Genomic DNA, 61,323 nt, shown 5'->3' with positions numbered 1-61,323 from the left:
GACAGTCTCACTCTGTTGCTCAGACTGGGGTGCAGTAACATGATCTCGGCTCACTGCAACCTCCATCTCCCAGGTTCAAGCGATTCTCCTGCCCCAGCCTCCTGAGTAGCTGGAATTAGAGGCGTGCTGCCACGTGCAGCTAATTTTTGTATTTTTAGTAGAGACGGGGTTTCACCATGTTGGTCAGGGTGGTCTCAATCTCTTGACCTCGTGATCCACTGGCCTTGGCCTCCCAAAGTGCTGGGATTACAGGTGTAAGCCACCCTGCCCAGCCTGGAGGAGCAGCTTTCATATGCCCTTAGGGGATTTCGGTGTGAGGATGGGTTTCCCAAAGCAGACCCTGAAATGAGGATTCCCTGCAAATGACTTATTTAAGGAAGTGCTCTGAGGAGAGCTGGTAAGCAGAGTTGGGAGTGCAGAAGAGGAAAGGGGAGGAAACCTGGCAAGGGGGCAATTGCAGGTAAAGTCCTGGAGAGGGCAGCTTCGGCCTGGAGTGGCCCACCAGGAGCTCTGGAGTCTAAGGCGAGCTGGTGAAGGCAAGGGAGCCAGGTGTTCACAGTCCCACCTGCCAGTAATTGGGGAGGGCACACCCTGGGGAGACTGAAGTCCTAGGCTTTCCACAGTAGATGCTGGGCAAAGGCCTCCTACAAAGAAGAGCTGCAGGCTATGGCTGTTGGAAGAGAAAGCACAGGAGGAGGCAGGAGAGATCTGAGATGTAGGACACTGACACTGCACTATGGAGAGACATCCAGACCTCCACATGCGGAAGGGCAGGTTGCCCAGGCCATTCCCACCAACCCCCGCCCTGCACCCATCCGACCTTCCTTTCCCCTCCTTCCACCCCTCCTCCAGTCTTACCCCACTTCAAGTTTAAAAAATACTGTGGATGTGGAGTTATCCACTGATAGAGAGAGGGACAGTGGCTCGAGGAAAGTGGAAATCCAATTGGAAGTCTATTAAAGATCAACAGAAGTCAGGTGTGGTGGCTCACGCCAGTAATCCCAGCTGCTTGGGAGGCTGGGCTGGGAGGATCATTTGAGCCCAATTCAAACCAGCCTTTGACAAGCGAGACCTCATCAGAGAGAGAGAGAGAGAGAGAGAAACAATGTCCTGGGCACTGAGGGCCCATGAAGACAGCCATTACTTATTATGTGTTATATAACGTATATTGGGTGGTAACTATGTGGCAGGTGCTGCAAATGGAATCTCTCTCTTAATCCTCACCCCCAGGTCACTGGAATCCAGAGCCCACACTCCTAACCACCTTTTTGACATGTCTCCCTTTATGATTAGGTGTATCAATACAGTTCATTCAGGGGAGCAGAGCCACTATGGGTATTATGGTAATAAGGGCTTTATTACAGGAATGAGACTTTACCCAAAGCCTGAAGGAGCTGAGGAAGTGAAAGTCAGCAAGGCACTGTGGGATAATCCGAGAGGAGAGTCACAAATGGGTGGAGGACTAGGTGCAACCTATCTGCTGGGCACCTCTGTCTGTCACAGCATCTGACTAGAAGATTTCCACAGAGGAGTGGCTGACACTTCCACTCTGCCTTCCAAATCTCACCCCAGGTCCTCTTTTGGCCAGCTCTAACCCAGAGACTTGTTGGCAGGGCATTCTGGAAGTGTGCTTATCAGTTTAACCAAATTGATTTAGCACAATCCAGCACATTAGAAAATTTTCAATGTAGGTGAGATATAGATGACTAAAAGTCCAAGCTGCAGAAGAGTTTGGGCCACATTTTTATATGTGTATCCCCCTTTTTTAATGGCTGCATGACATTTTATATAATATTGGTCAGCATTTTGTGTATATAGTAGCATTTACAAATACTGTAAAAATAGTAAATCATTCAGAGCTGCAATTCAAGGACTAAGCAGAGTGTTTGGCATGCAGCAGATGCTGAGCAAACATTGAATGAATGAATGGATGCTGAATGACTAGAGTTCCTGCAGGGCAACATCAGCTCTTACTCATCAACTCTAGCAGATGTTTGAAAACCGCCCAGGGGCAGGAAGTGGCCTCATTCTCCCAGGTAAGGGGGAGGTAATTCTACTCACCAATGTGCCACTACTTTTAGTCTTCTGGCTAGCACCGCAGTGGGATGAAAAACTCCCTGTTTACTGCTTCCCAGAGGAACTGATCACCACCTCTTTGAGGTGTCTTCTTCATGATGATCTCCTTAATTGTACTTCCTCATGCATAAATGTGGGGCCCCAACCCTCTTCCTTGGCCACAACTGATTGAACCAAGATTAGATAACTGAACACAGCTGGGCCAGTAAGATTCTCCCTTCTAGGAATTTGGAATTGGGACCAAAAAATATGACATTTAACAAAACAAACATAAATAAGTAAAGGGGGATAGAAAGATTATTACTAATGATATAAAGATAACTGACAGGCAATTTAGGCAAAAGATACTGAAATGACCAATAAACATATGAAAAGATATTTGGCTTCATTAATCAGCAGAAAAATGCAAATTAAAACCACAATAAGTTATAATTATACACAGCAAATGGATAAAATGAAAAAAGCTGACAATATCAACTGTTGGTAAGAATGAGGGACAACCAAGATGGGGAGGGGAAGAAAAAAAAGTAAAAAAAAAAAAGATATATATATAACTCAATCAAGACAGTTGCAGGTGGGTAAAAAAAAAAAAAAAAAAGTATGAGGGACAACCAGAGAACGCTCTCTCACTGAATATGGCAGTGTCAACTAGAACAATCAAATACTGTGGAATTATCTATTATTTGGGAATATCTATCAAAGCTGAGTATATACATGTAACTTATCACACAGCAATTCCACTCTTAGGTATACACCCAAGAGAAATGCATACTTTTATTTACCAAAACACATATACAAGAATATTTATCGTAACACTATTCATCATGGCTCAAATCTAGAAACTTCCAAGTACATGGTGATATAGTGGCATTGTGGAATACTACATAGCAACAAGAATGAGTGAGCAACTAATTTGTTCAACCTGGATGAATCTCACACATATGTTAAATAAAATAAGTATTTACTATATAATTCCATTTATATAAAGAAAAGGCAAAGCTAATCTTGACTGTTGAAGTCAGGCTAATGTTGTCTTTGGGGGATAGTAACCGGCAAGGAACATGGGGGATTCTGAAGATGCGGATAATGCTGTTTCTTTATCCGAATCCAGGTAACATGGGACTGTTCCCTTTGTGAAAATTTCATTGAACTGTACATACCATACCTCCTCATTTCCTCACTACATACTATGCTTCACCATAAAATTTTTTAAAAAAATTTCTAGGCTGGGCGTGGTGGCACACGCCTGTAATCCAAGCACTTTCGAGGCCAAGGTGGGTGGATCACCTGAGGTCGGGAGTTCAAGACCAACCTAATCAGCATGGTGAAACCCTGTCTTTTAAAAAAAAATAATAACAATAATAATAATTTCTAAGAGCTTTGTTACTGGTGGAGGGTATCCAGGTTCTTGACATTTTGAACAAATAATTGGACAAAACACACAAACAAAGCAAGGAAAGAATGAAGCGGATGTATTGTAAACCAAAGAACACTCCACAGGGTAGGAAGGGCCTAAGCAACCAGCGATTATAGAATTTTTTGGGGTTTAAATACCCTCTAGAGGTTTCCCATTGGTTAGTTGGTGTGCACACTATGTAAACGAAGTAGTGGTCAACCAATCAGAGGCTGAAGTGAAGTTACAAAGTTATGTCCTATGCAAATAAAGACTTGGCCTGCCACCAGCCTGATTGGTTGCCAGAGGGGACTTTCAACTTTTCATCTGGCACCCAAAGTGGGGGTTGCAAAGGGATTAGCCTCTGGTCCTTTTTTTACTTGAGCTGGAAAGTTGGGGTTTTCCTTTTGATTTAGTTCTAGGAAGTCAGCCTGAATTAGCCTTAGGTTCCGTCTCCAGACCCTATTCTCTTGCCTGTAACTTTTAGAAAATTAATGCCTGCTTGCAGACAACTTCCTCACTTAACTTTCACTACGCCCCTGAGGCAGCAAGACCTTGAAAATGCTGAGAGCCTCTCAAGCTTTTTTGAATGGACATTTTCCAAGTCTGAGTTTACCTAGGTTAAGAAATGTAAGCAATATATATATATATTTTTAAATAGAAGTGGCTGCTGGAGTGGGGATTTAAATGGGTAGGACTTTAGCCGCTCCAGTAGCTATTAACGCCCCACCCTGGTTATCCTAAAACGATTCCATCCATTTAAAAAAATAAGGTGCTTAGTATATAAGCATGACCTCAGCCATCCTATATACACATCAACAGAAGAAAAAGGTCCTGTGCTTTTTATGGGAACAGCTTCAAGACAGGTATCCGAGCCCCTGGCCCTTCCCCAGTCCCCTTGCAATCAGATCCTTGTCTTCTAAAACCTGCCAAACCTAAGAGTGCTGCCTGAAGGCAGGTTTGGCCTTGGTTTTGACTCTAGTGATTTACTTCTGAGGTTTTATGAGGACGGGGTGTGGCAAGACAAGGCCAGTCCCGCCTCACCTGTGGCAGCAGCGCAGGTCCCTGCCCTCCTGCTGAGCACGCTTCACGGATAGCAGGACTCAGGTTTTATACACTGGCAAGTCTCTACCGCCATTGCTTACGTCCACAGAACCCAACCAACAAGGTTTAAACGAGTTCCAGTCACATACCTGAGCCACCACCACCTTATCCTGAAGGAATTTTGGCTATTATGCAAATCGATTGACCAAACATTTATTTACTTATTCAAGACACAAACTAAGAGATGGGGTGTAGCTGATTATATAATTTGTTAGTCAATATGCCAGCAGTGTGCAGGGAATTACAGGGAACAGGAAAAAGTTAAATTGGATGTAAATCATTAGATAGAGTCATTTTCCTACTTTAAAACTTCCATTTTCTTCCCATATTAAAATAAAAACCAGACAACAAGCACGGGGGGGGAACGGAAATCCCCTCTTAAAATTAAAATTTCTACTAGTAATTTGATTTGTCTTCAGTTATAAAATTTATTTTAAAGTTATAAACAATGAGGTGGATTGTAGAGTTACGTCTCTTTTAAAATGTTACCAATAAACAAAAACCGAGGAGCCACTCGCACTGCAACTCCTGTTACTAGTAAATTCTGCACTCTTGTAAAACTCTTCCCACAGCGATTCTTTACAAACATCGCGAGAGCAGAGTAGTCGCTGGGCGCACCCCGTCGCATGTTCAACCCCACCCACTTCCTGCCTGACGACCTCCTTACGTCAGAGGTGCGTTGGAACAAGTGAGCCGCGGTACTTAGGACGGAAGTTCTCTCGGCGGAAGTGATCGCTGTGTGAATCGTGGGTGGGATGGCCGCGGGCCGCCTCTTTCTAAGTCGGCTTCGAGCACCCTTCAGTTCCATGGCCCAGAGCCCACTCGAGGGCGTTCCCACCTCCAGGGGCCTGTACGCAGGGCGCGGGCCCCGAAGGCTCTCCATCGAAGGCAACATTGGTAAGGGCCGGAAAGCGGCTGCCAAGCCTCGGCCTCCGCCACGCAGGTGACAGAGGTTGGGAAAGTAGCTGAGTCCGGAAAGCCCCGCGTCTAATGCGGCCGGCCTCTCCTTCTGGGCTGCCAGGAGGGCCTTTCCCCCCCAAAAAGTGCACTGCGGATCTTTGCCTCCTTGATTTGTAGGATCTCGGGCCTCTGTACCCGCCCACAGGGACACATTTGTTGGGGCATAAAAGCCACGCAGTTAGTAGATAAGACAAGAATGTTATTAGCTGTTTGTAACAGATCGAAATTGAAGTGACAAGGGAGTGCAGTTTATTCTCCTAGATAGGGTTGCCAAATTTAGCAAAAAAATTTTTTTAATCCAGTTAAAATAGGATTTAAGATAAACAGCGAATAATTTTGAGTGTGTGTCCTTTGCAATATTTGGGACATATACCAAAACGACAATGAAATCACTCATTTAAAATTCAGATTTAACTGAGTGTCTTGTATTTTTATCTGGCGACCCTATTCTAATAGAGTTCCTAAACTTCAGTCGTTCAAATAACCACATTCACAATTTTTGCCCTGTGCCTGTGCTGGTTGCATAATAATTTAAGTTCTTCTTAGAAGAACCGCACTTTTTAAACTTAAAAAAGCATGTATTAAAAATAATTTTGTTATAAGAGTGAGAGCCAGTATCTTCAATAAAAAGTAGTCAAAAAGCAAAATTAAGGGAAAGCATTTCAATTTAATGTTAATAAATTCTGACTTGATACTTTTTACCAAGGCACTGAGCCCTAAAAGGAACTTAGCAAGTGTTGAGTACTGAAGACATTCTAGCAGCAAACTGAGAATTTCTTTTTTTTTTTTAATTCATTCAACAAATCACCCTTTGAGCCACTTCCTTATGCCAGCACTGTTCTTTGCCTGGAGAATACAGATGTGAATAGAACAAATAAAAATCTCTGTTCTCTTGGACTTCAAATAGGGAGAGACAGACAATAAACAACATAAATTAAGCAAGGTGAACAATATGTTAGTAAAGAGTACGATGGGGAAAAATCAGGGATGATGAATTGAGGGAGGTTGTTATTATTTTATTTTATTTTATTGTATTATTATTTCTTTGGAGATGGAGTCTCACTCTGTCACCCAGCCTGGAGTACGATGGCTCCATCTCAACTCACTGCCAACTCCACCTACCAATTCAAGCGATTCTCCTGGCTCAGCCTCCTGAATAGCTGGGATTAGAGATGTGTGCCACCATGCCCAGCTGATTTTTGTATGAGTAGAGACAGGGTTTCACCATGTTGGCCAAGCTGCTCTCCACCTCCTGACCCCAGTTGATTTACCTGCCTAGGCCTCCCAAATTGCTGGAATTACAAGTGTGAGCCACCGCACCCAGCTGAAGTTGTCATATTGAATAAAATAAGCAAGGCCTCCCTGAGAGGGTGACATCTGAGCAAAAAACTGGAACAGGTGAGGGAGTGAAGCATGTGAATACCTGGAAGAAGAGTCTTCTAAGCAGAGTAAAGAGCAATTGGAAAGGCCCTGAGGTGGAAAGTGTGTTCAGGGAATAGGAGGGAAGTCTTCGTGGCTGAAGTTGAGTGAGCAAGGATGGGAGTGGAGAGAAATGAGAGCAGAAGCCCAAGAGGTGGCAGATTTTATAGGCCTTATCATGGATGTTTAATCTTACCAAGATGGGTAGCCACTGGGATGTTTGCAAAGTCAAGTGACAGTTTTACTTTGATTATAAAAAGATCACTCACTGTCGCTGATAATGTTGAAAGTAAAGGGTGTTGGTATTGCAATAACTATGGTATGTTCTACCATTATGAAAGTGGTGAGACATGATTGAATTCTAGTTATATGTTAACTAAAAGTTAAATTTTAAGTAAAATTTAGCAGAGGAAGTGGTGAGAAATGATTGGGTTCTAGTTATATTTTAAGGTAGGGCCAATTGGATTTGGTGACAGATTGAATGCAGAGTGTAAGATAAAGAAGGGGGCCAATGATGACTCAAGTTATTTTGACTTGAGCACTTGAAAGATAGACTACTGTTTTTCTTTCTTTATTTCCTCCTTTCCTTCCCCCTCCCCTGCCCTCCCCTCCCTTCCCCCCCTCCCCTGCCCTTCCCTCCCCTCTCCTCCTTTGGTGGGGTCTTGCCCTGTTGCCCAGCCTAGAATACAGTGATGAAATTGCATCTCACTGCAGCCTGCCTCCCAGGCTCAAGCCATCCTCCCACCTTTAGCCTCTCAAGTAGCTGGAACTATAGGTGTTTGCCACTATGTTTGGCTAATGTTTTATATTTTTTTTGTAGAGACGAGGTCTCACTAATATTTCCCAGGCTTGTCTTAAACTCCTGGGCTCAAGCAATCCTCCTGCCTTGGCCTCCCAAAGTGCTGAGATTTCAGGTGTCAGCCTTGGTTTTAAGCATGTTAGGTTTTTATATGCCTCTTAATATCCAAGTAGAAGTGTTGGATATGTAAGTTCAGAATTAGGGTCTCCCTGGGCTGAAGCTGTAAATATAGGTGATATTTAATGCTAGGAGACGTTGTGTGTTGATGAAAAGGACTGAGCCCTGGGCGTGCAAATATTATGAGACTGGGGAGATGGGAAAGAATAAGCAGAGACTGAGAAGGAATGGCCATTGAGATAGGAGAAAAACAAAAGAGAATGATATCCTGGAAGCCAAGTGAAGAAGGTGTTCAGGGGGAGGGAATGATCAGCTGTGTTATGCTGTTTAAGTAAATGAAGGTCTTTGGTGAACTTGAACAGTATTAGTAGTGTTAGGAGTGAAATCCTAATTGGCATAGGTTCAAGGAGAATGGGAGGTGAGAAGAGTGGGTTAAGGTAACTGCAAGTTCTTAGAAAGGGAAGTCATGGGGTGGTAGCTGAAATTAGAAGAGGGTATGAGAGTTTAACATTTTTTCTTTTTCTGAGAAGAATTAGAGCATATTTGTAAGTTGATAGAAGTGGTCTAGCAGAAAGGATAATTGGTAAATCAGGAGAGAAGATAGAATTGCTGGAGTGATTTTTTTTTTTTTTTTTTTTTTTTTTAGACAGAGTCTTGCACTGTCACCCAGACTGTAGTGCAGTGGCACTGTCTCGGCTCACTGCAGTCACTGCTTCCTGGGTTCAAGCGATTCTCTTACCTCAGCCTCCCAAGTAGCTGTGAATACAGGCGTGCACCACCACACCCAGCTAATTTTTGTATATTTTTAATAGAGATGGGGTTTCACCATGTTGGCCCAGATGGTCTCAATCTCAACCTTGTAATCCACCTGCCTCGGCCTCTCAAAGTGCTGGGATTACAGGCATGAGCCACCGTGCCCAGCCACTGGAGTGATTTTTAAGTAATCAAGGAAGAATGGGATCTATTGCCCAATTGGAAAGAATTTAGCCTTAGCTAGGAGCACAGTTCATCCCTAGTAACAGCAGTGATGGCAAAATACGTGAGCACCAACTTGAGCGGGTGTGGTGGGAACTTGGGAAGGTCTTTTGGTTATGTCTGTTTTCACAGTGAAATAAGAAGAAAGGTCATCAGCTAAGAGTGAATGTGGAGACAGAAGACATGAAATACTCTAGTGAATAAGAAAGAGAAATGTTGAATTGCTGGGCACCATTTAGGACCCACTTGGAGTTAGTGGTCATGAGTTTAAAGCGAGACCAGTCACCATGGCTGTGTGTTTTTCTCCAGCCAAATCTGAAACATTGAAAGGAATGAGAAGGGAGAGTCCTGCTACTTGCCTGATGATGTTATTATTTAAAGATGTTCTGTACTGTACTTTGAGAAACACACCCCTAAAGGAAGCTCTGTCCTCTAAGTCCAGAGAGAGAACAGGGTATAGGGTATATCACAAAAGAAGTTCTTAGGACAGGTCATCAAATAAAGTTTGAGCTCCCTCTATTTTCCTGACCGTTGCTTCTTACCCTTGTCACATTTCTCTGTTTTTTCCTTGCTTTGTCCTGCAACAGGCTTACTGAGTACAGACTATGAGTCCACTCTCATGCTGAGCACAGCGGTGAGTGGAATACAGCTCCTGTCCTTCAAGGAGCTCACAACCAAGTGGGAGAAATAGACTCAACATAATTTTCATACTGTATGGTGAGATCCGTGATTGGGCATGGAAAGCAAGAATCTGGGATAGGAATTCCCAAGAGGAAGAAGAGGAAAAGGTGTTGCAGGCATAGAAAGCAACATGCGCCAAGGTGGTGAAGCCTGAAGAAACACATGCAGTTTTTTTTTTTTTTGAGACAGTCTCACTGTCACCCAGGCTGGAGTGCAGTGGTACAATCCCATCTCACTGAAACCTCTGCTTCCAGATTCAAGTGATTCTCCTGCCTCAGCCTCCCAAGTAGCTGAGACTCCAGGCATGTGCCACCACGCCTGGCTAACACATGCAGTTTTAATGAAAGAGAAGTAGTTGGATGTCCCTGGAGTTGAAGGGACCTGTGAGAGGGTTGCAGAACAAGAGGTTGGAAGGGCGGGATTTGCCATGTGTTGAAGAGCCTTTTGGACCATGCTAGGAGTTTATCCTGGTGGCAGTGGGAGGCTGTTGAACACTTGAAGCCAGTGTGTGCCATGACCAGATGAATTTTAAAAAGGAAACTGTGTAGGATGAGAAAGAAAGCTTCAGAAAACAGGCACTTTCTTTGTATATTTTGTTTGCTGCAGTACCCATAGTGCCTTGCATCCAGTTTGTTAGATGAATGAATAGATGAATTGGAACACAGTTGAGTCTGTGTATTAGTTTTGTGGCTATTGGAGTAATTGGAGGGAGGGAAGATGCAGGCCTGAATAGAAGAACTGGAGAGAGAGAAGTGATGGTTTGAGAGAGATTTTGGAAGTGGGATTGACAGGACTTGGTGGCCACTTGGAGGCGAGGGATAAGGAAGAGTAGAGGAGGGTAGCACTGAGGTTCATGAGGAAGAGGGAGTCTGGGGAGGTTAGAGTGATATACTTTGTTTGAGGTGCCTGTGAGACATAAAGAGAGGTGTTCTGAGGCAGATTGGAATATGTGCCTGAAGTCAAGAGAGTCTGGGGATGGGCACTGAGATTTCAGATGTGGAAATTTTTGACTGGTCATGGTAGTTGTTGAAGCCTTGGAAGTAAATGCAATTGCCCAAGAAAAGGGTGATGCAAAGTAGAATGGGGAAACCTAATCTGACTCTCTTTACTGTCATCTCCCACTACTCTTCATCACCCCACACACCCTGATGACTCTTCCCAGACAGATTTAGTCACTGCCTCCTCTGTGGGCTGACATAACATTTTGTACCCACAACTGCTGTAGCACTTGAGTTCTGCCTAGCTTGTTTGCACATTCACCACCTTCCTTGGGCTCTGACCACTCAGTGTGCTGTTCATCTTTCTGTGGCTGACACCAGTATACTGACCCAGTGTACCCAGTCAATGCTGACCAGATTCTTGAATTCTGTGCCAAGATATCCATGTGGAAGTTAGGCTTGGTACCCACGCAGGGAATATATTAAACTGCTTTTTAAATCAAGAGTGATGATCTTCTGTAATCACAGGTAACATCCCCAAGCAAATCAAAATGAGCGCACCGATTCAGGAAACCCAAACAGGGAAGGTGAACCCCTGTCCTAACCAAAGTTAGGTAGGTTTAAAGAGGCTTTTCTTGTATTCCTTCTGTTCTGAGTCCTGTTATTCTGATCCCGAAGGTGCAGACAGTAGCATGTAAGGAAAATGGAACAGTGAAGTAGCAACTTACAACTTCCTAAGTCATCTAGCGTGACTTATGAAGCCATATAAGATGTCTGATTAAAGTCAAAAGCTTAGGTCAGGCATGGTGGCTCAAGCATATAATCCCAGCACTTTGGGAGGCCAAGGTGGGTGGATCATCTGAAGTCAGGAATTCAAGACCAGCCTGACCAACATGGTGAAACCCCGTCTCTAAAAAATATATTTATTTATTTATTTAAATTATACATATATATGTTATATAAAAAACTATATATAAATATACATATATAAATAAAAAACTATATATATATATAAAGAAAAAAGCTTGGTACCTAGAACCCCTGGAAAATCTAAAAAATAAAACATCTAACCTGTCTTTTAAGACTGTTCATCACTCCAGTATATTATCTTCTTATGATTATCTTATATTTACAAGCCTAAATTGAAGAAAAGATTGCTGTATGAAATCTTACTGTCAGTGAGTCATCTCAGAGCATTTTTACTTTATTTTCAAAGACTCAACCAGAGAAGAGGAAACTGTTTTACACTTTTCACTCAAGAGACTTGTACATAACGCAGTAGAGGGCTTCCCTAAGAACATGTTTTGTCCAGCATTCAAAATTAGGAACTTCACATCACTAATATGTGTCTTTTACTTATTTTGGGTATAAATGATTGGGGAAAGAATCCTTGGGAAAAAACAGCTTATTTATTTCAAATACCGTATTCTCGGTGTCTGTGACTCATCTCCTTCCATCCATCTATCACTATTCTCATACACGGGATGCAAAAGTTCAGTCTCTGTCTTCAAAATTGAGCTCCCGGTCTAGCTGGAGGGAATGATGAGTGAACAAATAATTACAGTGTAATCCTTTGGTAAACCAGAGCAGGTGGTAATTAACTCTGCCTAGAGATGAAGTGGAGCTGGAGAGAGTTCAAGGAGGCTTCACAGAGAAGGTGGCAGTGGAAAGCTGAATCACCTGGTAGGCAAGGCAGGGAGGAAGGCATGGCAGATCAGTGAGGGTCTTTTGTGCTGAACAGATGAGTTCCAATCATAGGAAGGAGTGAGGAAGTTTCTTGGCTTTTTTTTTTAATAAACAGATTTTCATGAAAAAAAAAAAGGCATCAAAGTAAAATGTATTAAGGTTTTTTTTTTTTAAGCCTGCTGACTGATTTTTATTAACTTTGCCCAGAATGCTTTTTTTTTTTTGAGACGGAGTTTCGCTCTTGTTACCCAGGCTGGGGTGCAATGGCACAATCTCGGCTCACCACAACCTCCGCCTCCTGGGTTGAGGCTATTCTCCTGCGTCAGCCTCCCGAGTAGCTGGGATTACAGGCACGCGTCACCATGCCCAGCTAATTTTTTGTATTTTTAGTAGAGACGGGGTTTCACCATGTTGACCAGGATGGTCTCGATATCTTGACCTTGTGATCCACCGGCCTTGGCCTCCCAAAGTGCTGGGATTACAGGCTTGAGCCACCGCGCCCGGCCCAGAATGCTTTTAAGCTTGGAGCCAGTGTGATCCTGGGTATTCAGTCTTGGGGTTGGAACATAATTTGAGGGCAAGCTGTCCACCTAAATCATCATTTCAGTGATAGTATCTGCCACTTAGTAGCTATTCCATAAATATTTGTTGATTGAATGAATGAGTGAATGAGCGCAGCATCAAATACAGTTCCTGAAATAAAGACTTCAAATTTTCTTTGGAAGGATTTTTTTAAAAAGACATTAGATAGTTTTATATGTTCTGCCTTTGTTGGATTTTGGTAAAAAATTTCAGAATTGGATTTTTTTCCCTCATGTTTTTCATCTTGTTCAGTAGATGAAAATACCGAGAGGTGATAAATATAGACTCCTATGAAATACAACTGTATTAAATGTAAAATAATAGGATCTATTATTTTGGTTATTATATCACATGCTATCTTATTACTAGAGTTTAGCGATACATAGCTATGGTAGGCATTGTAAGTTTATAGAAAATTTTGTGGGGAGAAAAAAGCATGGCCTAGGAAAAGATGAGTGGTAACAACAGAACTCTGGCCCAGCTTGTGGAATGAGAATTGTGGAGCTAATGAAAATCAACATGTTGAAGCAGTATACTCTTAAGAAAGTACTGGCTGGGTGCAGTGGCTCATGCCTGTAATTCCAGCTCTATGGGAGGCTGAGGTGTGCAGATCACCTGAGGTCAGGAGTTCAAGACCAGTCTGGCCAACATGGTGAAACCCTACTTCTACTAAAAATACAAACATTAGCCAGGCGTAGTGGCACATGTCTGTAGTCCCAGCTTCTCAGGAGGCTGAGAGGCTGGAGAATTACTTGAACCTGGGAGCCAGGATTGCACCACTATACTCCAGCCTGGGTGACAGAGAGAGACCCCCATCTCAACAAAAGGAAAGATAACAGCTAAGCTAAGATATAACTAAATTGTAGTAAGTCTGAGATAATGACATCAAGAGTTTGGCTAAAGAAGTATGACTTTCTGTAGACCAGGGTTTTCTGGTCACTAGGAGGAGGCGTCTGAAGCAGTGGAGAGCCAAATACCACCATTCTTAACGAATCCCCTGTGAACACCTGGAAACATTTGTCTTAGAAAAAAAAAAACCTATTATGATCAGGTATCACAGCACTGAGAAAGTTATACTGTGTCTGGCTTTAATAAAAATATATAACTTTGAATTATTATTATTACTTTTTGAGATGGAGTCTCTGTCACCAGGCTGGAGTGGTACCTGGCATAGCTCAATTGCAGTGGAATTAGTTTAAGACATACTGCCCCATAGTGAATTATCCAGGCTCTCCAAGCCCCAGAAACATGAATGGCACAGCTCTCAGGACCTTTCACCACCATTTACTGTCATTGTGTGTGGAAGCTGCCTTCTGATTACTAACCTGGCTTTCCAGAAGCCTTGGAATGGGGCATGGGTTACAGAGTACCCTGGGTATTAGATGTTACTGTTCCAGTCATTGAAACTGTATATTTCCTATTACATCTAATTTGTTGGCATTCCAGAGTTTATGTGTTTAAATTGCATGAGTCAATTTCTTGGAGTCCTGACTGCTGTTAGATGAACTAACAGTGTCTGACCTCAGAGGTGAAGTTGGCATTTCTCAAACCTCAGAGCCCTTCCTTTCCATCTGCAGCAATTTTTTTAAGGTAATTGTTTTTAACTTTTAAAATGTATAAGTAATTCTAACAATTATTCAATCCCAGCCATCTAACAAATCAGCTACATTTATCTTTTCATATTAAAATAACGTTTTAGCCTATAGACAGGGACCATATTTTAGACTTATTAAACAACCTACAATCTAAATACTAACAATCTGGATTAAATATTTTAAGCGAAGGCTTACTCAGGGCAGACAGGTATCTGATAATATACACATTCAACCACTTGGCACCTGACCAGTGTGGTAGGAATGCAGAGCTAGAGAAGTCCTGAAGAAGTGGGACCTTAGGCTTGGTGGGGAAAAGAATTTAGACACAGGCCTAGGAGAGCAGGGGAGGGCATTTATTCATTGGAGTGTGGGAAGAGCAAGGCTTGAACAAATGTGAAGAAGCACACACAAGTTAGGTGGAGGTGGGGACTGAGCAATGAGCGTGACTGTACAAATTCACAGATTCATGCTGTTTGTTCTTATCCTGCCTATTCAGAGAGGAGTTGGGGTGGCATGTAGTAAATGTCATCTATCAGATGTGTGGGTTCTTGTGCTGAGACATCAGCACCCCAATCAGTAACCATGAGTGGAAGGATGCCCCCCTTCTTTCTCTTGAGAAAGATTACTTCTGATAGAGGAGAATGAGCTCCAGATACAGTCTAAAGATCCATTTTTTATTTTTCACAAATGTAGGTTTTAGAGGGAACTGAAATTAATAATATATTGTGTATTTTATTCATTTGGCCAGGTTATTAGATTGTACTTTGTTTTCTACCCTGGAGGAGCCCCATCCTCTAGCTGGAGAAACAATAACAATTATAGTGAGGGAGTCTCACCCAGAATACCAAGCCAAGCACAGAGGAGGACTAGCTAATCCAGCTTAGAGGTGTCAGGATCTGGAAAGGCTTCACACAGGAGATACATCTTAGAGCCTTGAGGATTGAGTAAGAGTTGGTCAGGTGAGGAGAGGAGGTGCTTCAGGAAATGGGAGAGCATATACAAAGTCATATTTGCAAGAGAGAACATGGCGTGATTGGAGTTTGATTCTGCAGGAGTGTAGGCTGCCTGAAGGAAAGCCCAGGTCAGAGAGGAATACGCAGGGGTCAGATCTTGTGTCTTGCAGACCATGTTAAAGAGTTTGGAGTTTGTTATGAAGCTTGTTCAGATCTTAGCTCAGATGTCACTGGCTTCCCAATGCCCTTAGAATAGAATTCAGAGCTCTTACCGTGGCCACAAGGCCCTATGTGACCTGGCCCTGGACTGCCCATATGGCCACGCCCATCTTGAGCCACTCCTCCATCGCTTGCCCATGCTGTAGCCATTAGGGAGCTGTCAAAAAATTGTAAGCAGCGCTATTCGTGTTCAGTCTGACCACAGTATGGAGCATGGACTGAAGAGGGCAAGGCCAGCATCAGAAAGGCAAGAGATGATAAGAGGCTGTTCTTGAGCATGGAGGTGGGAATGGAGAGAAAAGGACAAATATGAAAAACTTAGAAGCAAATGCAGAAGAATTTGGTGGCCACTTGAGGTTTGCCAGAGGAGGGACTTCTGTCGGTGAGTGGATGGTGTGTTCATACCCTGTGGTCTGGGATACAGGAGGAAGCTCAGTTTGGTGGGAAAGATAATTAGTTCATTTAGGAAATATGTTGACTTTGAGGTGTTTGTGGGATGTCCCAATGGAGATGTCTGGAGGGTTTTTGAATAGTGTCTGTGGAGCTCAGGGAGGTATGGGCCAAACCTTGGTATAAATGGGAAAAGATAACTTGAATGTTGTGGTACTAGGTTGATTTCATCTCCAAAATGCTTCTCGAAACAACCACTACTTTTTACCCCTCTGCCATCACCCCAGGGCAAGCTGCTGTATCTTTTAACTAGTCTGCTGCTTCTGCTTCAGCCCTTTCTTACACAGCTGGTGGAGTGATCTTTTAAAAATGAGGAGTCGGCCAGGCACAGTGGCTCAGGCCTGTAATCCCAGCACTTTGGGAGGCCAAGGCTGGTGGATCATGAGGTCAAGAGATCAAGACCATCCATGGTGAAACCCTGTTCTCTAATAAAAATACAAAAATTAGCTGAGTGTGGTGGTGTATATCTGTAGTCCCAGCTACTTGGGAGGCTGAGGCAAGACAATCGCTTGAACCCAGGAGGTGGAAGTTACAGTGAGCCAAGATCGCACCACTGCACTCCAACCTGGTGAAAGAGTGAGACTCCATCTCAAAAAAAAAAAAAAAAAAAAAAGGAGTCTTGTAATTTCCCTACTTAAAACCAATCCTCACTGACTTCCCATTGCCCTTAGAATAGAATTTCCTCTTATCATGACTATGAAGCCCTGTGTGTGTGACCTGGCCCTGGCCTCCTTTGTCTGTGACCAAACCCATTTTGAGCCATTCCTCTATCACTTGCTCATGCTATAGCCATACTGGCTTCTAGGGCCTCAAACTTCTGTATTGTTGTGTGGCAAGTTCTTTCTCTTCCCGTTGCATGAATTGTCATCTTTCAGGTCTCACCTTAGATGTCATTTTTTCAAAGGAGCCTTTTCTGACCTCCTGGGCCATCCTGCATTTTTTTGTAGCACCTAACACAACTTTTTAGTATTTAATTGTTTGTTTGTCTACTATCTGTTACCCAGACAAGCTCTGTGAGGGCAAAATCCATTCTGTGTTTTGTTTATCATTGTACCCACAGTGACTGACAGTCCTGAGCACATAGTCAGCACTCCATGAATATTTGTTAGATTTGTTGAATGAAGGATTGTAATCATTTTTATTTTTTATCTTGAAAAACTTAGAAATCTTATACTGTCACAGTACAAATAGGATGACTCAAGTGATAGAACTTATGGAGCTGATTTCATCTACTTTTATATTTTCAACTCTTATTAAATGTTCTGCCTCTGGAAGGTTGAGACATGGAAATTGCAAATTAAATCTTGAAGGAATTTTTCTTCCTTGTTGGCTGTATTCATTATGATGGCTCTGGTTTGCATGGATTGACCTATTATCAGTCTGACAATGGTTTGGCTGCTGAGTTTGAAATTCAGAAAACTGATACTTATTCCCTTGAGTTGGGTGTTTGTGCCAGAGTTTAGCAGCTAGCCTTCTCCTTCAGCCCTGTTTTGGGAAGCATCCCAATACATGCTGTTTGCATTGCAGCTGTGGGAAAGTCCACCTTTGTGAAGTTACTCATGAAAACTTACCCAGAGTGGCACGTAGCTACAGAACCTGTAGCGAGATGGCAGAATATCCAGGCTGCTGGCACCCAAAAAGTAAGTTTTTAGCTGTGGTGGGTAGTTGGCAGGCATGGGTGAATAATTGTCATAATTTAATTTACTCTGAGTGGGTAAAGTAGCCCAGTTTGAATATCCTTTTTAAAATAGCTTCATTCCAGAAAGCAGACCACATACACCAGAGAGGATATGACTTGTTTGAATATGTGTAGTTTTGATTTTTGTGGTTTTTATATGTCTATCTAAGTGACTGCCTCTGTTGTTTGTGGTTTCCCAAAGCATGTCCAACCATCATGTATGGCTTTGAAGATGAATTTTGTCATTCCTACACTTAAGTATTTATGTTATTACTAAAGCTAACCACTAGGATTAATAACTAATTATAGTGATTTTAACTTTTTAATAAAGTCTTAGAAATTGGAAGGGATATTAGAGAGGTTCCTGCCACACTTTGAGTCAATGGGAGAGGTAAGTGCTAACATTTATGAGCACATACTACGTGCCAGGCACTGTACTATGCCAAGCATGGTACATTTCACTTATACCTCATGGCTTAGGCCCTGGTGTTGAGACTACAGCTTTAGCAGAGGCCATATTGTTGGCATCCAGCCACATGAGTGAGTAAGGAAGGACCTATTTTGACACAACCCTCAGGAGTGGAAGCACCATGCCTCCTCAGGCACCATGAACTCCTGCCACCACCTGAACATTCACCGAGTGGCGCATTCTGGTTCTTAACTCTAATTACTAGACAATTCTGCCTTTTAATGAGCCACGTTTCACCCCTGTGACTCTGACTCATTGGTTCAAGTTCTGCCTCCTAAGTCTTTTAACTTTTCCCTGTAACAACCCTATATATAGTTGAAGTCAATGATTTTCCTGTTCTTTCTCCCCCTCAAGTCTCTCTACCTTTTTTTTTTTTTTTTTGAGACGGAGTCTCATTCTGTCACCCAAGCTGAGGTGTAGTGGTGTGATCTCAGCCCACTGCAACCTTCACCTCCTAGGTTCAAGCAGTTCTCATGCCTCAGCCTCCCAAGTAGTTGGGACTATGGGTGCACGCCATCACTCTGGGCTAATTTTTGTATGGGGTTTCGCCATGTTGGCCAAGCTGGTCTCGAACTCCTGGGCTCAAGCAGTTCACCTACCTTGGCCTCCAAAGTGCTGGGATTATAGGCATGAGCCACCAAGCCTGGTCAGGTCTTCTCTCTTTCAAGCCAAACATCTCCAGTTTTCCTCCAGGCTATTCTTTACTGTGAAGTAACTTTACCTAAGTGATGACCCCTAATTTGTTCACTTTCCACTTTGAATTTACTAAGAGTGCTACTTGGAGGTAAACAGAACATTCTGGATATAGTCTGAGTGGGACAGAGTATCATGGAACTTGTTCCCGGGTGCCATTTTTCTTTTTCATTCCAACCCAGAATTGTGTTACCTTTTGTGGCTGGCATATCATGCCTATTGAGGACTTTTGCTTCTTAAGTTGTCTATTTATATATCTGTATGTGTGCCTGTGTGTGTATTTGTAAAATTAACTTTCCTATGTAGGAATAAATTATATATCTTTTTCTGAGTATGCCACAGGTCACCTGTTGAGATTTCAAAATACAGTCATGGGCCACATAATGTTTCTGTCAGTGACAGACCATGTATACAATGGTGGTTCCATAAGATTATGACAACATTTTTACTGCACCTTTTCTGTGTTTAGATATACAAATACCATTGTGTTACAGTTGCCTTTAGGATGTGATACAGTAGGATGCGATAACAGCTTTGTAGCCTAGGAGCAATAGGGTATACCATATAGCCTAGGTGTGTAGCAGGCTATCCCATCTAGGTTTGTGTGAGTACATTCTATGATGGTCAATAGGGACAAAATTGCCTAATGACGCATTTCTCAGAACATATTCCTGTTGTTAAGGATACATGACTGTATGTCCACAATTGTTTGATATTCCTCCCTTCAAGAAGTAGAGCATGATGCTTGCCTTGAATGTGGCTGGACTTTGTGATTTGTTTCTAGTAAATAGAAAGTAGCAAAAACCAGAAATACCTTTCTAGGGTAGGTCATAAGACCAACCGTAGCTTTCATCTTGCTCTGGGGGAAACCTCAGGAAGCAGCCTTTTCAAGGGGCCCACACCAGAGGAACCAGCGACAGTCCTGTCTTCAGATCACCATAGCCTCAGCCAACATCTTGACTGAAACATCATGAGAAACCCTGAGGCCCAGCCACCCAGCTAAGCTGCTTCCCAGATTCCTGCCCCTTAGAAACTGAGATAATGAATGTTTAAGCAACTGAACTTTGTTGTTAGGCAGCAATACATAATTAATCATCCTACAATCCCATTATTCACAGGTAAAATGGACTTTTTTCTACAAAGAAAATGTATAGATTTACATACACTTACATAAATGTATAAAATATATATACATTTGCTTTTTGAAACAAAAATTGTGATTGTCACCTGCATGTGACTTAATAGACAAGATCTTCCTTTCCCAGTGATGTCCTTTTAATGGTTGTAGTGTACTACACAATGTGAATATTATCATTTAGTTATCCAGTCCTCTATTTTGAATATTTTGTTTTCTAATTTTTCCTATTATAAACAATGTTGCAATGATGAATATCATTGTAGCTATGCTGTTTGTTTTTTAACATAAAGCCATGTTTTGTGTGTCTTTGAATTCTTTAGTGAATTGCCTGTTCAAACCCCAGGAGTTTGAGACCAATCTGGGTAGCAAAGTGAGATCCAATCTCTACAAAAAAAAAAAAAAGTTTTAAAAAGTAGATGGGGACAGTGGTATGCACAGTAAAGGTTGAAATAAATGTTAGGTCCTTTTTCTATACCCTTATGATACCCTGCCCATGTAGCGCCTCATCCACACAGGCCTTCAGTTACTGGTGATTAAATGAATAAATATAGATCCAAAATGTTTTTGTACAAAACTCACTTTTGCATTGTTGAGTCAACAGGCAGACCCAGAAAAGAATCTGGGGCCGGTCAGTCGTGGTGACTCACTCCTGTAATTCCAGTACTTTGGGAGGGTGAGACGGGTGGATCACCGGAGGTCAGGAATTCGAGACCAGCCTGGCCAACATGGTGAAACCCCATCTCTACTAAAAGTACATTAACTGGTGGGGATGACAGGTACCTGTAATCCCAGCTACTCAGGAGCCTCTTGGGATGGGGAGAGGGGGTGGAGGTTGTAGTGAGCTGAGATTGAGCCACTGCACTCCAGCCTGGGCAGTAGAGTGAGACTCTGTTTTAAAAAAAAAAAAATAGAATCCTGGGCTGCTGAACATCCTACACTTGTGCCTACTTGTACATGCCGAGTAAGTGAAACACTTCAAATTATGTTTCACAAAGTCTCTAGAATGAAGGAGGGTTTTGTTTCTGTTTGTTTTAACAAACAAATTCTAGTCCTTATATGAAAGATACAATTCTATTTGGTGGTTGATTGGTTGGATTTTCAAATAAGCAGTTGCTTTTTTGTTTGCCTTGAAATTTTGTTAACAAACAGCTACAGATGGAAGCTTAAAAGAGATAGTGTTATAGTGGAAAGATTTGATTCCAAGTTAAATTTTAGTTGGTTGTCGACTGTTATTTCCTCCCCAGACAGATTTTACAAATCCCTCAATCAGTGATGGTGTTAATTCTGTATATGGTTCTTCCTCTGCTTTTGTTATATTGAAAGTGGCATGTAATCTCCCTTTAGAGAGTCTTGTCTAATAGGAAAATGTCTGACCCGGTGCTTGACTCACACCTGGAATCCCAGCACTTTAGGAGGCTGAGGCGGTTGGATCACAAGGTTTAGGTCAGGAGATCGAGACCAACCTGGCCAACATGGTGAAACCCCGTCTCTACTAAAAATACAAAAATTAGTCTGGCATGGTGGTGTATGCCTGTAGTCCCAGCTACTCAGGAGACTGAGGCAGGAGATTTTCTGGGAGGCAGAGGTTGCAGTGAACCGAGATCACACCACCACAGTCCAGCCTTGGCAACAGAGCAAGACTCCATCCCCCCAAAAAAAATCTCATCCCCGATTATTTTATTTTTTAATTAATTAATTAATTTATTTTTGTGACGGAGATTCATTCTTGTTGCCAGGCTGGAGTGCGATGGTGCAATCTTGGCTCACTGCAACCTCTACCTCCTGGGTTCGAGCGATTCTCCTGCTTCAGCCTCGCGAGTAGCGGGGCTTATATTATACTCAGCCTCCCGAGTAGCTGGGATTACAGGCATGCACCACCACGCCTGGCTAATTTTGTATTTTTAGTAGAGACAGGGTTTCTCCATGTTAGTCAGGCTGGGCTGAACTCCCAACCTCAGGTGATCCCATCCACCTTGGCCTCCCAAAGTGCTGGGATCACAGGCATGAGCCACCGCACCCAGCCTGATTATGAAATTTTGACTAAGCTGGGGATCTGATTTTACCTTTTTGGTGGAAGGAAACTTTTGTAATTCCTTCCCTCATTTATTATTAAACCTGTTTGGGGGAGGTAGGGGTGTGTGTGGAGGGGTGTACGTTATGGAGTAAATATGCTTTCTAGGAAGTTTTTTTTTTTTTTTTTAATCATCCTCTAGGCCTGCACTGCCCAGAGTCTTGGAAACTTGCTGGATATGATGTACCGAGAGCCAGCACGATGGTCCTACACATTCCAGACATTTTCCTTTATGAGCCGCCTAAAAGTACAGCTGGAGCCCTTCCCTGAGGAACTCTTACAGGCCAGGAAGCCAGTACAGATCTTTGAGAGATCTGTGTACAGTGACAGGTAAGACGCCAAGCCCTCCACTGGTCACAAGCCCCATGCTCAATGCTGCCTGTTTACTCTTCTTGCACAGATCCTACACTGCTCTGGTCATTGAGAATTATGCTTTAAAAAATTGTCGTCTTTTTTAAAGACAACACTATACAGATTTGTCCAGAGTTCTACTTCTACCAAATTGTCATCTATGTTAAGAAAGGAAATTGTGGTTTTCATAAACTGAATGCTTCAAATTTCTTACATTGCTACTGATTACCTTATGTTTCCTTATTTTCTGGCATGGAGCAAGCTGGTAGCCACCTAATATAATCATCACATGCTAAAAGGCACAGAATAGACACTTAAGTAGCAGTGTATATTCTAGGAAATCAAATGAATCAGTGGTTGGTTATCCTCTTAAAGAAAAAAACAGACAGAATTAAAATTTCTGTTCCTAAAAGTGATACAAGAGATATTTTCAGCCTTTTTTTTATTCTTCAAGAAAGGATGCTTAGGCAGAAATAGCACATCTGTGAAACTGGCTTCTGTCTCAGATTTAGCCCTTTTTGACCCCTTCTTCTGTGAGAGGGCTTCTTGCTGGCCAGAGTCTAGTGGGCATCAGTGCCTGTGTCAGATCAGGGATGGCATCATCCTGACCACCTGAGGGAGTGAGATGTGAAGTCACTTTTAATGCAGGCTAGCAGCTACCCTGGGAAGTGAGCCCATCTGCTCCAGAAGAGCTAGGACATGCAGGCTCCAGAATGCTTGGCTCTGCCACAGAGACCAGGCTGTGACTTGAGGTTAAGCTGCCTAGAGACAAAGTCAGGATAGCTTGATCTGGACACTGCTGGGGTTTTTCTTGTCTGAAGCCTATGAATGACCGCTATCAGTGTGAAATGGTGCTTTCAAGCAGAATGATCTTTCTTAAGCCTCTTTGAATTATCAAAATGGAAAATGGTACATTTTTGTTATCTATTCACTGCTGAAGACACTCGATTACTCTTACTACCAAATTAGACAAACTAGTTCTATTTCTTAGTGCTTCCAGAAAGCCTCCTAGAAGAAAAAATAAGGGGACATTTGTAAATGACAAGTGATTTTTCTGACTTTACCCCCAAATCATGTAAGATATGTAAAACAAACCCTATAGACTATGCATTCCTTCTTTATATAACCCGAGAGAACCTACTTTTTATAAAAGCTAAACATGTGAATTACAAATAGCTGGGCTGTAGGTTTTAGTTCTTTTTCAGCTGTTGGATATGCCACCTACCTGTTTTCCTCTCTTCTCTCCCAAGCCATGCCTCTCGGACTCAGAAGTTGAATGGGTTACTTGGAAAATCATATGAGTTACTTGGAAACAGAGTCAGTTTTTTTTCCTTAAGATGGGGTTTCACCATGTTGGCCAAGGTGGTCTCGAAATCCTGACCTTAGGTGATCCGCCCGCCTTGGCCTCCCAAAGTGCTGGGATTACAGGTGTGAGCCACCACACCCGGCCCAGAGTCAGTTTTTATTTCTAGTCCCTTCATAAAGTAGGCATGTGAGACCCTCAGAGGAAAATAGTGAAGTAGAAACACTTTGTTAATTAGAAATGCATTAATAAGCTACACGGATCTTAACCTTTACTTGTAAAGGAAGAGGTAAGAATTGATTACACTATGGGCATACAACATTCTTCCCGGTGCTATCTTCAATGAGGGCATTTTTGAGACAGAAAGGAAAACTAATTACAAATTCTAATCCTGAGGGTAATTTAGACTTTGTTCACTCAGCACAGATTTATTGAATGCCTCCTCTGTTGAGGCACCAGTTCCTGCCTAACAGGGACTGAACACATGCTCACATGTGTGATACTTGTTCCAAAGGAGGAACACAGGTTATCTGAGAGAGTTGATTATAGGGAGGAAGAAATCTTAGTCATTTCTGTTTGAGTTAAGGGAAACACTAGCATATGGTTTTAGAGCAGAGGCCCTGACTCCTAGATCCTTAACGCCCTGTTCTGCCCTGCAGTCCCTGCATTCAGTCTGCAGTACTTCCCTCCCACTCAGCACCACACCCTTCTACCCCTTCACCCCATCACCACTGTGAGCTTCGAAGAAAAAAGGAAGTGCTCTTTCTCAAGAGAGCCAAGAACCGCTTTCATAGGGCTTATTAGCAAATCTTTAATTTTTCTTTATAAGATCTTTTTGTTTTGTTTTAAGACAGTCTTGCTCTGTTGCCCAGGCTGGAGTGCAGCGGTGTGATCTTGGCCCACTTTAAACCCTGCCTCCTGGTTCAAGCAATTCTTGTGACTTAGTCTCCCAGGTAGCTGGGATTACAGGCACATGTCACCATACCTGGCTAATTTTTGTATTTTTAGGTTTCACTGAGTTGGCCCAGCTGCTCTCAAACTCCTGGCCTCAGGTGATCTACCCAGCTCGGCCTCCCAAAGTGCTGGGATTACAGGTGTGAGCCACAGTGCATGGCTACTTTATAGGATCTTAATTTCATTTTCTAGTTATCTGTGAAGAAGCCAAAAACATTTTGAGTTTAAAATGTTATCCTTTTCTTTGTTTTCATCAACTAGACTATGGCTAAACCATTCCAGACTGGGAAAGTTTAGTTTTGGAGTTTCTAAGCTTCTTCATAGCCTAACAAAAAGCAGTTATAATAATAACTAAGATATTTTGAATACTATGTGCCAGTCACTCTTCTAAGCACTTTATGAGGATTAGATACAAGTCCTCATAATAATGGGCTGAAAGGATTTAGGTGACTTGCCCAAGGTAACATAGCTAGTGAATGTTTCTGGAATGTTATTCTGGAAGGTATTCTCTTAATGGTGATGCTCACAGCCTTGCAGTTTGCATTTTCCTGAACCATCATACACAAGGGTTCTGAATTTAATTTTCTCCGAAGTGGCCAGTTGCTGAGCATAGCCTTGAAAACTGGAGTCCCTTATTTAGGATGCAAATTATGTTTTGTATTAAAACATAAAAGCCTGAGGCTTGAAAGCAGAATTGACCCAGGTTTGCGTTTGTGTTTAGCTCTGATTTCCTGTTTACCAGATGCTCTTTTGGTCCTAGAAATAAGCAGGGGGCAAAGTTAGTTTGATTTTTAGCTTTTGCTTTCTTTTATCTGAACTAGAAACTCAACAGCAGAGGAAGCAAGCAAGAGCTCCTATGCACTTTCCAGAAGAGTCTGCTTTCTTGGTAATACTAAAATTAGTAGGTAGTGCATTTTCTGCTCCATAGAGGACATCATATAAATACTATTTATTCTGCATGTTTCAGCTAGACAAAAGGATGGCTAAGTAGCCTGGAGACTCAGAAGCCTTCAGCCCTTGTATGAAATTTGGTGCGTGGCTTTACACTGGATTCACTTGTTTGTTTGGGGCCTTGCTTTAGTAATAATAAAGAAATCCCAAAAGTTCAAGTTTACATATATTATTTGCTGTATGTTCTGACTGGTTTCTAGTAGAGAAAATTGTTAGGGGCCAATGATATTATCTTCTGTTCCTCTTCTTCCAGTGAATCAATCCATCTGGAAAGGTGTGGTTTCAGCCTCCAAAGTCTAGATCCTATTTCCCATCTTAGTATTGAGCAGGGAGGGAGATATGGGTTAAGAATTTAGATTTCTTAAGGATTGATGAGGAGCTAGAAAGGTTAAGTGTGATTTGAACAGACACGGAACAAGTTGGTTATTGATTTTTCTGCTTCTCTCTCTCTCTCACTCACTCTCTCTCTCTCTCTCTCTCTCTCTCTCTCTCTCTCTCTCTCGTGCCTTTCATTCAATTTCCCATTCTCCTCCCTCTCCCCTCTCCCACTTCCATTTTCAACCAGGTATATCTTTGCAAAGAATCTTTTTGAAAATGGTTCCCTCAGTGACATCGAGTGGCATATCTATCAGGACTGGCATTCTTTTCTCCTGCGGGAGTTTGGTAGCCGGCTCACATTACATGGCTTCATCTACCTCCAGGCTTCTCCCCAGGTAACACAGAACCTAAAGCCTTAGACATTAGGGCCATATGAAACCTAAGAAGTGACATTCGCGGAGCCCCTGATTTTCTGGTTGGAGAAATTAGAGCATAGACATTACCTGCAGCATGGAGAGCAGTGGGGGATACCCTCCAGTCCCAGCGTTGAGCACCCCATTCCCCACTGGCTTCATGCAGCAGAGTGCTAAAGCCGTTGACTATGCATGAAAGGATCCCTGTTGATGCAGCAACAACAGAGCAAATCGAGCATCATCTTTATCACTCAGGGTTTGCAAGTGGGACACTCTTGACTTGCAGCCACTTGCCTCAGCAACTCCTTTACTCTGATGGGGTCATCAGTGTGTGTAGTAGTCTCAATGGTTTCCTGAATAAGATGTGAGGAGGAGAAGGAGAATTTTCTCTTCTCATCGATACTGCCCTAATCTTTTTTGAACCCTGATGCCACTGGGAAGGGAGGAGGGACTATAGTAGTTCCATTCTGTGACTCTCTGACTGGTGCCATCCTGCATGCAGTAGGATGATGTCATTGCAGGAGCACCAAAGTCTTTGGAGATGGAAGTGAACTCTGGTTTCTGCTGACTTGTAGTGACCTTGGGCAGCCCCTGGAGACCTTTCCATTAGAAAGATCCTTGCTAGTAAAATCCAATGGCTTAATCTAGATGATCTCTAGGGGCTCTTCTGGAGTGGGATTCTGAGTCAAGGTGAGAGGTGTTTGTTGTTTGTTTTTTAATTTTTATGAGATGTACTGTTCTCAGCTATTGAGACATACTTCCAATATATAGTCAAATGCCAGATATACCACATACTGTTAAAAGGAAGGAAAGCTGCCTCCAAGCTAGAGGCTATGCTTATTAGAGATGGAACTGAGACTTGTGGGCAGAAAGGAGCCTGAGAACAGACTGAGCAGAACCAGAGGATGAGTGGGAGAGCTCCCGTCACACAGCTTCACACCAGCCAACGAGGAGAGGACTGGAAAAAAGGGTCTTAAGAAGATGATGACCAGGAAGAATGAGGCCCCTGAATGTGACTGGGACCAGATATTGGGGATCTTTGTGTTGAGAGTTTCTGGACATTATGAGGCAAAAGCTAGATCATAGGAGGGAATAAGAGATTCTACAGAAATAAATAAGGGTTAAGGTTTAAAATGAAACTGGGCTGGCTGCGGTGGCTCACACCTGGAATCCCAGCACTTTGGGAGGCTGACATGGGAGGATCACTTGAGGTCGGGAGTTCAAGACCAGCCTAGGCAATATAGTGTGACCCCCCCCATCTCTACAAAAAAAATTTTTAAATTAGCCAAGTGTGGTTATGTGTGCCTGTGGTTCTAGCTACTGGGGAAGTGAGGCAGGAGGATCGCCTGAGTCCAGGAGTTTGAGGCTGCAGTGAGCTGTGATCTTGCCACTGTATTCCAGCCCAGGTGACAGTGAGAACTTGTCTCTAAAATAAATTAAAACTGAACTAAAGTTTCAGTGAGGCCAGAGGCCTAAGAAACTTCCATAAATCGAACTACACTAAAGTTAGATGCATTGATTGCAAGTTGACCAGGTGGGTCATATTTATTTGACTTACTTTGATAGTCTTCATTGCATGGGAGCTGGAATAGAAAAAGGGGATTATACTTTAGGGGTAAGGATAAGTGTCATCGATTGTGGGGAGAGGAGTCGCCTCACAAAGAGGACAGTTTGAAGTGTCAAATTGTTGGGTTCAAGTTGAGAGAGAAGTTCTGAGCCCCAGGAAGTCTTGTGGCCTGGGTCAAAGAGAAGTGAGTGCTGTAAGGTTGGACTGAGTAAAGATCCTAGTTGGAATCTAGAGGTAACAGGTTTCCTATGGGAGTCGTGGAGTGGCTGGCATGAAAGAAGCAGGAGGTTGAGGAGCTGAGCATTAGGAGAAGTGAGAATGCTGACTTAACCTTTTCCAAGAGAAACAGAACTTCAGCACAATTAGCTCAGTGCTGTGAAGCCAGCATTGGGGAGGAGTGAGAGAGGAAGTGGGCTGACTCATTCCTGGGAGCAAAATGGGGCTACTTGGGCTAGCTGAAGAGGCTCTTGTTTCTGGGTAGTGGAAGTTGGACCCAGCAAGGAGAGCAAGAAAGTCTTAATTGCTTTTCTTCTTTGTGCACTCTGAATGACCTTGTAACAGAATGCCTGAAACTGGTTACTTTATAAAGAGGCTTATTTTGGCTCACAGTTATGGAGACTGGGAAGTCCAAATTGGGCAGCCTCAACTTCCAGTGAGGGCCTCCTGCTGCCTCATCACATGGTGAAGTAAAAGGGAGCAGGAACGTGCAAAAGGGGCAAAACGGGAGGAGCAGCCTTGCTTTATAACATCCTGCTCTCATGGCAACTGGCCCAGTCCCACGAGAGTGAGAACTCGCTCCTGCAAGAATTGACCCAGTCCCAGGAGAGTGACATTAATCTGTCTTAACAACCTAATCACCTCTTAAAGTCCCCGCCTCCCAACACTACCACTCTGAGGACCAACTTTCCAACACATGAGTGCTGGGGGGTATGCTCTTAAACCATAGCAAATGGTGACGAGATCATCATAACTTGGGGGCAGATCCGCCCTTTTGGAGTGGCTAGTTGAAATATTTTAGCTGGAGTAGAATGAGAAGATTTGAAGGATTATTTACAACTTAATGGCAGAAAAGAAAAATAGCTTATCCATTTTAGAATGAGATGGGGATTTTAATGCTGTTTTGATGGCGTTAGACCCAGAGATTCAGGAATGCCCATATTTCTTCCCTGAAGTCACACTTGACCTCTTCTGTGAAATTCAAAGGTAACTGTACCCAAGGGAAGAGCAGAATAGAAGTTGACATATCACTATGTAAAAAGCTGTGCAAGTGTGCAATCTTCCAGTTCAGAGGTCTAGTAAATACTGAGTTTTGAGCATGTCAGATGGACTTCGTAGGGCCTTCTGCTCCTTTCTACCTATTCCGTAACTACTTTTTTCATTTTTCTTTTTTTTTTTGAGATGGAGTTTTGCTCTTGTTGCCCAGGCTAGAGTGCAATGGTGTGATTTGGGCTCACTGCAGCCTCTGCCTCCCAGGTTCAAGTGATTCTTCTGCCGAAGCCTCCTGAGTAGCTGGGATTACAGGTGCCCGCCACCATGAATGGCTAATTTTTGTATTTTTAGGAGAAACGGAGTTTTACCATGTTGGCCAGGATGGTCTCCATCTCTTGACCTTGTGATCCTGCTGCTTCAGCCTCCCAGAATGCTGGGATTACAGGCGTGAGCCACCATGCCAGGCCTACTTCCTTAACTTCTTAAATGCAAGCCGGGCCAGGCCAGGCCAAGTGTGGTGGCTCACACCTGGTAATGCCAGCACTTTAGGAGACCAAGGTAGGAGGACTGCCTAAGCCCAAGCATTCAAGACCCTCCTGGGGAATATAGTGAGACCGCCCCCCCACTACAAAAAATCTGAAAATTAGCCAAGCAGGTGGTGTGTCTGTATTCCTAGCTACTCAGCAGGCTGAAGTGGAAGAATCACTAGAGCCTGGGAGATTGAGGCTGCAGTGAGTCATGACTGCACCACTGCATTTCAGCCTAGGCCACAAAGCAAGACCCTGTCTAAAATGAATAAACCTTTTTTTTAAAGCAAACAAGTCAGGCCGGGCACAGTGGCTCACTCATGCCCATGATTCCAGCACTTGGGGAGTCGTGCATGAGGCCAGGAGCTTGAAACTAGCTTGGTCAACATTGGGAGACCCCCATCTTTAAAAATTAAAAAGAAAAAAAAAGCAAGCCAACAGTTTTAAAACTCAGAAGAGAAATGGCTGGGCCTCAGTGTTCCTACCCAGCCCCATGGAATCAAGAAGATAGTGCAGCTGATCAGTGTACATCAAAAAGCCAGGCCCTGCCTGGGATTGGCATAGCATGAGGACAGCATGCAGGAGGTGCATGGGGACAAATGGTACCTGGGTTTGGGCTTGAGAGGCATATTGAAAAGACCCACTAGCAGTTACATTCCATTTCCTGTCTCTGACTTCAAGCAATCAGAACAGTTATTCTTCCTGGGTGGGGCAGGTTAAGAAGACCAGTAAAAGGTCTCCTCTGCCACTTGCAGCTACATTGTCTTTCCTGTTCACATTCAGGTGTGTTTTCCTCATGAGGACTAAGATGAAGAGGGGCCAGACTAAAGCACTGTTTGCATGGGATTTTTAAAAACAGAGGCTGGGCATGGTGGCTCACGCCTATAATCCCAGCACTTTGGGAGGCCGAGGTGGGCGGATCATGAGGTCAAGAGATTGAGACCATCCTAGCCAACATGGTGAAACCCCGTCTCTACTAAAAAAAATACAAAAATTAGCTGGGTGTGGTGGCGTGCACCTGTCATCTCAGCTACTTGGGAGGCTTAGGCAGGAGCATTTGCTTGAACCTGGGAGGCGGAGGTTGTAGTGAGCCTAGCTTGTGCCACTGCACTCCAGCCTGGTGCCTGGTGCCAGAGTGAGACTGTCTCAAAAAAAAAAAATAGAATTTGTTATAACCATATCAGTAAAGCGAGAGTTATGACAAATGCTCAAAGTAGGAGTTTACTTTGTCATCTTTTTTTTTTCTCCCAATACTGCCACCAGTAAAGACTTAACTTCTAAAGGAAAACCATTTGCTCTGTTGAGCAAATTAATAGTAAAGAGAGATCTATTAGCCTATTTTAATAGATCAATGTTAGTTTCAATGTTTGTCTGCGAGCAGTGAATGAATAATTATAAATTGCTTTCATAAAAAGAATTGTTCTGCCTTTGTGTGTGTACCTTGGAAACATAAAGCCGCATTTTAAAAAAATTTATTTTTGGCCGGGCACAGTGGCTCACGTCTGTAATCCCAACACTTTGGGAAGGCAAGGTGGCTAGATTGCCTGAGATCAGGAGTTTATGATCAGCCTGGGCAACATGGTGAAACCCCGTCTCTACTGAAATACAAAAAAAGCCAGCTATGGTGGTGTGCTAGTTTCAGCTATTGGGGAGGCTGAGGCAGGAGAATTGCTTTAACCCAGGAGGTGGAGGTTGCAGTGAGCTGAGATCATGCTACTGCACTCCAACCTGGTAACAGAGCAAACTCCATCTCAATTTTTAAAAAAAAATTATTTCACGAAGCAGACAATTTTTTTTTTTTTTTTTTTCAGAAAGGAAAATTAGATAGCTTTGCTATGCTTAGAAGTCCTAAAGCTACCTCGCTGGTGGGAATGTAAATTGGTTAACCTCAAAGGAGGCAGTCTGGCAGTATATAATTGCAATTGCATATACCTTTTGATCATTAATGAAATTTGTTTGTATAATTTTGTTTCCTTAGAGAAAAGGTAAGACAAGAGGGAAACAGCAAAGATCCCTGAGTCTTTGGGATTATTGTGTACTACATTTGGAAATTAAGTTTACATTTCTTAAGTATTTGAAAGCGAGAAGTCTTAAATTAGTGAGTTAATCCATCTATTCTTCCAGGACAGATGACATTGAATAATGAAATGTTTGTCAAGCAGAGAGAGGACTGAGGATAATTCAGTCAGAACAAACATTTGGAGCAAAAATTTTGAGATGTGAAAGAGCCTGGCCTGTTCCCCAGCAAAGAGGTCAAATTTGGCTAAAGCAGTGAGTCCACGGGAAGAGCTAAGGCAGTTGAGAAGTAGGAGGGGTAGCTTTGTGTGACAGGTAAAGATGTCATTTTCTGAACCAATGTGCATAAAACTTCACTACCAGATGAGTACAGAATAGAATTATGCACACTCTGCAGAGTCGGGGGGAGGAGAGTTAGTCTCAAGCCTCATTTGTTTTTCCACTTTGTTTTATCTTCAATCTGTGCAAATTTTACATTCTGTTCCTGAGTGAATGTTTGGTATGATATGAAAGAGATATTTCAAATTACCTAACATTGTATAGATGTGATGCTACTCATACATACTGCCTTGAACCCTGGGGCTATGGCTGTAGGCAGTAAAGAGTCTGTGAAGTCTTTTCAGCAAGGAAAGTCATGTCATTATATTGCCAGACTACCGAAGGGTGTAGTGAAGGGGACACACTGGAAGGAGGGAACAGCTTTTGCCAGGAGCTCAATATAACTTACCTCAGTGACCTGTGGATGGGTAGAGGATGAAGGAATAGAATCCCACAAAGATTGCACTGCAAGTACCTATGAAGGCAGGAATTTACTCCTGGACTTTTCAACCTTACACCTGTGCTGTGTCCATATACTTCCAGCCTCCAGGAGGCAAAGTCAGAAGGCTCCTCCTGTAATCCAGGTGAGAGACAATGAGGACCCGACAAGGGCAGATGTGAGGGGAAAGAACCAACTGGAAATGAAAGAGAAATGAGTGACTTCCTGAATGTAATAGGAAGGAGAAAAAACAAGGAAAATTCCAGGTCCTTGGCTTGGATGACTGGATGGACGATATTCGCCATTAACCAGCTTAGGATACTCCAGAGGAAGAGCAGGCTTAAGGTGGAGATGGAGAGAATGGTGTAGATCGTCTGATTGCATAAGAAAACAAGACAGCAGAAGCAAAGGCATGGCTTGTAATGCCCAAGATAGACATTACAGGTGGGCCTCATAGCCCAGCTAAGGCTGCATTGTAGCAGCCAAAACCGCAAATGAGCTCATCGGGGCTTGGGGATTGTCTTTTAGGTTTGTTTGAAGAGACTGTACCAGAGGGCCAGGGAGGAGGAGAAAGGAATCAAACTGGCCTATCTAGAGCAGCTGCATGGCCAACACGAAGCCTGGCTTTTTCACAAGACAACTAAGTAAGTGGAGAAAGGAATGGATCAGATCCACCTGCCTCCCAACACCCAGTTGTTAAAAACAAGTTCAGCATGCAGCCCCCTTTATGAAGGTTCAGAATATACTGGAAATGATTGGAAATGTCAAGCATTTTCCAATTCAGAAGTTTAATATTGCTGGCTGCGGTGGCTCACGCCTGTAATCCCAACACTTTGGGAGGCCAAGGCAGGTGGATCACCTAAGGGCAGGGATTCAAGACCAGCCTGGCCAACATGGTAAAACCCTGTCTCTACTATAAATACAAAAATTAGCTGGACATGGTGTTGGGTGCCTGTAATCTCAGCTACTCAGGAGGCTGAGGCAGAAAAATCGCTTGAACCTGGGAGACAGGTTGCAATGAGCCGAGATTGCGCCACTGCACTCCAGCCTGGGCAACAGAGTGAGTTGTTTTTTTCCTCCAAAAAAAAAAAAAAAGTTGTTTAATATTGAATATAATCTGTGCATTCTAAGGCCCTTTTTATTAGATTCTATTTTCTCCAGCTTTTTCTTTCTTTCTTTTTTTAACATTCCCCTAGATTGAACATTATGATCGATGGTGATAGTTGGCTCAGTGTGAAGGGCTAAAAAATGTTAGAGAAATTGTCCATTTTACTAAGTTGGCATTCCTATATTCTGCCTGCCCTCCCTTTAGGCTTGGTTTGTTGTCCACTTAAAATGTTTGGCGCTGTGACCTCTAGTATCATTCTTAAGAATGAAGTGAAATCTTAACCTTTCTCTTTCCAGCCAACTTTATTGAATTTGTTGCTGTTTACATGCAGTTTCATTGAGAAGCCATGTTGAATTTAGATCTCTTCTCTGAATAATTAAGACTTGGTAAATATGTGAAGGTTGACTCAAGTTACTTTGTTTTTTTCTGTCCCCCAAACTTTCCTGCTGCTCATAGGCTCCACTTTGAGGCTTTGATGAATATTCCAGTGCTGGTGTTGGATGTCAATGATGATTTTTCTGAGGAAGTAACCAAACAAGAAGACCTCATGAGAGAGGTGGGAAGGACTATAACTCCTGCTTTCTAGTGGTTTTTATTTGTTGTACTTTTATCTTTCTGGCCTTTGCTTCAAAGTTCAATATCATGAGTCTTGTGCTTTGCATCTCACATTGCATTTCACACTCCAAGGCCTATGGGATCTTGTACAAATTACAAATATAATTCCTATTCTCGAAAGTATGCTGGACTAATAATTGTTAAATAATTGACTTGTAACATGTGCTTGCCAGCTGACTTTCTTCTCTAAGGCATTCTAAAACTAGGGAAATGAGACTTCTGGATTCTATTCCTGGATCTGCCACTTGATGCTATATGACCCTGGGCTGCTCACATTTCTTCTCCATGCCTGTTTTCCTTTCCTCACAAAAACCCCATAGCTGCATGTGCATTGGGGGTGGACTATTGAAAATTCTGTTAAAAATCTGAAATTAAATTTCTGGTTTTCTCCTTCCCATAGGTAAACACCTTTGTAAAGAATCTGTAACCAATTCCATGATGTTCAGGCTGTTATCTGGGCTCCCTGACTTTCTGAAGCTAGAAAAATGTTGTGTCTTCCACTCACCTTTCCATCCCTAGCCCCTCTCATCACAGGAGCACTCTGCCATTCTAGGGCTGGTTTGTTAATTATTGTTAGGCTTTGCCGTTGTCTTTTCTATCTCAAACATTTTGAAAATAAAGTTTACTTAAGTTTTGCTTGTTTTTCTGATTCAGTAGTTCGTTTATTTCTGCTTGGTATCTCTTGGTGCTTGCTCTGAATTCACCTCTAGACTAGTGTATTAGTCCATTTTCACACTGCTATAAAGATACTACCCAAGACTGGGTAATTTATAAAGGAAAGATGTTTTATTGATTCACATTTTTGCATGGTGTGGGAGGCCTCAGGAAACTTAGAATCATGGCAGAAGGGGAAGTAGGCACATCTTTTACGTGGTGGCAGGTGAATGAGTCTGTGCAAGAGAGAGCCAGGAAAACTGCCAATAAAACCATTAGATCTCGTGAGAACTCACTGCCATGAGAACAGCATAGGGGAAACTGCCCCGTGATCCAGTCATCTCCCACCTGGGGATTACAATTTAAGATGAGATTTGGGTGGGGACACAAAGCCTAACCATATCAACTAGCAGTTTTGAAATTGCTCCCAGAACTCTCACCCAAGCCCTGCCTGCCATGCATGAAGAAGGGAAATAAAGTGGCTCAGGAGTGGGTGGGATCTTAAGTGTGAGCCCCCAGAACAGGAAATGGAGCTTGAACTCCAAGAAGCTTCTTTATTCTTTCCATCTGCATTCTTGGTATGGGGGACAGGTGTGGGGAACTTAATCCCTTGTCCTAGAGCTAAAGAACCTGGCCAAAGAAAGGGAGAAAACAGCAAGAGCCCAAAAGTTAAGCATCTGACTTTTAAGATTGGCCAGCCTGGCACTCTAGCTTTGTGTAAATACCTTACCCAGTGAATTTCAGATAATCTTAATGGAGTGGATCTTTCTGTACAGGAAAAAAATAATTTGTTGTGCTCTTTAACCTTCAAATACAGTTTATTGTTGAGGGAAGAAAAATACATGGCCCTATAGGATTCAAGTGTTTCATTGCCAGAAGCCTGCAAGTCCATGATTCACAGGAGTGGTTCTGCACTGAGCCCTTGACAGTTCTGCAGGGACACAGGAAGATGAATGATCTGGGGATGTAAGAGTGTCCCAGAAGACAAAAATCTGTGTTTCTGTCCTTTATGCTTTGGGGAAATGAATGTGAGATTGGTTTCTAACAAATAGGCTGGGCAAGGTGTAATCTCAGCACTTTAGGAGGCGAAGGCAAGTGATCACCTAAGGTCAGGAGTTCAAGACCAGTCTAGCCAACATGGCGAAACCCTGTCTCTACCAAAAACACAAAAATTAGCCAGGCGAGGTGGCATATGCCTATAATCCCAGCTACTTGGGAGGCTGAGACAGGAGAATCTCTTGAACCTGGGAGGCAGCAGTTGCAGCGAGCTGAGATCACACCATTGCACTCCAGCCTGGGGAACAAGTGAAAGTCCATCTCAAAATATATATGTAATGTTTAAATATAAAAGTACAACAATTTCCTTATACTACTTATTTAAAACATTTTAATCGCTTTATTGATAAATCATTCACATACTATACAATTCAGTGATTTCAACTGCAATTCAGGCCACACACAATGGCTCACACCTGTAATCCCAGAGATTTGGGAGGCCACAGTAAGAGAATTGCTTGAGGCCAGGGGTTCGAGACCAGCCTGGGTAACAAAACGAGGGGCCAGCTCTACAAAAAAATTAAAAAAAATAAAGCTGGGTGTGGTGGAATATGCCTGTAGTCCTAGCTACTTGGGAGGCTGAGGTGGGAGGATTGCCTGAACCCAGGAGTTGGAAGCTGCAGTGAGCTATGATCCTGCCACTGCACTCGGAGGTGACAGAGTGAGACGCTCTTAAAGTGGACAGGCTGGGCACGGTGGCTCATGCCTGTAATCCCAGCACTTTGGGAGCCTGAGGAGGTGGATCAGCTGAGCTCAGAAGTTTGAGACCAGCCTGGCCAACATGGTGAAACTCCATCTCTACTAAAAATACAAAAAATTAGCTGGGTGTGGTGGCAGGTGCCTGTAATCCCAGCTACTCAGGAGGCTGAGGCAGGAGAATGGTTTGAACCTGGGAGACAGAAGTTGCAGTTTGCCAAGATCATGCCACTGTGCTCCATCCTGGGCGATGAGCAAAAGTCCACCTCAAAAAAATAAAAAAATAAAGTATACAATTCAATGGTTGGTATAGTAGTCATAGGGCTGTATAACCAATACCACAATTCTAGAACATTTTCATCAACCCTAAAAGAAAGCCTAAACCCCATCTCCCCCAAGTTCCCCTGCCTTCAACTCCCAGCCCTAGGCAACCACTAGTCTACTTCTGTCTCTGTAGATTGACCTATTTTGCACATTTCATATGAATACAATCATAATATGTTTCTTCTATAACTTCGTTTTTAAACTGGGCATAACGTTTTCAAGGTTCATCCAAGGTGTAGCACATATCAATACTTCATTTCTGTTTTTCCCCCCATAGTCTCACTGTGCTGCCCAGGCTGGAGTGCGGTGGTGCAATCAAAGCTCACTGCAGCCTCGAACTCCTGGGCTCAAGCCATCCTCCTGAGTAGCTGAGACTACAGGTGCACACCATCATGCCCACTAATATTTTATTTTTAGTAGCGACTGTCTCACTATGTTGCCCAGGCTGGTCTCCAACTCTGGCATCAAGTGATTCTCCCACCTTGGCTTTCTAAAGTGCTGGGATTACAGGTGTGTAAGCCACTGCACTCAGCTGTTTACCTAGTTTTAAAACCTGAAAGTCTACAATTTCAGCATCTCTATTGATAAACATTGCCTTTTAGAAAGTAAAGGTCAGCTGGGTAGGGTGGCTCATGCCTGTAATCTCAGCACTTTGGGAGGCCATGGCAGGGGGATCATGTGAGGCCAGTAGTTCGAGACCAACCTGGCCAACAAAGTGAAACCCCATCTCTACTAAAAATCAGAAATTAGCTGAGCATGGTGATGGAGGCCTATAGTCCCAGCTACTCGGGAGGCTGAGGCAGGAGAATCACTTGAACTGGGAGGTTGGGGCTGCAGTGAGCTGAGAGTGTGCCACTGCACTCTAGTCTGGGTGACAGAGCAAGACTCCATTTCAAAAAGAAAAGAAAAGGAAATATCCTCTAGGATAGTGCGGGCCACAAGTCTCACCTGGGTGAAATAATTTGTCATTTTCCAAATTGGTAGCTGAGATCATCTGTAGAGAGTAAACATCTTAATGAGCAGCAGTAATTTTGAGCCTTAAATTGCGGAGGAGGGGTGAGTAGGTCTGGGTGGAGCCTGTAAGTGTGGAGATTAGGACCACAGAAAGGCAGGCTGAAACCTTGGGCACCTTAGATTTTTAAAGGGGATGCTGGAGAGAGGTTACATTAAAATGGTCCTTACTCTACACTGTCAAGACAGTCTGGATGGCTGTTATTCTTGGATTAGGCCACTCCCAGCCAAAAAATTTAGATTAACACATAAAAAATAACTGTGTTTCTTTCTGGCTTACGATGTGGTAAAACCTTCTGTTCTGGAACCTGAATATTACCTTGATGGGATTTAAACAAGGATCAAGGTTGTGAAAGTTCTCAAACTCTCAGGCTTTTTTTTTTAATTGCATTTTAGGTTTTGGGGTACATGTGAAGAACATGCAAGATTGTTGCATAGGCACTGACATGGCAGTGTGATTTCCTGCCTTCCTCCCCTTCACCTATATCTGGCATTTCTCCCCATGCTATCGCTCCCCAACTCCCCACCCCCCACTGCCTCTCCCCAACAGATCCCAGTGTGTGATGCTCCCCTCCCTGTGTCCATGTGTTCTCATTGTTCAACACCCACCTATGAGTGAGAACATGTGGTGTTTGATTTTCTGTTCTTGTGTCAGTTTGCTGAGAATGATGGTTTCCAGGTTCATCCATGTCCCTACAAAGGACACGAACTCATCATTTTTGATGGCTGCATAATATTCCATGGTGTATATGTGCCACATTTTCCCTGTCCAGTCTATCATCAGTGGGCATTTGGTTTGGTTCCAGATCTTTACTATTGTAAACTGTGCTGCAATGAACATTTGTGTGCATGTGTTATATATGTGTATAGTAGAACGATTTATAACCCTTTGGATATATACCCAGTAATGGTTTTGCTGGGTCAAATGGAATTTCTATTTCTAGGTCCTTGAGGAATCGCCACACTGTCTTCCACAATGGTTGAACTAATTTACACTCCCACCAACAGTGTAAAAGTGTTTCTATTTCTCCATATCCTCTCCAACATCTGTTGTCTCTAGATTTTTTAATGATCGCCCTTCTACCTGGCATGAGATGGTATCTCAATGTAGTTTTGATTTGCATTTCTCTAATGACCAGTGATAATGAGCATTTTTTCATGTTTGTTGGCTTCATGTATGTCTTTTTAGTAAAGTATCTGTTCATATCCTTCGTCCACTTTTGAATGGGCTTGTTTTTTCCTGTAAATCTGATTTAGTTCTTTGTAGATTCTGGATATCAGCCCTTTGTCAGATGGGTAGACTGCAAAATTTTTTCCCATTCTGTTGGTTGCCAATTCACTCTAATGACTGTTTCTTTTGCTGTGCAGAAGCTGTGGCGTTTGATTAGGTCCCATTTGTCTATTTTGGCTTTTGTTGCCAATGCTTTTGGTGTTTTGGTCATGAAGTCCTTGCCTACTCCTATGTCCTGAATGGTTTTGCCTAGATTTTCTTCTAGGGTTTTTGTGGTGTTAGGTCTTATGTTTAAGTCTGTAATCCATCTGGAGTTAATTGTAGTGTAAGGTGTCAGGAAGGGGTCCAGTTTCTGCTTTCTGCACATGGCTAGCCAGTTTTCCCAGCACCATTTATTAAACAGGGACTCCTTTCCCCATTGCTTGTTTTGTCACGTTGTCAAAGATCAGATGGTTGTAGATATGTTGTGTTGCCTCCGAAACTCTCAGGCTTTTAACATGAGGGAGATGGTGATAGTTTCAGGTAAAAAGAGGCTGCTTGTTATATGCAAATACCAGAATTACAGAGGATGCGATGGAACAAAATAACATGCACTTTAAAATTTTAAGACTATTTAACCTCCTTCAACCCTCACTTAAAAGCTGTTTAGATTCTCCAAACCGCTTTCTCCTTCGTGGGTCTCTCCTGGCTCCCCTACACTTGATGTCTCCCTTTCTGTCTCCTGGGCTGACATCTTTTTCTCCTTTCCTTGAAAGTGTTGGTGTCCCCAAGGCACCTTGGCTCATGTCTCTTTGTCCACTCCCTCTGCGTGATCTTGGATTTATTTTCCATCGCTGCCATTATCAAATTACCACAAATGTAATGGCTTAAAGCAGCACGCATTTATTATCTTACAGTTCTGGAGGTCAGAACTCTGACATGGGTCTCACTGGGACAAAATGAAGTTATCAACAGGGCTACTTTTCTTTCTGGAGGTCCTAGAGGAGACTGTTTCTTTACCTTTTCTGTCTTCTAGAAGTTGCCCACATTCCTTGGCTTGTGGCTCCTTCATCTTCAAAGCCAGTAATGTTGCATCTCTAACCACAGCCAGGAACTCTTCTCTGCTCTTAAGGACCCATGTGATTACACTAGGCCCCTCTGGGAAATCCAAGCTGGTGGGCAAGAAGGAGGCTATTATTCTGCCTTCCACAGATAGCAAACATTATCATGGCTCCTACTGTTCTCATGGGCTGAAGACTTCTTATGAACTTGGAACTTCTATGGAAAATGGGAATCATATGCAAGTGGGAATGGTATCAAGCACCCCCATACCCCCATATCCACATTCTAGCCCAATCAGCCTAAGACCACCAGAAACAAACCTTGAGTTTGAGAAGGTCAGATTGCAAAGAGGAAGACCACATACCAGAGGTACTGTGGGGTATCTCACCAAACAGGAAAAGATACAGTTACAGGATTTTAAGGAAAACTAGAGTTTAGGTAAAACTGAATAAAGCATTGCTTGGATAGGTGCAAAGCAAAGCAGAACTGTGTATAAAGGAGTTAGTTCTGAACTGTGCAGTGAACCCAGGTTTGTTTCTCTAGAAAGAACAAAGTTAAGACAAACATGGAATTTGGGTTCAGAAGCTCCTTATGTGAAACTCTGAACCTGGCTTAGAAACTAAGACCACTTCTCTATGTCAAAGTGACTTAGAATCTTCTGTCCAAAAAGAAAAAAAAAGGAATGTTTCATTTTGACTGATAACATTTGACATTTCACACAGCAAAGTTTCTGATAGTTCATGATTTTAAAGAACAAGCTTTCTCTGTGAGTCAGAAAGCAGTAGTCACACAGGGAAAGGGGTCGTTGTGACACTTTCCAGCTACAACATGCCCCTGGGAGAAATACTGTTTCATGGTAACCTTGTAGCTGACTTCAGCTGTGTAATGTCCTCCCAGCCTGTTGAGTCACAGGGCAGCTTTTTACTTTCATAGCATGAGCCAACTTTTACTTTCTCACCCACTTCAGTTATCTACTTAGAACCAATCTGGTTTCACCTACAGCCTGCCCCAACTCTCATTATTCTGAAGCAAATCCCAAAATGAGGGTGACTTTTAAAGCCAGAGCCATATCAAACTATGGATTTCACAACCAGATCCCTTATGCTCAAAAGGTACAAAACAGTTCTCCCCACCTGCATACCCACCACCACCTCCACCCCACCCCATCCAGCAAAGCCATTTTCCCATTTCCCCTGCTTCTCCATTCACCCCGTTGGCCACATTAAAAGCCTTGGTGCCATCTTTGCCCCACTACTTACACTCATTCTCAACAAACATTGCCTATTCATCTCTGAAATCTTTCAAATCTTCTCTGGGCCCATTTCTGTTTCTCTGGTTGAAGGTGTAGTAGAAATTGTGGCTGATTCCCCAACATTCGTCCCACCTGTCCTCCTCTTCCAGAGCAGTCATATGGTCCCTGCTGTAGCAGTGGCTGTGCCTTGGAGTGGCTGCAATGGCCCCTCCCCTGCCCCCCGATTACTACTACCAGTAATCATTTCTTCCCCAAGCCTCATCAACGAAACGATGTACAAAAAAGAACAGTGGTTGCTATACAGAAGGATAACTTCAAGTCAGGTAACCTGCCCCATCCCTGCCACCAGAGAACTGCCCCTCAGCCCTTCCTGTAGGAGGTATGAGAGCTGCCATGTTTTTATAGCCCTATCTCCCACCATAAACCCCATGAGACCACCCATAGCTTCACATGTGTTTTCCCACATGACAAAATGTTTCCCTCTCTCCCTCTCCCCACCCCGCCCCCCAAGCTTTTACACTGGAAGAACTAATCCCGCCAGTCCCAAGCCCACCATTTTTGTCTGTGGAGCTCTTCCCTCACCCCACACAGTTGCCAGTCTTTGTGCCCCTGGGCACCCTGTTCATTAAACTTCTGTCAAATGTGTCATACCTGAATGAAAGTTGTCTGGAGACATCTCTTTCATGTCCTTGGCCTTGACCTTCTTGACACAGACCATGTCTTGGTCATTTAGTACAATGCCTGGCCTTTATTTATTTATTGCTCTTTCACAAGTGCCTAAGATAGACTGCTTAAATAAAGAAATGATTGACTGGAGACACGCTTTGCCCTTTCTCAGGTTCCTGGGTTATTTGTGAGCCCCATATTGTGATCATCAATTTGTGAAGTCCCTTCTGTGTCCTAAGCACTGAGAATATGCAAGAAATTTGGGGCCCAGACTCTACCCTTAAATTGTCAAAGGAGTTGATGATTATCAGATGCCTACTGTGTGCCAGCTACCCTACTGAACACTTTCTAAATGTTATTGAATCCTCTCAATAATCCTGTGAAGGAGGTTTAAGGTGCCAGTTTTTACCAGTGATGAAACTGAAGCTCAGAGTTCAGTAACTCAACTAGAGTCCTGCAGTAACTGACAGCCCTGGGACTCACACCCAGGTCCATCCTGACTTCAGAGTCTGTTCTCTGCATAATACCAAACCATTATGTAAGGAGATAAGACTGACTTTCGGAAAAGAAGGCAAGCATGCAATTCTTTGGCTGCCTGTCTGGATTTATCGGCCAACATTTGCAGCCTGGGCAGGAAAATCTAGTTTGCCAGCCCTGCTAGGTGGAGGCCACCAGGTACATCCTACCTGTGCCTTTGGCCCCTGGGTCCCTAAACAGTCAGAGAGATGCTTCCAGGGGGCTAGATTTTCTCTTCTCAGCAATTGCACCTTCCTAAACCCATTTAGGCACTAGACATCCGGATGTATGTGGAAATTTGGTGAACATTCTGGAACGTCTTTACAGATGCCTTCTACTCCACTTCCAGCTCACCCTTTATGTTGCTATCAGATGATTTTCTTAAAACACCTTTATTATTATTTTTAAATTATTTTTATTTTTATTTTTTGAGACAGTCTTGCTCTGTCGCTCAGGCTGTAGTGCAGTGGCAGAATCTCAGCTCACTGCAACCTTCACCTCCTGGGTGGAAAAAGAAAGAGAGAGAAAAAGGGAGAAAGAAAGAAAGAGAGAGAAAGGAAGGAAGGAAGAAAGAGAGAGAGAAAAGGGTCCATGTGCATGTCTTTAGGATCAACTATGCAAAAGGCAACATAGGCGAGGTTATATCCTACTCTGAAGCTGGGAGCATTCCCCAAGGCAAGAAAGGTTGCTGGGAGAAGACCCTCTATCCTCCCAGCCAAGTACTAACTAGGCTCAACTCTGCTTAGCTTCCGAGACCAGATGAGATCAGGTGCATTCAGGGTGGTATGGCAGTAGACCCTATATTGTCTACGTCAGCAGTGACCCCGTCATCCCTCCAGCCACTCAGGAGCCTCTGACTCCTCCGTCTCACTCATCTCCAGCAGCCAGGCAAATGTCTGATGCTACCAATTTCCTGCTAACATTTCTCAGATCTGTCTGCTCTCCCACCTCTCTCCTAATACAGGCCTCTCACCCGGCTCTCTGCCTCTTGCTATGGCTCTTCCGAATTCCTACTCCACAGAGCAGCCAGAGGGCCTTGAATGCCACCAGGTGCCTCCAGAGTGTGCCTTTGCCCCCCACCCTGGGGGCCCTGAGCAGGCACACATTGTTCCAAACCCTCCTCTGTTTGTGTTTACATTAAACTCATGGTTGCCCCACAGTCCCCAAACTCTCATTGCTTTTTCTCATGCTGTGCGCTCTCCCTGGAGTGCCCTTCACCTGTAAGCCCCTCAGCATCCACAATTGCCATCATCAGGAAACTTCTGCTGACTCTACCCTGGCTCTGTGTCAGGTGCTTCCCTTCAAGCTCCTGTCAAATGTCTTTTGCATTTGTCTTATTGTTGCTCTTACACATAGCATTAAAATCATCTTTTTTTTTTTTTGAGACAGCATCTTGCTGTCACCCAGATCGTGCAGTGGCACAATCTCAGCTCACTGCAACCTCCATCCCCTGGGGTTATAGACACCCGCCACCGTGCCTGGCTACTTTTTGTATTTTTATCAGAGATGGGGTTTTGCCATGTTTGCCAGACTGGTCCCAAACTCCTGACATCAGGTGATCCACCTGCCTTGGTCTCCCAAAGTGCTGGGATTACAGGTGTGATCCATGGCGCCCAGCCTAAAATAATTTGTCTCTTTATTAGAGCATGGCATATGTCTTATCCTGCTTTTTATCTCCAGTGCCTGGCCCATGGGAGTGAGTAGTTCAAAAGACACTGGACAAATGGTAAGTAGGAAGAAAGAAGAAAAAGGGAAGCAGGCTGAGCCTAAGAAAGACTTGCACCAAGCAATGAAACACCTCCTGTGCCCTTACCCCTCCATGCTGCCAGCAACATACCTTCTAAGATCCAGGCCAGCTGCAGGTGGGCTCTGAGCAGCCTCTCTGACTCTGGACTAGATTATGTGACTGTGAGGCCCTTAGAACAGATGGTAGAAATAGAAGATGATGATGAGCCCTTTGATTCTGCCCTCAGAGCCACCCCCTCCCCCATGATCCTGGGGCCACTTTGGATTATGAAGTGCCTCATAAGGAGGGAATTGCAAAAGATAGAAGCCTTAGGCTCTGACTTCATAGAAGTGCAACATTAGCCCTGGACTCCCTCCTCAGACTTCTTCTACGTGAGAAAGCTACAAACTACTTTTTTTGTTTTGTTGAGACAGAACCTTGCTCTGTCACCCAAGCTAGAGTGCAGTGGCCCAATCTCAGCTCACTGCAATTTACGCCTCCTGGGTTCAAGCAATTCTACCGCCTCAGCCTCCCAAGTAGCTCGGATTAAAGGGGTGCGCCACCACCATGCCTGACCGGAAAGCTATAAACTTTGAAGCCACTGTTTAGGATTTTATCATTGTATACAATTGTGCTAATACATCCTGTGGCTTTGAGCTTGTTGCAACATTCTCTCGTGCCTAATTTGGGGCCCAGCTTGTGATGCAGGTAAGTGCCCCACGGCTTACATTTGGTGACCCCAGACAGATGTTACCTGGTACTGGACAGCCTCTGCAGTGATAGGTAGTTCCCTGGCCACCAGAGCTGGCACATGGGAGGAATCAGAGAAGGGGGTTGGGAGAAACTGAGCCACCTTGTGCAAGTCACTGAACATCTCTATACCTTAGGTTCCATTGCTTTGAAAACAAGCAAGACAATCTTTAAGGTCCTGACAATCTCCTGCTTACACATGAATAAGCAGCATGGAGTAGATGGAGGACTTGGGTTTAGACATCACACAAATCAGGGTTCAAATCCTAGCTGGGACACTCCTAGGCAGCACAACTTGGACAAGTTCCTCTGCCTCTCTGAGCTTCTGTTTTCCTTAACTCTGAAAATGAAACTAATTTTGCAACTACTTTTCAAGTGGTACCAAGAATTAGAAATATTGTAGACAAACTTCTGGGCATAGAGTAGTCACTCAGTAAATGGAGCTGGCAGGTACATGTGAGTGGAAAGAGAGAGTTGGAGAGTGTTCACAGAGTCTGGCTGAGCTGAGCCTTGAAGGGTGAGGTGAAGAGCATTTGGGCAGGTAGGGCAGGCAGGACGGTCCAAGCAGGGGAGCGGCACAGGCAAAGGAAGGGACACACATGATGTGATGGTGAAGGGTGGGGTGTGCCAAGGTCCTAGTGGGATTAGACTGCATGCCCCTAAGTGTGATACCACTGCGGACCAAAGTGAGGGCTGCTTGCAGCTAAGGAGCTTCCTGGATCACATGGCATTCAAGCTGGGCATTAAGTGAAGCAGGATTTTTAGAGCAAGACTAGGTTGAGGGTGATCTGGAATAAACACCATAAGCAAAGACAGGGAGCTAAGAAAAGATCCTGTGTGGCGGGGTGGGGGTTGGGCAAGGAGACCGCAAGGCTGGAGTAGAGGGCAATAGCAGGAGATGCTCAAATGTTTTAAATAGAATGCTGGTTTGACAAGCCAGGTCAGCCAAGCCTCTGTTGCTCACACTGTTCTCTTACCTATTTCTTTCAGCATTTCTGCATATGCTGTGTCTTTGAGGCCAGAGCTCAAATGCCCGGGTCTGGAGGGAGTCACCAAGGGCCCTTGGGAGACCTAGCAAAGGGGGCTGGTGTGAGACTTCTGCTCAGAAGTTGGAGGGCTGGGAGAGCAGGCAGGCATTCACTCTGCTTCCTTCCCGCCTGGTGGCTGGCTGTGTGCCCTGAATTTGACCTCAGATGACCTGCATGTTCCCTTCAGTTCCATTGCCAGGAGCAGTGAGCTTCATCTTTGGCTTTTATTCTCCTTCAAAGCAGAGACTTTCTCTCTGCTCAAAGTGTTTTTTTTTGTTGTTGTTGTTGTTGTTGTTTTGCGATGGCTTTCTAACTCAGGCTGGAGTGCAGTGGTACAATCTTGGCTCACTGCAATCTCCTCCTCCCGGGTTCAAGTGATTCTCCCACCTCATCCTCCGGAGTATCTGGGATTACAGGCGTGTGCCACAATATCCAGCTAATTTTATAGTTTCAGTGGAGACAGGATTTCACCATGTCAGCCAGGCTGGTCTCAAACTCCTGACCTTAAGAGATTCGCCCACCTCGGCCTCCCAAAGTGCTGGGATTACAGGCGTGAGCCACAGAGCCTGGCCTCAAACTGGTTTTTGCAGCTCCCAAAATCTCCTCAGTACTTGGGCAGGACCTTGCCCAGTACGGTGTCTACTGTTGTCTGCCTTTTCTCAGTTTAGAATGATTATTTTAACGATGCTAGATCATTGTATAGGTAAGTATATAAAGACTAAGGGTGTGTTTGTATGAATGGGAGTGTGTGAGAAATGTTTTTCCCAAGCAGACATAGCTAGTCAGCAGAGCTGGAATAGCCCAGGTGTCCTCACACTCAAGCCAGTGCTCACTGCCCTGCCTATGAGCTCCTTAACTCTATACACCTCAAATTTAGTAAGGCATGGAAGTGTGGACCTCAGCTAGTCAATTTGCAAGTCAAGATTAATGTGAGCGTCTTGAAATCCTCGTGTGAAAAAGTGAGTTGTGTTTTAAGCATTGTCCTTATTAACCCACCACATGCTTAGATGTTCTGTTGTTGGGTTGGCATGCAAAATAACTCCAAAAATGCCTGGATTTGTCCGATGTCACTGATTAGCGGTTGCTTTAGAAGACTAAATCCAGCATTAGTCTCGGTAAGGTAGAAGGAACTACCACAGTTTCTCCTTGATCAAATGCACAGAATACTTAACAAGGAATGGAATGACTTCCAGTCAACATGCAGGTTAAAATTTATTAGTCCCAAATAGGCTGGTGTTGCTCAGCAACCTCTTTGGAGTTACCTTTGGAGCCAGTTTACGGGTCCCTGTAGAGCCAGGCTCTGTTTACCATTCAGCAAGAACACACTGAGTGTCTGTATGGCAGGCACCGAGTACAGTGGGCAGCAAGACAGACACACACATACTTACAAGTGACCTTTCTACTTAAAAAATAAAATGCCTTACCCAGGTTACACTACCGCCTTAATCACCAGGTTTGGTTCTGAAAGATATTTTTGGCTGCTTTCTAAAATTAAGCTCATCCTCAGAGGATGGAGAATAAATTCATGGATTGAAAGTACTCAGAAAACAAAACAAAACAAAAACTGTAGCTTAGACAAAGGCAATCTCAAACGAGGAATTCCCAAGACATTTTAAGCTATGGTAATACAAGCTCACGAGGAAACAGTTTAGAGAAGAACATTTATTTGGAAGTAGATGTTCTGGTGTGTTTGTTAAAAGTGCAAAGGCACGTTTTCAGGAGAGCAAGGTCTTCTCCTGGAGGCCAGCTACTTTTCAAAGCAGGAACGACCATGTGACCTGAACCACCCCAGGTCTATCGGCTGCTGTCCCCTGCTGACGAGTCCTCTGTCTAGGACTGCCCCAGGCATCCACATTTGACAGCACCTGCCTAAAAGACCTGCAAATCAAATCAAATGACAAGATGGACAGTTTGGAAACAAACCTGCTTATTTGCATGGGTCCCAGTGTTGTCAAGGATATTCCATTGATCAAAGATCATTGCTATAGTCTGAATTTCCAGGTTCTAACAAGAGTACATTTGTATATACTTTCTGTTTCACACAGTACTTACTTCCTCATTTATCCTCTCCTTGAAGCCACAACTCTTGTGGTGGACATTAAATATTCTCATGTTACAGACAGACACACAAAGATTCATTTAAATCATGTGCCTAAAGGACCACTTACTAGGCTTGAAACTAGGTCTTGCCATTCCTCCTGCAGTGCTCTTCCAACAGACCACAGAGGCCTAAACTCTAAAACTCCTACTCACTACTGCAAGCAGTGGCTCCCAGCCTGGCTTCACATTGGAGTCCCCATGCCTCAGGGCATGACCTGACATTGCTAAAGACCCCATGGGGTGGGCACCAGGTCCATACAACCAGAATCTCTGGAAGTGGGGCCTTGACATTGGTATTCCTCAAGTTCTCCAGGTGATTCCACTGTGAAAAATCTTGGTTATTCTATTAGAGAATTATCAGAATTTGCTCACTTCTCTTTCAAAGATCTACTTAAAGGCATAGACGTTCCACTTGTCATTGTCTTCTTCTTCCTTCTTTCCTTCCTCTTCTTCTTCCTTTTCTTTACTCTTCCTTCTTCTTTCTTCTTTCTTCAACGGACTCTTGCTCTGTCACCCAGGCTGGAGTGCAGTGGCACAATCATGGCTCACTGCAGTCTCAATTTCCTCAGCTCAGGCAATCTTCCCATCTCAGCCTCCAGAGCAGCTGGGACCACAGGCACACCCACCATGCCCAGCTAATTTTTTTTCTTTTTTGTTTGTATAGATGGGGTCTCCCTATGTGAGCCAGGCTGGTCTCAAACTCCTGGGTTTAAGTGATCCTCACGACTTGACTTCCCAAAGTATTGAAATTACAGGTGTAAGCCATGGACCTAGCCTTAATCATTCTTTAATGTTGAACATTTAAGGTTTTTTTTCTTTTTGCTATTATAAATAAGTCCTCCAACAAGATCCTTGTACTTAGATTCTTACAGTCTTTGCAAAACTGAGTATTTTTGTTTTGTGATCTGCCAGTTTGCTATAGTTATTAATTAATAAAGTTTTTATATCTTTTTTTTTTTTAATGGAATCTTGCTCTGCAGCTCAGGCTGGAGTGCAGTGGTGCAATCTTGACTCACTGCAACCTCCGTCTCCCAGGCTCAGGCAGTTCTTCTGCCTCAGCCTCCTGAGTAGCTGGGATTATAGGTGAGTGGCACCACACCTGGCTAATTTTTGTTTTTTGGGTTTTTTAGATGGAATCTCTCTCTGTCGCCAGGTTGGAGTGCAGTGGCGCAATCTCGGCTCACTGCAAGCTCCGCCTCCTGGGTTGAAGCGATTCTCCTACCTCAGCCTCCTGAGTAGCTCGGATCACAGATGCAGGCCACCACCCAGCTAATTTTTGCATTTTTAATAGAGACAGAGTTTCGCCATGTTGGCCAGAATGGTCTCTATCTCTTGACCTCATGATCCACCTGCCTCAGACTCCCAAAGTTTTTTTTTAGTAGAATCAGGTTTTCACCATGTTGGCCAGGCTGGTCTCAGATTCCTGACCTCAGGTGATCTGCCCACCTCAGCCTCCCAAAGTGCTGGGATTACAGGCGTGAGCCACTGCACCTGGCCTGGAGTTTTTATGTCTTTATTGGCCATTTGTATTCCTTCTTTTGTGAATGTTCACATCCTCTGCCTTTTTTGTTTTCTTCTGTGCGTCCATCTTTCCTTACCTACTAAGTATATAACACCTTTCCTGTTCATTTGTTTTGTAAATATTTTCCCATAGTTTATCATTTAATTTGGTTCGTTGACATACAAAAGGATTTATTGATTTTATGCTTAGAAATATTCCTTGGTAAGGTAAATAGTTACCAACATTTTCTTCTACAGGTCTCAATAAAGAAATCCCTGGTTATCTAGAAGCAGTTTATCTGGCTACATGGGATTTTATTGTTCTGGACTAAGGAACTGTCCATCTCCTACAGGAATCTGACTTGGAATTATCAAAACTACACTACTTTTATAATATATGTTCCTTGAACTACCTTGCCCAACACAAGATAATGTAAAAACAAAACAAAACAAAACAAAAATGTCGGTATTTCCTACTTTGTAAGGCAAAAAAGTTTACAAAGCAAACAATACAGCACAGCCTCTCACAAAAAGACTGCCCCACCCCAAAACTAACAAAGCCAATTTCCATCCTGTTTTCAAAAACAGGGTGGGTCTTAGGATAGTACCACTGGGCTCTCTCAGCCCTGGGGAAGAGACGTTCTTTTAGCCTGAGTTTCTCCTGGTCAAGTGCTTTGGGGACAGGCTCTGCTCTTGAGTAGGGTTACTCTGGCATATAATATTTGGGACATGACATATGCATATTAAAAATTATTTGTTTATCTGACACTCAAATTCAACTGGAAGTCTTGTGTTTTTATTTGCTAAATCTGACAACCCTAATCCTGTGTTTTTCTCTGTGTCTTAATGTTGGTGCCGTTGCCCCAGGAGGGCCCACAGGAAGCAGCAGACAGACCTGGCACTTCTGGCATGCTGCATAAAGGAATTTACCTGTTTACCTTCAAAGAGGGCTCTCATGGTAAGGGGAACCTCCCTCTTGTGCCCTTGAGACGTAAAAACAAAACAAAACAAAACACTGCATTTACCTTTTCTACACAGATCAGCCATGTGCTTATAAACCTAAGCTCTTCATCCAGACCTCATGGGTTGCTTCTTCCTCTTTTTTTCTAGCAGCCATGATGCTGCTCATGGGTGGCCATCACCACCTCGCTCACATGCCCTTGGTCCACTGCATGCTCCTGTTCCAGTGGCCAATCTGTTAGTTCCTCTTTGGCTTCTTTCAGACTTTAATCCCCTATTTTCTGTCTTACAGAGTTTGTTGTTGTTGTTTTTGAGACAGTCTCCCTCTGTCACCCAGCTGGAGTGCACTGGTGTGATCTGGACTCATTGCAACCTCTGCCTCTGGGTTCAAGTGATTCTCGTGCCTCAGCCTCCTGAGTAGCTGGAACTACAGGCTTGCACCATCATGCCCAGCTAATTTTTGGCATTTTTAGTAGAGACAGGGTTTTCACCATGTTGGCCAGGCTGGTCTCGACCTTCTGATCTTTAGCAATCTGCCCTCCTTGACCTCCCAAAGTGCTGGGATTACAGGCATGAGCCACAGTGCCTGGCCTATCTTACAGATTTTTGATTCACTATAAATAATTAGATCGTTTCCCAGAGGCTGGATGTTAAAATTAAAGTGTAATGTGGTTTGAGATGGCTGAGTGTCATGGGGATGTCCTAAAGAATGACAAGAAGACTGAGATATCAGCTAATCACATCCCTCCCTGGTTTAGCAGATAAATAGTATGATGTGGAGAAAACAGCATATCTCCCCAGGAATGATGCTGCTCTAACACCATATGACTTGATCCATTAGTGCAAGCATTTCCAAGAAGGCCTCTCCCAGCTCTATGAGGGATGCCTGTGTCCTTTTTATCTCTGCCCTAAGTAACCTTACCTTCTGAGGGATTTTGAAGCAGAGTTTCTTAATCATAACGGTGCCTAAGGATCACCTGAAAGTCTTGTCAAAACGCAGATTCTGGCCAGGTGCAGTGGCTCACGCCTATAATCCCAACGGCTGGGGAGGCTGATGTGGGAGGATGATTTGAGGCCAGGAGTTTGAGACTGGTCTGGGCAATAAAGTGAGACCCTGTCTCTACAAAAATTAAAATTAAAATTAGTACAGGGTGGTAACACACACCTGTAGCCCCAGCTATGGAGGAGGCTGAGGCAGAAGGATCAAGTGAGCCCACGAGTTCAAGCCTGCAGTGAGCTATGATCAGGCCACTGCACTCCAGCCTGGACCACAGAGTAAGACTCTGTCTCTTGTGGGGAAGCAAAAAAAATTCTGATTCAGTAGCTCTGAGGCCTGCTGAGATAGTGCATGTCTACAAACTCTCAGTGGTGTCGCTGCTGCAGGCCCGCAGACTGACCACACTTTGAGTAGCAGGAGTTTGAAACTTTTATTCCTGACCTGCTAGAGGATGGCCCACCCAGGCACCTCATGATCTTAATTCCAGGACCCTGCCTGCCTATGCCCAAGAGGTCTGAATCAACGGCAACGAAATCTGTGTCTGTGAGAGAGAAAGACCACGAAGTAAGAGGAAGGGAGGCAGGCTGAAGAGGGGAGAGCATGAAGCCTGAGAAAGGGCACCAGGTCAGGACAGTTTAGCCTGGAGGTGGTAGGACCTAGCGTTGATTGAATATGGAGGGAGAGAGAGAACGAGGGAGGCACTTGGCAAATTGTCTCCACCTGGGGAGGCTGGATAGGGGCTCCTACTTAATGTCAAGCCTCATCCTGGGCACCTGGATGCCATTATAGCCAATTATCTTCTGTAGTACATAACATCTGAATTGATTATTGTATATAGTTTAACTCTGGTTGTCATGGTTACATATGGTAAGACTGTTGTAAGACCATTTCTCTGATAAGTGGGAGGAAGAATCAGGGGACTGAATGGAAATGAAAGGATAGGACAGCTGAGTGCCTACTGTCCACCAAGGTCTGAGGCAGGACTTTGCCATAGGTTGGCTCATTTAGTCCTCTGCAAAGGAGTCTGCATAGGAAGTATCATGAGTCCCATCTTTAGAGATTGGAAGGAGGCCAGAAAGGGGAAATTACCTCACATACAGTCACAAACTAGTACACGGAGGAGCTGAAAATGGAACTCAAGGAGCCAGTGGGAGCATCTCAATGCATGGGAAAGGGGGTACACGTTGTGGGGGACAGGGAAGCACAACGTCCAAGTGGAAAGAACAGGGTCTCTGAGGATGGGTGCCCTGGCACTGTGAAGTACCTACAAACAGGGCTCAGTCCTCACCCACAAAAGGATATGGGGAAGGGAAGCCTCGAAGATGAAAGGGGTTGATACCATGTTCAAGTCTCAATGGGACAAGCAGGCGCCTGCTGAGCAGGAGATGGGACAGAAGCAACACATGGAAACAAGATCATGGGACAAGCCAACTGAAATTGAACCAATCTTTTAGGGATGCTCAGCTCCTTCTATAAAACACTGTTCTAAATGGGTTTCTATGATTTGTAGTTCAGGAATTTCACTTTTATACCATATGTATTTTCTGTGGTTCCCCTCAGAATACATACATATTTTTGGTGTCTTTTTTTTTTTTTTTTTTTGAAACAGGGTCTCATTCTGTTGCCCAGGCTGGAGTGAAATGGCGCAATTTTGGCTCACTGAAGCCTCAACCCCCTGGGCTCAAGTGATCCTCCCACCTCAGTGTGTGTACAGCTGTACCTGGCTAATTTTTTTGTAAAGTTGAGTTCTCACTATGTTGCCCAAGCTGGTTTTGAACTCCTGAGCTAAATTGATTCGACTGCCTTGGCCTCTCAAAGTGCTGGGATTACAGGTGTGAGCCACCAAGCCCGGCCTGATATTTTTTTTTAAACAAGAAAATACTAACCTTGATTTAATGTTGGAGTTTAATCAAGAGGCAGATCATAGGACCTGGTTTTCCCCACCAGAATCTCAGGCTCTGACAGAGGCTGCTGCTGGGTCTCTTTGTGGCCATTGTCAAAACGGACCTCAAATGGGATGTGTTCTTGCTGACCTAATTCACCAACATTCCACCTTCTCTGCGCTCCTTGGCACTACCATCTACCCTGTTGTTCTTCCAGAAACCTCCCTTCCTATGCCCTTGTCCTGTGGGTTTGACTTGGTAAATCTCCCTCCCCACCACCATTACCCTAATGTAGACCATCATTTTGTTTTCTCACTTAGGTTTCTGCAACGACTTCTAGCTGCTCTCTCTGCCTCTATTCTGACACCCTCCTCTAATACACTCTCTATATAGCAGCCAGTATAAGATGTGGTCCCTGTCCACAGCTGAGGGGATGGGACAGACCCAGGCATGCCTGTGATGTGATTGGTGGGCCCCTTACCCAATCTCAAGAGACCATCAAAGGCTTCCTGAAGTGTCACCTGAGCTTAACCAGGAAGGATGAGTGGGCGTTAATGGCAAGAAGGCAGGAAACGCCTCTGTTAAAGTTATGCTGTTTTAGGAGTTTCCTTTAGCAGGCAGGCTCCTTGTGTCACATATACCCTGAGTACCTTCCTTTACTGGATTTCTTTCCCTGTTTACAAATGAGTTTTACTGAGTTTGGCCCACAGCCACTCACCTCTTCTACCATGCTTCCTTTAACTCCAATTTTTTTTACTCTAGTCTAAATCTTTGAACCTGCTCTAGTGCAAGGAATGGCAATCCTTTACAGTAGGAATCTCTAATATGCGTCGCCAGGAGGGAGGAATGCCCTGGAAATGGCATTCAAATATACACATATACATTTAACACACACACACACACACACACACACACACACACACACTCCCTATCTGTTATTAGTGCTGTTAACCAAATACTTCCGTTTATCCTTCCTGCAGATAGCAGGATTGACCTTATTGCACTTTCCTGCCCTCTTGTAACTTTCTTCGGCCAGTGAGATGAGAGCAGAAGTGATGTGTGTCACTTCCAGGTAAAAGCTTTAAGAGCCAGAGCTAGATTTGCCCCATTCTTGTTTCCTGCCTTCAGGGTTAAGATGCATGTCCAGTTGCAGCAGTCTGCATGCCTGAGCGACTATGGGAAAGAGCTCCTAATGACCCATAATGGACATGTTTTGTCATTGAGAAATACACTTTTGTTACATTAAGCCACTGAGATTTGGGGATTTTCTGTTACTCTAGCACAACCTAACTGATCCTGACTGACACACCCTGTCAACCAAGGCTCAGGGGCACCAAGGCCTTTATCCCTGTTGGTATTCTTTCAATTATGATGGGCACCGTTGCATTCCCCTTGCAAGTAATGCAGCCTATTTGATTCAACCTAAATTCAAAATGCAGTCACAAAACTAGTTATAAAACATGAGGACATTTGCGGGGCTATTTAAAAACATAGTAGCCAGGTGTTGTGGCTCAGGCCTGTAATCCCAGCACTTTGGGAGGCTGAGGCAGGTGGATCATGAGGTCAGGAGTTTGAGACCAATCTGGCCAAGATAGTGAAACCCCATCTCTATTAAAACTACAAAAATTAGCCGGGTGCGGTGGCACGTGCCTGTAATCTCAGTTACTAGGGTGGCTGAGGCAGGAGAATTGCTTAAACCTGGGCGGTGGAGGTTGCAGCGCACCGAGATAGCGTCACAGCACTCCCGCCTGGACGATAGATAGAGTGAGGCTCCGTCTCAAAAAAAAACCAAAAACCCCAAAACAAAACAAAAACAAAAAATCATAGTATAGATATCCTACACATGTCACACTCACCAACGCGGGTCCACAAGCAACCTACTAATGAGTCTCCCTTTCCCCGAGAGCAAAATGCTGGCTTCTGCCTGGTATCAGCTCTAGCATTAGTGGGCTAATTTCAGAAGCCCTGGATAGTAGGCCTGATTCTGCCACATAGTAGTGACTGACCTTGGACAAATTAACCCTCTGAGCCCCAGTTCTCTTATCTGTAAAGTGGTGATAATACTAAAAACTGTGTCATAGATAAGGAAAGTTAACATTTGCACATTTGTTGTATTCACCACTCTGTGCTGACAGGATAATGTGTGTGGAAGTGCTTTGAAAAGGGAAAGCTCTGTGTAAATATTAGTCGATAAAATTTTTAGCCAATACATGACCAAAGAAATAACACGTCCCAAATCAAATAAACCTCCCAATGCCTTCAGTCTTTAAAACTAAGCCCAGGTATGGATGTCGATATGTCTTTACATTTCTACAGAAGGTCCCCTACACAAATCTCATTCTTAAATAAGGACAAATTACTTATTAGCTGAAGAGGAGAGAGGTCAAGTACCTCAGAGGCGGCTAGTCACATCAATCATCGGAGTTCAGCAGCATCCAACGGTGTTAGTTCCACGTGTTAACTTCCTGAAGAGCCACAGGCTTGCACATCCAGTTATGCTTCCTGTCCCTTTCCTTCCCCATGAGGAATCCACTTCAGTTCATCAATGGGGTAGGAAAGCCTCCCTGTTTTGCAGTCTTCCTTCCATGCTCCAGGCATCCAGGGAAATGCCCCTGACATCCCTATAATCCCTTGAGTTCGTAGGGCTTCCTCCTCTAGCAAGATTTCCCTTTCCAGCCCTTGGGGCAGCGGCACAGCCTAGCTCTGACCTCGCAGGAACAATCGCCTAAAAAAGGCTCCACCCTCAGCCGCTTGGGGTGGCGCCTGCCCAACTTGCTCCTAAAAGGAGCCTCTCTCCCTCTGTCTATTCTAAGCGCCTTGGGGCCTAATCGCAGTCTCTGCTTAGGTGCTGAACTTGCTTCTCCCCGGCTTGCTGTAGTCCAGTGCTTCTCTAACTTGACATCACCTGAGGGGCTAATTAAAACAGATTGCTGGACCTGCCCCCAGAGTTTCTGATTCAGTGGGGTTAGGATGGGGCCAAGAGCTTGCATTTCTAGCTAGTTCCCAGGAGATGGTGATGCTGCTGGTGCCGGGGCTCCCTTCTCGAAACCACTGCGTGTAGGCTAATAGAGCCCAGGAGGGAGAGGCTCATCCCATCCCCACGCCCACCCCCGCTGCTCTCCTGCCCTGGGCACAGTGTGAATAGGGAATAGCCGCAGCAGCCCAGGAGGCAGGAGAACTGGAAGGCAGGACCTGAGGAGTGTAGACTGTTGTATCTTGGGCATACCTGACCGGTTTGTGCAAGTCATGAAGCAGGCAGGAAAGAATCCTATGGGTCTTCAGTGTTATTGGGGTCTCTCATTGATCAGGCTCTACTCACCTCGTGTCATCCTTCAACACAGTGGTTGCGTGCTAGTTCCAGGGTTACAAGGTGAAAAGAGCGTGCTAGCCCTCCAGAGGTTGTAGGAACTGGGACAGAAACATGTAAACCATTACAGTGCCCAGTGCTGATGAGATAACTCTTCCTAAGCAAGGTGAGTCAAATTTCTGTGGAGGGAGGGTGGGTGGGGCTCTGGAACTGTCTGAGCGGCTGGAGGTTTCATGGAAGAACAAGCACTTAGGACTTGCAGGATGAATGGGAATTTGGCAGATACAAGGGGTAGCTGAGGAATGAGCAACAAGACTGCCAAAGTGTAAGGTTCCAGAGGCTGGGATGGTTTGACAGCCAGCTCTCCAGCCCGGCCAGGTTCCCTCCAACCTTTCTGGTGGCCCCTTCTCAGCTCCTGTCCATCATGGCTGGTGTTCCCTGGGGCGCTCTCCACTTTTACTGCCAATGAGCTCCTCCACTCCTGAGGCCTCACTGATGGGGCCCAAATCTGTTTCAAACCCAGGCCATGGCCCCTCAGCTGCACACTCACCTCCACAGGATGTCCCCATCCCCAGGCATCCTTCCTTGTGCATTTTGTCACAGTGAATGGCACCAGCATTCACCCAGTTACCTAAACGAGAGGGCTTTATGAAATGACCCTCTCATACATTGCTGGAGAAGAGTAAATGGCACAGGAACTTGCTGGTGCCATTTACCCAGAGAGAAAACAAGAGGACGGCTGCTGAGCTCTTCTGAAAGTCCACAACTTACTAGCTGAGTGATCCTGGGCAAGTTACTTAATCTGTTTTCTTATCCATAAAATGGCTTTGATGATACTACCTACCTCACAAGGTTGTCATATGGATTAAACAACATTAGTTGCTGTTATTCATTGAGCCCTATATTAAGTCCTTTACTTGGATTCCCTTGAAGATGGAGCACCGAGTCCAAGGTCACACTGTTACCAAGTGGCAGGTTCAGGTTTGGAAGCCAGAGTTCTCTAGCTCCAGAGCCACCTTTGTCACCTAACTGCCACACTTTCTGAAGACTGTATGCCAAATAAGGAAATGCTTATGGTACAAAGTTAAGAGGATGGCAAATTGCAAAATCAGTGCGAGTAAATCCACAAATAGCAAAGGCTGCAAGGGAATAGAGCAAATGGTTAAATATGGTTTAATTTGGTATTTTTTCCCTCCAATATCTGTATTTTTCACATTTTCTGTATACACGTTTTTTATTAAATTACTTATAACATCAAAAGTACATTACATTAAAAACAATTATGAGTCTATAACCTGTTTCCCTGATTGAAAATTACACTCTTCTTGGTATGTATTTCGTCTTGGTTCTAGTCTTACTACCCTGAACAGAAACTCTTCAATCCTCCCAACGGCCGTGGTAGGAAGCGGATATTGCAGCCATGACCACCTCCATCCACCCCTCGCTGACAACCTGGATCCTGCAGCAAGCTGTCAAAATCAGAGGGACATTCCAGACAGAACCCGGGCTGTTTTACCGCCTAGGGCTTTCTGGACAGCGCTGCTTCAGATCAGTTACTTTTTTTTCTTTCTTTCTAAATAGCCGGCCGAATGCTCTTTTTCCAGTTCTGGCTGAGTTGTTAGCTGCAGCCGGGCGGCGACGCCTGCCAGGTACCTGGCTCCGTGAGCACCGCCCAAACTGGTCAGGCCAGTCCGTCCTGTGGCTGTTTCTGCCAGGACTCGCCCAAGTGTGTGTACGAGTGAGTGTGTGTCAGAGACCCACCCTGCTCCCCTGCAACCCAGGTAGGTGGAAGACAGTTGCAGGCAGCAGCCTGGCAGTCAGGCCAGATGGGTGGGGCTGAATTAATGTAACCTGGAATTTCAACTTGGCCTGCACAACAGGTGAGGGAAAAAAAGCAGCAGAGAGAACGGGCAGTTTGGCAACTTGGAAATATTCCTGAGCCTTGCCCCTTACCCCCTGCCTGGAACATAGCCCAGGGTGATGTTCCTTCTCCTTCTCCAAAGTGTCTGAGCCAGGTTTTAGGGCTCGGTCGCGCCACGGCCCCCTCAGAGGCTGTCCGAGCCCCTCCTGAACGCTGTCCTCCTCAGTTACCCTCCGCAACGCGCCCGTTCCCCCTCCTCTGGGAGGCAGGGCGGGGGTATCGGATTAGTCTTTGTTTTCGATGCGAAAGAGCCAAGCGCGGAGCGGGGCAGGCTCGCAATGGCAGGGCCGTGGGGTCCACCTGGACAGGGCACTCGGCCCTGACCCCCTGCAAGGGTGCCCTTAGCCTCTGCCCCCAAGCAACCCCTTCTTGCCGACCAAGCTGACTCGGTACGCAAACGCGCGATGTCCCCCATTGTCCTGCCTCGGAATGAGCCAGCGGCAGCCGGGACAGGGGGGTCAGTCGGGCCCGCCGCTCAGGCCTCCCGGGGGCGCCGGGGCCGTCCCGGACCGCTCGGGCCCACAGGGAGTGGCAGGAAGTGGGGACACCGAGGGCAGCTCGGCCGAGGGCCTAGGCTGGGAGGTCCGCGTGCCCCACCCCGCCTCGCGGGCTCTGGCTGCAGCCCCACCACAGGGCGAGAGTGACCAGCCCGAAGGGGGCGGCCGCGTCCCGGGAGGGCCGACCGCGGGGGTGGGAGCCACTGCAGGTGCAGAGAAGCGGCGGCCCGGCCGGAGCCTGCCCCTAGCCGCTCGCGGGCCGCCCGCCCGACCCCTCCCCTCAGCGAGAACCACCACCACCCTCGCCCGGTCCGGGGCCCGGCGGGGCTCGGCGGGGCCGCACGTGTGCGCCCTCCCGGGCGGGGGAGTCCCCGGGCGAGCACGTGCCGCGGTGCGCGGGGGGCGGGGAGTCCCGCGGACGCCTTCATTGCTGCTGCTGCCGCCGCCGCGGCCGCCGCTGCCTCTTCCTTCCTCCTGCGCCGTCCCCTCCTCGGCCCGGGTGGGGGGCTCCGCGCGCCGAGCTCGGTCGGGCCAGGCGCTCCGGGAGGCGGGCGCCCCAGGCGGCGGCGGCGGCGGCCGCGACGGTGGTGGCGGCGGCGGTGCGGGCCGAGAAACTTTGCCCCTTTGTGCGCTCCGCCCCGGAGGCGGCGGGCAGGTCGGTGCAGTCGGTGCCTTTCCGGCTCCGGAGTGGGGGAGGGGCGGCGGGAGGCGCGGGGGGCCCGGCCCGGCCCGGGGGAAGGGGCGGCCCGGAGCCGGCGGGGGCCGCTCCTCCGGTGTGGGGGGCCGGACGGGGGTGCTGAGGGGAGCTGTGCGGCGGAGCTGGGCGGGGGCGGGGGCGGGGGCGGCAGGGCGGGAGCGGGGGCGGCGGAGCCGCCGGAGCCGACTGGCGGAGGCCCCAGAACAAAGGAGCCCGAGCGGCGGCGCGCGCGCGGCCCGGCCCGCGGCTCGAGCGCGCCCCCCTCCTCGAGCCTCTCGGCGGCGCGGGCCGCCCTCCCAAGTCCGGCCGGCGGGCTGCGCTCGGGCGGCGGGGCGGCGAGGCGGCGGGGCGACAGGCGCGGGCTGCCCCGGGCGCGCCCGCACCTCCAGGCCACTTCCTTGACGGGGGCGCCGGGGCAGCCCCGCAGAGCGAGGCTCTCAACAAACTTTATTTTGAAAGCTCAGCTCCCTGTTCGAGGGCCTGGCGGCCTCCAGCCAGGGTGTGTGGGGGAATTTGGGTGAAACTCTCACCAGCCCGTGGGGGTGGGGAAGAGAGCAAATTTCTTAGAAATCTCACCTTGACCACCCCCTTGAATCCTTCGTCCGGGGCCCCCAGCAACCCTGAGACCTGAGGCCGCCTCCCTCAGACAGGGAGCGGGTGCTGGGTGCGTCCTGTCTGAGGTTTTGGGCAGGACCTCATTTGAGCAGCCCCATCTCTTCCCCCATTTTCTCTCTTCCCAGAAGCAGGAAGAAGTGACACGTGAAAGTTGTCCCTGGGCCCCGAATGATGCGCTTCCCCTTTCTGTCTTTTTCAGGCAGCGCTGCCTTCTCCAGCGTCCAGACCCTAGAGGAAAAATACCAGGAGAAACTGCTCACTCAGCTCTGACCCACCACACCCCCACCTGCTCACCTAATGCCTGGGTCCAGGGTGGGTGAGGGTGAAGAACCCACCAGGCCAAGATGATCCTTTTTCTGGAGGCTGCTGCTGGTGTCCTCCCCCAGATCCCGGGCCCCAGCAGGTGGGAGAGTAGCCCCCTACGGAGCCCGATCAGACTGTTGCAGAGGAGGTGAAGAGGGGTTGAGAAGAGGCGTCCATCTGAGAGACTGAAGCCACTTGCCTTCATCCTTATAGATTCTTGACTGTTCTAGGCAAGAAGGACCTGTTGGTGGCCTTTGCAGGTGGCAGGAAACTGGATTGTGGTTCTGCCCCTGCACCTATGCCCCCACCTCTGGCAGCATCATGAGTCAGTTTCAGGTGCCCCTGGCCGTCCAGCCGGACCTGCCAGGCCTTTATGACTTCCCTCAGGGCCAGTTGATGGTAGGGGGCTTCCCGGGGCCTGGGCTCCCCATGGCTGGGAGTGAGTCCCAACTCCGAGGGGGAGGAGATGGGCGGAAGAAACGGAAACGGTGTGGTACTTGTGAGCCC

General features: G+C 45.1%; 3 protein-coding genes across 5 annotated transcripts in view; all 3 read left to right on the top strand.

The window, feature by feature from the left end:
* Window positions 1-5,285: 5,285 nt before the first annotated feature.
* DGUOK (deoxyguanosine kinase) lies at window positions 5,286-34,727 on the top strand. Of its 3 annotated transcripts, XM_002757603.7 has the most exons (7): window positions 5,286-5,470; window positions 17,475-17,587; window positions 22,139-22,326; window positions 26,121-26,268; window positions 32,891-33,006; window positions 33,927-34,026; window positions 34,486-34,727. In XM_002757603.7, the coding sequence occupies exons 1-7, from the start codon at window positions 5,329-5,331 to the stop codon at window positions 34,510-34,512; spliced, it is 834 nt and encodes a 277-aa protein (XP_002757649.1). In that variant the 5' UTR covers window positions 5,286-5,328; the 3' UTR covers window positions 34,513-34,727. The 3 variants fall into 3 exon arrangements, with proteins under 3 accessions (XP_002757649.1, XP_017819722.1, XP_008978741.1); XM_017964233.4 differs by lacking the exon at window positions 17,475-17,587; XM_008980493.5 differs by lacking the exons at window positions 26,121-26,268; window positions 32,891-33,006.
* A 24,203-nt stretch (window positions 34,728-58,930) lies between these two features.
* Window positions 58,931-60,851, top strand: LOC128929603 (uncharacterized). The gene is made up of 2 exons (XM_054244809.2): window positions 58,931-59,856; window positions 60,713-60,851. The coding sequence occupies exons 1-2, from the start codon at window positions 59,134-59,136 to the stop codon at window positions 60,743-60,745; spliced, it is 756 nt and encodes a 251-aa protein (XP_054100784.1). The 5' UTR covers window positions 58,931-59,133; the 3' UTR covers window positions 60,746-60,851.
* The window catches only part of TET3 (tet methylcytosine dioxygenase 3), a 119,395-nt gene continuing 118,907 nt past the window's right edge, over window positions 60,836-61,323 (top strand). Inside the window, exon 1 of the mRNA XM_035272217.3 lies at window positions 60,836-61,323. This exon is cut by the window's right edge and continues 117 nt beyond it. Within this exon, the coding sequence (XP_035128108.1) occupies window positions 61,138-61,323 (186 nt within the window). The 5' untranslated portion in view covers window positions 60,836-61,137.

The sequence above is a fragment of the Callithrix jacchus genome, chromosome 14 (assembly GCF_049354715.1).
Source record: "Callithrix jacchus isolate 240 chromosome 14, calJac240_pri, whole genome shotgun sequence".
Classification (NCBI taxonomy): Eukaryota; Metazoa; Chordata; class Mammalia; order Primates; family Cebidae; genus Callithrix; species Callithrix jacchus.
This window is presented reverse-complemented; position numbering and strand designations above follow the sequence as displayed.

Coding starts and splice junctions, on each gene's coding strand:
- DGUOK (XM_002757603.7), top strand. CDS start 5,329: ATGGCCGCGGGCCGCCTCTTTCTAAGTCGGCTTCGAGCACCCTTCAGT. Junction 17,588..22,138: donor AGGCTGCTGGCACCCAAAAA/GTAAGTTTTTAG, acceptor ATCATCCTCTAG/GCCTGCACTGCCCAGAGTCT. Junction 22,327..26,120: donor AGATCTGTGTACAGTGACAG/GTAAGACGCCAA, acceptor ATTTTCAACCAG/GTATATCTTTGCAAAGAATC.
- LOC128929603 (XM_054244809.2), top strand. CDS start 59,134: ATGAGCCAGCGGCAGCCGGGACAGGGGGGTCAGTCGGGCCCGCCGCTC. Junction 59,857..60,712: donor GCCCCGGAGGCGGCGGGCAG/GTCGGTGCAGTC, acceptor TGTCTTTTTCAG/GCAGCGCTGCCTTCTCCAGC.